At 34.3% G+C, this 60,948-nt stretch overlaps 1 protein-coding gene across 1 annotated transcript; it reads left to right on the top strand.

Annotated features, from left to right (window-relative positions):
• The first annotated feature begins 1,246 nt into the window (after positions 1–1,246).
• Positions 1,247–51,016, top strand: LOC128985006 (uncharacterized). The gene is made up of 5 exons (XM_054404380.1): positions 1,247–1,360; positions 9,991–10,068; positions 12,191–12,296; positions 47,188–50,205; positions 50,951–51,016. The coding sequence occupies exons 4-5, from the start codon at positions 47,275–47,277 to the stop codon at positions 51,014–51,016; spliced, it is 2,997 nt and encodes a 998-aa protein (XP_054260355.1). The 5' UTR covers positions 1,247–1,360; positions 9,991–10,068; positions 12,191–12,296; positions 47,188–47,274.
• Positions 51,017–60,948: the final 9,932 nt, after the last annotated feature.

Below are 60,948 nucleotides of genomic sequence, written 5' to 3'. Positions count from 1 at the left end.
TAGACACCGGCCTCGGTGGTCTAAGGATAACGTGCCGGGTTGAGGATCTGAAGGTACCAGGTTCGAATCCTCTCGGTACCACTAACTTTTTGTCTAAGATTTTTGCATTATCAGCAAGTTTGGTTAGTTTGGTTAGGTTATGACAGTTTAATTTGTTAATTAAAACATTATAAAATTCAATTTGAGCTATTATAATTTTAGAACTATTTTTTTTCTATTAGTAAACCTTGTTCGATTTTTCATTATCAGCAAGTTTGGTTGGTTTGGTTAGGTTATGACAGTTTAATTTTATAATTAATAAATTCTAAAATTGAATTCAAGGCATTTATAATTTTATTTTATGAACAGAACTATTTTTTCGATTAGTAAACCTTCATTCGATTATTATTTTATATATTTTTTTATATAATCAGCATGTTTGGTTGGTTAGGTTAGTTTATGACAGTTTAATTTTATAAATATTCATTTTTTAACTTATTGAAAAACTGCAGCATAAGGCATATGATATACATGTAAAACAACGCGGGCTTGTTTGGACGCCGTCTAGAGGGGAGGTGGAGGGAGAATCATTTCCCCCACTCCGCAGCGCCAGGGGACAACATCGTGATGATTTAGCGAAGGTTTAGACGGTATTTACTCAGGGGAGGTATAGAAGAGGCTACGATGACAGCTGAGGGCTTCTTATTAGCTGAGGGAACGCCATTACCGTAACAAAACGTTAAACAGCCATCGGCCTCGGTCGGCTATTGGTTAGCGTGCCGGGCTGATATACTAAAGGTCCCGGGTTCGAATCCTGCTGGTAGCATTAACTTTTTGTCCAAGATTTTTTTATTATCAGCAAGTTTGGTTGGTTTGGTTTGGTTATTACAGTTTAATTTTATTATTAAGTCATTATAAAATTTTAATAATTAAACAATTTCTAGTTTTATTTAATAAAAAGAATTATTTTTCCGATTACTAAACTTTTGTTATATTATTTCTTTATCAGCAAGTTTGGTTAGTTCGGTTAGGCTATGATAGTTTAATTTTATAATAAAAAAATAGTAAAATTGAATTTGAGGCATTTATAATTTTATTTTATGAACAGAACTATTTTTGCGACTAGTGTAAAACCTTCATTGCCAAAGTGCTCTCTACTACAGCGCTGTTCACGGACGAATTTTGAACTAAATGCCTCATTTGTACCTCCCCTAAGTCAGACCCGGTTTAGACTCCAACTCCAGTGTGGCAACACTGGTGAGGCGTGAACATTGTGTGTGGCTCTATGGTTGAGGAAAGGAAGGAAACTATTTGAATTGAATAGATAATTTGATATTAATCAAGTCTACAATCCTACAAACGTACTAACTTAACTAAGAAGGTAAGGAAAGGACTAATAATAATAGGCTAGGCCTGGCCTATTACTTAGAACTAGTCTAGTGACTAGTGGACTAGGCTAGTGAGAGGCAAAATTTTTTTTGGGTGGACTCACTAACTTACACCTACACCACTTGTGAAACATTTTTAACTTATTATATTGCACTTGGTTTGTTTACAACCTTAAAGTTGTTATTGGGTTATTTTTTCACCTTGTCTTCTTGTGTTGTACTTCACCTTGACGTACCGGTACATGTGTGTGTACGTACAACGTGTGGTGTGGATTGTGGAAGTGGAATGTCCGTCTAGGCTAGTCTAATCGTCTAGTATTAAGTCTCAACTCAACCATAACTTGGATGAAGTAAGTCTCATTTCTCTACTTAACCCAGAACTTTCTTCAATCATGATAAGTAGATCTAACTTAGCAGGATAATCATACTTAAGTTATACAAGCTACAAATTCCCATTTTCTTGTACGCCACTTAGCCTACTAGGCCTGAGTTAGGGCCTAAATTAAGCATTCGCCTAGTTTTACCTAACCGTGAATTAGGCCTAGTTGGTTTTGATAGGTACAATACTTTATTAGGCCTTGTGATAATTTAACCCTCCGAGTGTTATTTGTCGATGCTTCGACACATAACACACTTTGTGTAGGCTAGTGTTTTGTGTCGATGCATCGGCTCACAAACACTGTTTACGGCGAAGGCTCTATGACTGACAAAATCGGATTGAACTGGATCGAGTTAGGTAGGCCTATCGTTTTATTTGACAGATTCAGAGCTTTCTCTGGAGGTCTGTCTCTAAGCGCTTTTCATTTTAGTTCCGAAAATATTGTTGTAGCAGACAGCAGACAGCTGACACGTATTTGTAAACAGCTTGGTTAACCTCGCACCGATGACTGATGTGTTTTATTACGTTTATCATTGTTTTAGTGTTAAAAATCAAAAGTAGTGATATACGTGGTGCACCAATAAGAAGATTTAAGTGATTTTGAAGGGCTGGTTGATGATCCTGAAGAAGTAGGTAGTGTTAGTAGTTGTAGCGCTTTTGCGACTCACAAACACTGTTTATGGCGACGGCTCTGGGACTGACTGAATCGGATTGAACTGGATCGAGTTAGGTATAGTTTTTTTCAGCAGATTCAGAGCTTTCTCCTGATGTCTGTTTCTATACGCTTTTCATTTTAGTTCCGGAAATATTGTAGCAGACAGCTGACGTGCGTATTTGTAAACAGCTTGGTTAACCTCGCACCGATGACTGATGTGTTCTATTACGTTTATCATTGTTTTAGTATTAAAAATCAAAAGTAGTGATATACGTGGTGCATTATAAGAAGATTTAAGTGATTTTGAAGGGCTGGTTGATGATCCTGAAGAAGTACTTAGGTTGTGATATATAAATGTAATCAGCCAGATTCCTAGGTATGGTTAGGCTATGCTTTCTTAGCTAAACGCTATGTAGACCTACCGAAATCTGTTTTTTGCCCATAACTTATTTTTTTGCAAACCTACTTCCTTATATTATTATATTTTTGGAATCCTCATAAAATTCTGAACAAAGTGGCTATTTTAAAATATTTGTAGACCTATAGGCCTAAATTGTTACAATTTATTGTGTTCAAACATAATTTTTTTCATTTATTTTGTAATTTTTGAGAAATGTTAACCCCACAAAAATTTTTGAAAATTTTTGTTGTAATGTTTTATATGTTACATTGAAGCCCATAATTTTCCAAACAAAATGATATAGGCCTATAAAACAGTATAGGCCTACTTTACATTGTTTTTAAGTGTCTAAGATACATTTTAATAAAACCCTGTGATTGCGCAATAAATGGGCGAACATTAAGACCAAAACTAGAGACACTTGGAGGGTTAAGTATTCTGTCATGCCAGGCTGCCCCGAGGGCTCGCAGTTGAGGGGTGGAAAACATAGAACTACTCCAACATAGACTCATTAAATTTAGCAATACACCACAATATAAGTTAGGCCTACTGCCTCAAAATTCTACAACTTGCTACCTACCACAACAATTTAAACGTTTACACAACACAACATTTGTCCAACACCCAAAATACCTACCTCACCAATAGACCATATTACAACATCCAAGTAACATTCTAAGTAGGCCTACGTAGAAGAACATTCATACACACATACGCCAGCTCACTTCGTGAAAATATAGCGAAAACCCGTTCAGACGGAAGAACCATGATTTGATTATTCCCTGATCTACGGATTGTGGTGAAGACATCAAACGTAAAAGGTAAACGGGGAAATAGACACTTGGGGCGAGATTTAAATTTTCGCCCCCATTACCAAAAAAGCCAGTAAGTTAAGATAGCCTACTTGAAGCCGCGTTTACACTGGAGTTTGAAACAAAATGTTTGGAACTTTTTGTTAGTACCTTAACACTTGTTTCCAAAACAAAAGCTTATTTCAGTTTTCAGATACTGTACCTAACACTTTTCTTCGGTTTTGTTGGAAACAATTTAATCAACGTTCCCGAAAACACGTAGTCAGTCCTTTTTGAGATAGTCACGTGGTGGTGGATAGGCGCGAAGGGTAGCGGGGAAGTGTTGTAAACAATGTAGAAGTACAGAACCATTTTTCCATAACAAATGTTTTTCTTATGATTGGAACACCCTCAGATATTTAAGTTACCGACTTCTAATAAACAAAATTTCTGTTGTAGGTAAATATCAAAAAACTGTTTCCAACACAAATTGTTTCTGTTTAAAAAGTAAGTTATTTTTTCTTGGTTTTTTAGGACATCAGTTGTAAAAATGTGTTCCTGACTCCGGTGTAAACGCGGCTTTACTCAACACAAACCAACTCATGTGGGAGTAGGAGTTTTCCGTCTGAATTGTATGACTACCATTTACATTGACTCTAAACAATTACTTACTAGAGTTGCTTTCATAGCAGTGAAAGCCATAAACGTTCCCACACTGAACACTGCTCGCATTTACCGCTTCATTCGCCACTTCCTATGCCGTGGACTTGTTTCCCTCCCTTCCCATAGCATTTTAGGATTGCAGATAGGGCCAACATTAATCTAACTGCCGCAGACAGTTCCCACACTCAGTACTGCCAACTATTTCCTTCATCACTTCCTACGTCATAAATCTGTTTCCCTCCCTTCCCATAGTATTTTAGGTTGCAGTTATAGGACAATTAATCTAACAGCCACAAACGGTTCCCACACTCCGCAATGCTAGCCTTTTACTACTTCCATCAACACTTATGTCTTGGGCTTGTTTGACACTCCCTTCACATAGCATTTTAGTATTTTAGATACTGTATACATTAAACATTAACCATTAATCTAACTGCCTCACTCTGTAGGTTAGGTGGCTAATAAAAAAATGCTTGCTTTTTAGCGAATTTCCCTATAGGGAAGTAGCTATTACCTTAGGTCTCATGGTAACACTTAGGCCCGGGACCGATTTACTTTTTCATTTTTATGTCCCCAGAGGCCAAAAACACCATTCGTTCAAATTTTTATATATGTATATATATATACAGGGTGCGGCAGAAAGAACTCCCCTATTAGGAAAGCTAATAAAAACAAAACCAAGTAAGATATGATATGTCATTTTTATTGCTATTAACCAAAAACACACATTATGCCATTTTAAAAAATATAAAATTATAGTGCTTTAAATAAAACTAGGTGAAACCCGTCGAAATCGACGGTTACTTTCAAGGCGTACGCTAATTCATCTGCTGCGATAAATTTAGTGAAATTATAAATATTTTGAGCATTTAGGATTGTTTAAAGATTAATAAGTGTAAAAACAATAATGATATCAATTGCCTAAGTTACCAAAATATGGTTGATCATTCAATGAATAAAACATTCCCCATACTGTACGTCATCAGAGTTATTATATTAGTATGTTATCTGGTATCCCTTCCTTTGGAAGAACCATTAAACAGTATTCAAATCGTATTGGTGGATCTTTTGTAGTTTAACACTTCCGTGATCCCATCAGTGTAATGCAGATTAATCTGAGATTTTATTTGAAAAAAATATCTGTTTGTTGGGAAGACACGGTATAACTTCAAACGGATATCCGTTACAGTGTAAGTTTGAGTTTTCCTTCATCACATGGTCACTTCAGTTCATATCATACTTCTGTGCCAATGAATAACCCTCTAGCAATGATTTGAGAAATTTGTTGTAGGGTTACTGTTAAAGCTGGAATTCCTTGACATACCGGGGGATGTCAGTTAGCTGTCTCAGCCCAATCAATTACATAAAGTTGTCAATATAATCCAGAGGTGCCCATCCCCCCAAACCCAGAGGCGCAACCCCCCCCCCCCCCAAGCCAAAGGAGTAGTTCTCCCCCCCCCCCAATTTATGCTGCCGTCTATTTAAACCTACCCTCCCCCTACCAATTTATCTGACAATTTTCCCTTTACCTCATAAAACGAGCATTCCAATTTAGTATTTAGTAAACTTGAGGTAAAGAAAAACAAACTTGCTGATAATAAAAATTAAATATTTGATAGGAAACGAACAACATTTAACAATACTTCATTAGGTATATCTAACTAATGGACGAATTAGAAGTGTTTCAATTTACATTTCAGAATCTCTATTGTCAGCTAACATGTGTTCAGTATTGCAATAGACAACGTCTTCAAAACGTACAACAATATACTAGGTGAATTACTCTACTCCAACACAGTATTGTAACTGTACAGTATATTAGGTGGCGTTAAATTTTACCTAGAGAAAGAATCTCAGAGAAGAATTATAAGAAATCCAACCGCTTTAAAAATGCATTAATAATACTTTGGCAAAAAGTTTTTTTTTCAAAATTATAGGCAGTCACGAAATAAGACAGACTTGTTGCTCGCCACTCCCTGGCTCTACAAACACCGCCACTCCAAACAACACACTCCAAAAACTCGATTTTACTCTACAAAAATCGCCAGGCAAAATACCCACAAAAGGTTTTTGTGACGAAGTAATCTTATAATTAATTTTGATAGCCCCAGGATTGCCTTTTATGACTAATAATGGTAGAAACGCATCTTGTCAGACAATCTGTTTATACACAAAACACGAAACGATAACAGAGAGGCCTATCAATTCACGTGAGTATATTGCCGCGGGCAGGACTGGAAGTAAACTGAACCAGGTTATGACGGAAAGACGTGGTCTCTGGATTGTCGTCTGTGTTATCAAAAGCTGATATTGGACTAGTTGTAGTGACGGAGGAGAGTGTTGAAAATATAATGGGATTCATAATTGAGTTTTCCATTTAAAATTATTGACAATAATAACCAATTTATCTGCTGGATATAAATTATGGTCTCGAAATTCTACAGTACTGCACGAAAGGAAATTTATTAAATACTTTGAGGAGTTTGAAATATATAAATACATAAAACTAGGGACAGCGCAAAATTTTTGAGTGAAAACACTCAATTAATTATGAATCCCATTATACTTTAACACTCTTCTCAGTCACTACAATAGTCCTATATCAGCTGGTGACAATGCAGACGACAATCCAGAGACCACGTCTGTCCGTCATAACCTGAACCTGATTCAGTTTACTTCCAGTTCTGACGACGGCAATATATACGCGTGAATTGATAGGCCTATCTGTAATCGATTCGTGTTTTGTGTGGTGAAGGTAAAGAACCACCAAAACATATGTAGCAAATAAAATTCGACACTGACACTGGTATATTAAGGATCGTCTGACAAGGTGCGTTTTTACCTTTCTTAGAAGCAAATCTTAATTACGAATGGCAAAATGTTGGTGGTGATAGTGAGCTACTTAGAAACACTTTTCCGGGCTGCTTATACAAAATTTGTCATTCATTATGACAGCTAGCAAAAAACATCCCCCCCAAAATCCCCGCAAAAAAGTCCCCCCCAAAAATTCCAGTGGCGCGAACGCGCCACAGTACCCCCCCTCTGGGCACCCCTGAATCTCTCTACAGAATGTTAGGTGTAGTGGAATATACTTGAAGTGAAGTTGGATTTTATTCTTGAACTGTTAGGGGCCTCCTCATATAGATGGTCGTGCGGCTTCATTTGCAACTAATAATGCAAATGAAATAATACAGAAGAAAATCAATTTTAAAATCAGAAAATGACATTGAAAATACTTCTTTTGGACAATTCTAACTCCCAATAAATGAGTGTTGTTTAAAATACAATTTTAAAATTAACAGCTGTTTCATTAAAAAGTATTATCCACATGGCCAAAACGTAAACAAATCTGTGGAGGGATCTTTAAAGGCTTCTGAGGCAGAGCCCTAAGCGAATTTACTTCGTTTTTCTTTTGATAACTCATCTACAGACCAAGACCTTTCTTTGGACACCTCTACCAAGTTTCTATGCCCAGTCGTTCTCTCAAATTAGTGGAGACAAAGTTTCCAATTAAATATTTAGATTCCCCCATGTTAATCTTATGGGAGAAAACCCAACTTTGATGGAAGATCCTGCCCAAACTAATAAAGATATCAAAAAACTAAAAACACTTTGCAAAACTACAGATCAGGGCCATTTGTTTGACACTTTAATCATCAAAATCGGTCCAAAAATGAGGGAGGAGTTCTGTTTACAAAAATCGACTTAGCGTATTATATATATAGATGCCGTTTTAATAATCGATAATTTAAAATTATCGTGTTTTTAATAAAATGCCATTTAAATGGCGGGCTCCAGTGTTAACACATTGGTTCAAACGTTCCCGGTAGTTGTCCATTACTTTTCGGGTCATGTCGAGTGAGATGGCTGCAACTTCATGCCTTATTATTTCCTTCAGGGCTTCCAAACTTTGAGGGCGATGTTCGTATACCTTAGACTTTAGATAGCCCCACAAAAAAAGTCACACGGGCTCAAGTCTGGCGATCGCGGTGGCCATCCGATGTCACCGCGCATTGAAATGACAAGGCCAAGAAACATTTCCTTGACCAATGTCAATGATTGACGGGACGTGTGTGAAGTAGCACCATACTGCTGGAACCATACATTGGCCCGAACAGGAAAGATATCAGCGAGTTTTGGCTGCAAAAAAGTACGGAGCATCGCACAATAACGATCGCTGTTCACAGTCACAGTCGCGCCATTTTCTTCAAAAAAGTATGGCCCAATTATAGCCCTCAAAGTTTGGAAGCCCTGAAGGAAAGAATAAGGCATGAAGTTGCAGCCATCTCACCCGACATGACCCGAAAGGTAATGGACAACTACCGGGAACGTTTGAACCAATGTGTTAACACTGGAGGCCGCCATTTAAATGACATTTTATTTAAAACACGATAATTTTAAATTATCGATTATTAAAACAACATTTTATTTAAAGCACTAAAATTTTATATTTTTTAAAATGGCATAATGTGTGTTTTTCGTTAATAGCAATAAAAATGTCATATCTTACTTGGTTTTGTTTTTATTAGCTTTCCTAATAGGGGAGTTCTTTCTGCCGCACCCTGTATATATATATGTGTCCGTAAACACGATAACTTGAGTAATTTTTATCCGATTTTGATGAAATTTGGTTTAAAGGTGTAAGGCGGGATAAACTTGAATGAGTTCGCGATCCAGCATGATCGGACCATGGGAACAGGGTTTTATGGGGTAAAAATTGGTTTTTCTCACTTTTGACCCTCAAAACACAAAATTTCCCAATTTTCCACTAAACCTTCTTAAAGAGCTTAAAAAACAAACAATTCAGTATATCAAAGTGTTTTTGTACGGTTATTGGTTACGGAGAAAACTAAAAAAATGGTCAATTTAAAATTCCCATGTTATTCTTATGGAGAATATTGCCAAATGTTGTAGATTGCTTGTTTATGGATATATTTTGATAAAACTTGGCAAAGTTTTATTTATTTTATCCTAAGCTATCAATATTTTTTTTTAAAACACAATTTATTAGTTTCTTTGTAGCAGCAAACCTAGGTACTCATTAAACCTAATGTTATTTAAATATATTTAATTGAAAATCAATTTAGACAAATGGAAATTCGCTTAGTCGGCAGGTTTGCTGCGGCGGGGGTATTTAAATGAATATTTGTTGTGTTTAGCACTTATTTACAATGTGCAAAAACAGTCATAAATCAACAACTCGATCCATTATAACCTAAACTTTATCTTCCTAATCTAACCTAGGCCTAACTTCAAAACACTTAACAGTCACGAATCCACATAACACCCAACCTACGTACCTCACATGTCTAAATAAGAACCGATTAAATAGTTCATAATCAACATTCAGTTGTATTTATTTAAATGCCTCTACCTCTTTGTCCTCTTTGTTCAAACTTAATGTTTGTCATCTTAGGTTTCTTCTTCTTCCCATCCCAAGACGATCCTTTCAATCATTCTTGTTCACGATTGTCAATTCACTTAACACAGTAATGGCGACTGAGATAAGCCACAAGAGGCAGTGTACAGTAAAATACAATTCAAATGATCCTAGTTTATTAGTTTATGTGACAGCAGAAATATTTTGTACCAATTTTGTTTTCAGATAAAAATCTAGTTTCTAGTGATATATTTATATTAGATATATAAATTACTATGGTTCTCTTGGTCACCTTCTCCGACATAATTTCCCATAGGCCTAATACACATTTTTTGAGTTGTTTTTTATTTTTTAGTTGGTGTGATGCAGATGGATTTCAAAGTGGTGCAATCATGAAAAAGTCCCAAATCCCAGGATTGTGATTTAACAGCAGGTACCTATGTGTTTTTTTGCTTATTCAGTGTTTCATTTGCTAAAACTAGCATGGATTTTGCATCTGTTTGTTTGTTTGTTTTATTGTGGCATTTTTCAAAGGGAGACAGGGAGTGTTGTTCAAAGGCTTTTCAGGAAAGCGCTCCAATCCTTAATAATGTTGATGTGCCAGGAATCAAACCCGTTCCTACCGCACCGAAGTGTGAGACGTTACATGCTACTTAGCAACACACCCCTGTGTAACATACGGTATTTTAAATGATAATCGGTTAATAAAATACAAAACAGCACAAAATACCATAGACTAGGATTTAGCATCAATTAGGTCAACCATCGATGTATCAATATTATCATTGCGAAAACATTGATGTTTTTGGGGTTAAAACATTGATGTAATTTTATGTTTTTTTCAGTTTTTCGTCAGCTCTAGCTAATTAACCTAGAAGGGTAGCATACTCTACTACAACTGATTAATCACACTCCCTTAAAGTGTTAGTTAGTCTATAATGGTAACTAAACTTTCGAAATTGGCAGTTCTCTTTCACATTTCCAAGACAAATTATCAGTATTATGCTGGAGAGCAGGAGTGCTGCCGCTTAAATTTATTACCAAATATAAGTAATATAGGCTACTTAAATTGATCTATATGTAGCATTTTGGAACAAGCATCTCACAAATAGATAGTTATCTCAGCGACTCTTCCCTTGTCTAAGTCTAGTCCAGTTCGCAATTTTTTTGGATTCAATATTTCATCAGCCTTTCAATCCAAAAAATACTAATACTTCTAAAACTAATGATTTAGTTATGGAAAACATCGATATCTCAATACTTGGCCAAAAACAACGATGTTTGACGAAAACATTGATGTAACAAAAACATCGGTAACCTAGCCTTCCATCGATGTAAAAAACATCGACTAACTTATTGATGTTCATTCAACCATAGACATAAGGAGGCATAGGCTAGGCCTATATGCCTCATTCTCTTTTTAAGCTAACATTTGTCCAGTTCAGAGAGAACAGCCCCTTGCAGCCTTTTTCTATGCTTTTAGAGTGAAAGTTTGTGTAGAGTTAAGTCATTCTGTGTCATTATAATGAAAGACCAGATTAGGGACGTTTTAGTTATTTTAACTAAGATGTATAAATGACATAGTTTACTGTGGAACCCATGAGAAGAAAGCTACAAAATCAAGAATAGACAAAATTACAGTGGAGTGCTGCCCACATTCATACCTTCTTCAATTGTTTCTGTCACCACTGAAGATATCTAATAATGTAATACACAGCAGAAACAACAGAAAAAACCCAAATAACTTACTGGTTTACAACAATCAAATATTGTTAGTTGAACAAGTTAAATGTTCAAAGAACATGTTCATGGCAAACGTTTGCCCAGTTAGGACGCACATTTGTCCCAACAGAATATAGTTTATTTAGTTATTTATAGAATCAAGTTATGATGTTACATAAGTGACAAATCTTGTGATATACCCAGGAACTGTAGTGAATTCAGTGATAATATTCCATGAATGTAAGCAAAGTGGTCTGGCGGTGTGGTAAAATGGCGATGATGCTACAAATGTTGGCAAAGGTATTAATAACCACAATCTCTGACGAGGTTAGTTATAACCACTGTTTGATTTGTAAAAATAAGATGCCGGAACTGTAACCGGTTTAATATGTTTAGTACCTATTTATGCCAGTAACTTTATCTTTCCGAAAGATTGTGTCCGAACTCCGCTCTGCTGCGTTCCTCCGCAAATCGATCACTAGTTATCTCTATTAACAATAGATTTGCTTTTAACGCTAAAATTTTGTAGCAATTGAGATATTGTCATTCCATATTGAGATATTGTCAGGGATTTCAGCCCTAATGCCAAGATCTTTAACAAACGCAGCTACACAAATATCAACTGCAATTTTGATGACTTTTCCATCAATACTTAAGGTGTAGGCTTAAGAAACCTTTTCCAAATTCCGGCTAGCTAGTTTAAATGGGGTATGGTCCCAGTTAGTTCAGAATAGTGGGACTATACTGCGATGGGAAATGGTAGCTATGAAATGTTTACTCATCTTTGAATCATTAAAATCATTGCCTTCCTTAAAAGATTTTTTCTCTTACAGCAGTTGATGGTAGTGGAGTGTTACAAGGGGCTTTTTGAAGAAGAATCTTCTCCGATCTGTATTTGCTAAATTGGCTGTAACGAATCCTCAGACATTGGCTAAACAAGTAAGTACCTTACACACTATTCCTAATCAATAAGTTACTGTAAAAACCGTTTACTAACCGTCAGAAGAACACAATGTTGACTGTAACATGTACGCTGTATCTTGTTAATGTGTTGGAATTTTTAATGACCATTACAGATTAGTAGGCATTGCTTTAGCTTTGGTATTTTGTTCTCATAATAATATAGTCCTATCTATAATATTAAAATGAAACAGTGTTTTTTTATTTCACGATTCTGAATCAACCACTCGACGGATTTTCATGATTTTTGTGTTGCAAGAAAGATAATTTTGAGAACTAGGGAATGTCGAAGCCATAATTTTAGTTTAGGGTCCCAGTTTTTTAGAAATTAAGTTTTAATTTTTAAAAAGTCTAGCAGCCGACGCTAAGATTCTAAACTAGATTTTTTTTTATTTATCACAATTTTATTTCTTTTGGCATAAAATAATTTGCTTAACATAACAGCTGTAAACATTCAGCTTTTGTGTCACAAATTCAGCATTTGGATAAAAATGTAAAGACACTTTACAGAGATGTACTTTACAGAGATGTAGAGATGTACTTAGGGTTGACTTATTTATACTATGTGTAATGCTAATCATTGATACGCTCAATTCTTCTGTAAGAGGATGACAGATTAATTAAATTATACATAGTAAAATACTAGGATGTTCAAAAGGAATCACGATTTTAAAATACCACCACAACCTCAGCCGGGTTTTATACAAAGATAAACAGGTGGATGACATAGATTGAACACAACGTCAACATTGACCTAGGATACTGCAATTAGACAAACCATCCTTTTATGAAATCGTGTTCAGTTGTGGTTACGTTTGGGGGTGCCTATATCAGCGATCCCCAAACGTGAAAATATCACTTTTATTTCAACTATGAATATATTGTACAGTAGTTTAAATTAACTAATATGGGGAAATACGATGTACATTTATTCAATGAGGGTGGGTAATTATGAAGGATAGAACTGATAACGGTATGGATAATAAACATTGACAATTAAGTCATTAGCTTTACTAGAGTGTTTACTTTTTATATTGCTGTTACATGTGACCAGTTCTTTTTTTCAAATGAATGTTATTTGAACCAAACAGCTGAATCAAAACAAACTGTTATTGTTTTTACTTTTCTTTGTTTACACTAATTTATTTAGCAATTAATGCAGTGAAATTGATATAAAAGGATAGGTGTGACGATTTATGTGTACTGTGAATTTTATTGGATATTATCGTTTTATTTTTGGCCGTTTCTATTCAGATCTACTGGAAATTGTGTATAGTAGTTGTATTGTAGTGATAATAATTATGGAAGAGGCAGGTGTGCTATGGAAGGTGGTATCGTTGACTAGGTCTATACACTTCTCAATTGACTATTACTCTCTCTACTGTAGGCTACTTATAATCAGTGTGCGTCTGTGCGAATCGGCTGCAAATCTCACTTCAACGCTTTTCACATCGTAAACATTGCAGAATTGCAGTTTTATTGTAAAATTATCGCATTTAAAATGCATATCGTATAGGCCTATGATGGAATAAAAACATATTTGGTCACACAACATTTGTTTCCAAGATGATTTTTCACATTAAAACTGCAAGAAACTTTGTCTTTATATGTGTAAACTAGCTGATCTGAATTGTACACGGTTTTAACTGACTCCTAATTTCCTGTACGTAGGACGGGCTAACACCTCGCTGTAGATTACAAATATTCTATATCTATCCAAGCAAATTTCTTATTTAGGAACAAACCGTTACAGTAGGATCTCCTTTTAATGACCTCAGGACAATTTATACTCATATCCGACTTCTTCTGACTGTTAAAAGTTGTTTTTTAATTGCCTCTTGTCCATGCAAGTCTTAGTACAGTAGAACTATCCGAATCAGTAGGGACCTTAGGCTACCTCATTCAGATGTTTAAACATTTGGATGGTAGGACTGTAGGCCTACAGAAATTAGGGGTATTATAAAGAAAAATAGGCCAAGTCAAGCAGAGGTTTTACCATTGCAATCGCAGAACCCGTTTGCAAAGATTTCACTATCCAATAATCACGCTTTCACTGCGATTGTGGAGGACTATGATGATTTTCTGTGATCGGGACAAAAGATAATGTTGTCTACAAGATTGCAGAAGATGTCCAATAATTTTTTTGCTGTTGCGGAAAATAGGATAATGTTTCCGTACCGTTTGAGACGATGATGATTTCTACACGACAATGGTGAATGGGCTATTCAAAATATGTTCCTTTGTCTGTCGGGTGACAATGATAATATCTGCAGAGGCACGAGAGATATTAAAGATGTTGCGGCGACCACAGGATTGACAATGTGCTTTTTCTTTGACCGCAGGAGATGATGATAATATGTTCTAACTACGCAACCTGTTCAGGATTTTGCCGCGATCACGGCTTCTGCCTTCATTAACGATTCTAATTATGCCTGGTTTAAGGTTTTTGAAATCTTTCTGTAAGCGATTTCAATTGTGGACAATTTGTATAATCGGTGATTCGGATAATTGGAGTTTGAATAATTGGAGTGTCACTGAGCATTTCATTTTAAACATCTGTTGAATTTAGAATTGTGATTTAACTGTAAATATTGTGTTTGCCTTACTGTAAACCAGTTTATCCAGACCCTTGTTTTGTGCTCATGTGATTATCTGAAAATTTTTTAAAAATCCGACCATGACTTATCCTTGATTTTAATGGAATTGAGGTGTTTTACTACATATAGCTTACTTTAATTTGCTTCAGATTTCAGTATTTAGTAATCAGTGTTAAAATAAAATACTTGTGTAATTTTAAATTTATATTTTTATGTTATGACAATATGTGGCTGTGCTGTCATTTCTGTTTTGCCAGCCACTGCTGATTGCCTTGAAATATTTACATTTCATTACCTCTAATAACCTAACACCGATTAAAAAATGTACATGGTGTCCAGCTAATCGTAAACTTTCAGCTCTGGTAAGTTAACCTCTTGAATCCCGGCTTTTGTTAGTACTGGCCTTAGCCCAAACCCGGGTTTATTTAGTGAATTCGCAGACATTGTTTAAAAAATTTATAAAAAATCTAAGAATTGAGCAATTACAACAATGTTTATACTTATTTTGTTCAGAATAAACAGTAGAATCTGAAAATAATATAAAAAAACATGGTAAAACATTTATAACATTTTTTTTATACATACAATATCTATATATTTATATAAAAAAAATTTTAAAAGTAAGCTCACAGTAAAAATAAGCAAAACACTTTTTGGACTAATAGTTATACCAATTATGTAGAGAATTTAATTCCCTGCATAGAAATATATAGGGTACATGTTGAATTTTATATAGGTACTTTTTTATAAACTGCAATATAAAACGCCGTAAACAACACAAAACTGATTTTCTGCAGCCTTTTGAGAAAATTTGCAAATAAGTTCATGAACAAATAAGTGTATGTAGTATGCAACAAACCAACAATAAACAAACAATATTGATAAATCTTTACTCATTAGGTACCTAAGTATAAGTACAGATTATAAATCCAATGAAAATAACATTAGTGTAGAACTATCTTACTTGTCAGAACTGCTGTAGCGTGTGGAAGTCTTGCATGCATGGATGGATACACAGAGGGGTGTTACATGGAGCACACATGTAATAGGTATGCTGCCGTTTTTGGGGCCTCCTCTTGGTGTGCATACAAACATGGCATTTTCTTCTTGGGCGAGGATTTCCAGCAATTGCAGGGATGGGCTCCAAAAAGTGCCTTTGCGTCAGGCGAAGTGGTGTTTCGCCAGAGGATGGTCGACCACCTTGTGGTTTGATTCTTGTAGGGCAATAGACCTGAAGAATTTCTCGAACAAGCTCCTTCCTGAAGTCGGAGAGGTGGGGTTTCTTGCCTGTTTTTATCTTTTTTTAAATGTGGGCATTTCTTATGGATACGTCTAGAAGGTGAAAAAATAATTTTTTATACTATTTGATGGTTTTTCTTGCTGTGACATTGAAGGACAACTCCATGTCCCCAATGTCAACAGCACCCATGTTCTTATTATAATCTAAAACACTTTTTGGCTTAGTTATTTTAGATCCAGTTTCCCAGTTAGTTTTACCAGTTTCTTCTAGTCCATATGTATGCATCGTGGTCAAAACCCTCACCTCCCGCTTGTCCTGCCATCTTTCGTACATCATCACCTCCGTGTGGTGTACGTCAACCTGGCCAGTTTTAACATTGGGTAACTTCTTAGGCAAACCTTGCCTATCTGGCAATACAGTACCACACATGTTTATTTTGTGTTTATACAGTTCCATTGCTAGGCTAGGGCTGACGTACCAATTGTCAAGGTAAACCTTATGACCAAGGCAAAAAAAAGGCTCCAAGAGGGTGAGCACAACTTGCCCGGTAATCCCTATACCTTCTATGCCAGGGAAGTTCAAACGTGTTTCAGCTCCAACGTAAGGCAAAATGTGAATAACCATGCTAGTCTCACAGTCAGACAAAACAAAAACCTTAATTCCAAACCTGGCCCTTTTTTTGGGAATGTATTGCCGGAAGGCCAACTTTCCTTTGTACAGGAAAAGAGTTTCGTCTATTATAGCCAGCTTCTCTAATGGAGTAAACGTATCTGCAAACTGTTTGTTCAAAGAACACAAGATTGGATTGATTTTATGTAGTCTACCAAGTGATGTTTGGTTAGTAACAACGGAGTTATTGAAATGTAACATCCGCAAAATAATAGAATAGAATAGAATAGAATGTTTGTTTATTTTCTCTTTCAGATCGGATACATATAATACACAGGTCCATAATAATACATATAAATAGCCTGGAACCTATTCCTTGGCATAACCTCTCTGAATATTTTTGTCTCTATAAGGCTATCTGATGACCAGTACTCTCTAATTTCATTCTTTCATACGTGGGACATAAGTATACATAAAGCAAGGAAACTCAAGATTTCATTCCTATTTGTAGGTTTCCAGTTTGAGATTTCACTTTGTGAAACGTTAGGTAAGCGTGAGACTACTTCAGTAAAGTAAAGGTTTGTTTGATCAACAAAATGATCCACTAAATCCAAGGTAAATAGCTCCAAAAAAAAACTTGAGATTGGACGATGTTTCGTCAAGACCACTGTCATTGTTTACTCCAGTATTGGAGCTGTCAAAATCAAAAAGGTTAGGTGAAAAATTTTTGTCATTTACCCATGGAAAAGTAATTGGAAGTTTTTTAGGGGTTTTAGTTTTCCTCTTTTTCGAGGGCCTAGTATCCTTATCTCTAGCACTGTTAGAGGAATTAGCGGTGTGTTCATTCCGCTTTTGAGTAGGCCTAGGCCTTTGTTTATGTGAACCATCACCACTGGGACCGGGGAGAACATCTAAGTTTATAATAGGCCTATCAGGGATATCATTATTACTGGTACTAGGAATGGTTGGATCATTTTCAACACTAATGTCTAAATATGGTACACTTTCAGTGCTGGCACTGGTAATAATATCATTAGGATGTACATCAATATCACGATCAATATTTCTCACTGGCGTATTCGAGAGTGAAGTATCGAAAACATCCTCCATTGACGGTCCGATGTCACACAATACATCCAATTCAACGTACAATTCATCGTCGAAATCTATTCCGGAAACATCACTAAGGTTGTCATTCCCTAAATATTCACATATTTCATCATCTTGAAGTGATTTACCCGTACGATTCGACATTGTTTACAGAAAACTCATAACAGAGCACGGCAACAAGCTAGTAAATAAACAGCAGCGAATGATCACACAGCTGACAAATGAGAGCTGACTTCAAACGATCGCTGCAGTGATGCCGTTGGGAATATCGCAAAACGAAATATACCACACGAAAGAGCAGGTTATTGCCAACACGGCAGTACTAAACAAGGCAACCTTTCTTCTTCTTCGGTTTGCTTACCAAGCGCGGCAAATTCAAACTACACTAGGAGCGCCGGCGCGTCAGTGGGCTGGTAGCAGGGCTACCGGCCTGACGCGCGGGCGCGTTCGTGGGATTCAAGAGGTTAAGGTGGAGGTGGAAACTTATTTAAGACGAGCAAGGAAGAGCGAAGGGCGTGAATGGCGAGCACTGTGTAGAAATTCCTATTGCTCAGGTCACAGGGTATTTCCCCCCTGTGCGGGACCAAGCACTAATAGTAGACACAACTTAAGTGTACCACGATACGTTTCGTCAACACAGTGACATCACGGTACCATGGAGTGTAACCTCTGTTTCTTACTTCTTTATGTGTAGGCTCAGCTGTCCAATCATAATCTTATCTAGCTAAGTTAGTTGTTGGCCAGGTTCTCACTAGTATTTCGCTACTTAAATTACATCATTAAAGCCTCGTAATGCGCTGGTTACATATAGAGACGACGAGTCAATGTGTACACTGGGCGGTACACGGTTCTATTAGCATTATTTATGACTTATTTTTTACTGGAACTGTACAATAAATGTACAATAAATTAGTTTTTATTAGTATTTATATTAAGTAATTCTTATAAACACACTTTGGTTTTTTGGAAAGCCTATGGTATCTATCATAACATAATTACTTGAGACTGAAATTCAATTTCACAAAAGTGTCCTCCAGGTGGCCTTTGTGTAGCGAACGTGTTATGTTACACATTAAATTGATATAGTTTTATTTTAAATTTTCAAAATCCCTCTCTGCTACAAACATACTAAACTAACTTAGTCTATACATACTAAACAGAATAACTTAGTCCTAAAGTAACAACAACTCTTTAGTAGGACTGGTTATATACAGTCCACTCTTGGTAATTCAAACACTCAATAAATCTAAACGTCCGATAATTTAAAATAAAAGCTCAATCCGTAGAGAATTTCTCAATAATTCAAATTTTTACCATGTATTTTGATACACTCGGATCTTAAAAGTCCAAATAAAAGGCAGGCCAATTTGGAACACGCAGTTATTTGAATTTTTATCGGCAAAACACTCTATATTTCAACGCCAGGTAGTAATTCGAATTTCTGTCAGCAAAACTATCTATAATTCAAAGCCAGGGCTCCCTTCATGTTATAACAGAAAACTATACATTCTGTCCCACAGTAGTTTTGGACGTTTTGATGTTAAGTTTAGTTAGAGCAGTAGGTAGTTATTGTCTGGTTAACAGTGTTTGCGGTCAAGCACATTTTGATTCAGTTAGGTTCCTTCCACAATGCTTTCAGTACATTCATTATCGTTATTCTATTCCATGTCGTAAGATCCAAGTCCAAACCCCACACAATAATAAATTTTAACAATGCCTACCACCGATAAAATAGTCCGATCTGAAAACGAATTATATCAGCTTGAAGTATAACACTGGAACTATAAGCGGCAACCGAAACAACGTCTCACGGCAGTGGCTAAACTCGTTTGGAAACAATAGTTTGTAAACGGTGCTTTGACGAGTAAGTGAGTATACTCGTTGCGCGTCGGTGGTGACGAGATTACTCGTCATGCACAGTAAACGTGTTTAAAAAAAACTTAGTTTTGTAGTTCATTAAGTTCTGTATTGCTGAAACCTTATGTTGGGCAGAACCGTGGCCGAAGCTAAATTAATTGTTGTTTTATCATAGAACCTAATCATACCCATATATCATATATTTTTTTGTAATCATAAATACAAACCCCTTTCGATTGTGGAAAAAAAGTGATTGCGGCAGTAGAAAGTGGTGGAGTCAAGTCAGAAGTTGTACAGTAGAACTCTCTGTAATTCAAATGGTTCATTTTTCCCGATAAATCAAACTGTTGATAATTCAAAATTCTTGATAATTTAAATTGATTTGCTTATCCCACCAATTTTGAATCATCAAGAGCCTACTGTATCTAGTTTGCTTACTCCGACTTACAATTCAATATGCTTATTAAATTTATTGACACATTTATTTAAGGATTGTGAAAGACTAACTGTACTATTATTCCCATAATCTCTTATCAATTGTATGCATTGTATGCAAGTTAACGCAAACTCCTACAAACACAATAATTAGCGTGTTTTGCAAAACCTGGCTGCCATAGAAATAACAAAAGATATAAAATAATGTAAAATCACTTTTGAACTCAGAATTTATCTAGGAATCTAGAGTAAAAATATTATTGATTTAATAAGTGGTCAAGCAACCAATTATTTTATTTGTGGATCACTTGAGAAGGAGACCCTATTCAAACTGACCAGTAGGTGTTTTTACCTGGCCATTGTGATAAACTCTTCATGTAGGATCCATTTGGTACATCTAAGAACTAACTATACACACACAATCATGAAGATTTGTATAATTTTAAAGAAAAATTGTAGGCCTAATTTACTGAGGAAAAGTACCTGAGAAAACAAATTATTAAAAGTGATCCATTTAATTTGGAATGAACCTGCTTGCCCAAATCAAACAAGCTTGATACATACATGGTTGAATATCTGAGAGTCTTTTAACTGTTTTAGGCTGTAAACTTCAGCACGCCTATTTTGTAAAAGAGACTCTGAAAATTGGCATAATGGAGGAGCTTGCAAATGAGTCCGGCGATAACTTGAACACCGATGACGTGAACACTGATGACGTGGAATTGACAGAAGCCAACACGGAAAATCAAGATGAAAGCCACGGTGACACAAACACAGAAGAGAAAGCTGAAAGGTTAACAAAGTTGCCAATGTCGAGGATAAAACACATTATGAAAATGGATCCTGAAGTATCTTTGGCGAGCCAAGATGCAGTGTTTCTTATTTCTAAGGCTACAGAACTATTTATCCAAACACTCGCTAAAGAAGCCCAATCATTCACTGCGCAAAGCAAAAAGAAAACCATACAGAAAAAAGATGTGGAATCTGCTGTTGCTAGTGTGGAAAGCTTAGTGTTTTTGGAGGGTGCCTTAGACATTTAAAATTGGTTTGGACAGTAGGCTACCTAATAACTTTTTGTGGATAATATTCTGAGAATTTACCACCTACTAAAAGGTCACCAAGTGTCTATGTTTTGTGTATTTGTGGATATGTTTATAGGCCTAGTATTTGTCAGATTTTAGAGTATTCTTTATTCAAATGGAGAGCTTGGAAAATGATGTATGGCATAGAAAGCAAAATTCCAACACTAAGTATTATATTATGAGAAAAATTAATCAAATGTTTGTAATGATTTGGAATTTCAGTTTTGATAAATAATTTTCTTATGTAACTAGGAATTAGGAATCAATATACACTTTTCTCTGACGCCTTTTCTTATATTTTATAACACCCTCCATTTAACGATCCTACACTTTTATTTGTGGCCTCAAACTGAAATAAACATGTCTTTATGTAACTTGGCATTTAAATTTAAAACCAAAACACTTATTTTATGTTTAAATGAAATTTTATATCCAGTCATTAGTCAAAGGTAAAACTGAATTGGGCGTCACTGTTTACAGCCGTCTCTATAAACTATAAACTCTTAGGTAGGCTAAGGCTACCTATAATTTTTTTTTACTTATCTAAAAGTACATTACTATTAGGTGATTTTTATGTCTAGCTCACCCAAATTAAACATGAATTAACTAATATTGAAATTATTACCTTTTTACATTATTTTCAGACAATTTCTCAATGCCTAACCTGTAATGGCAACATTTTACAACTTTCATCAAGTAGTTTTGTCAACTCCAATGCATAGCCTATTATATTCAGTAATGTCTGTTGTTAGGGCTATTGCAACTTTACTCTAATATTTTTTTATTTGATTTAAACAAGAAAATCTTGCCTAAACTGGCCAAACTTTCATGAAAACAATCTGTGGATTTGCATGAATTGGAAAAGGTCAAATTACATAGCATTCCTTTAGTCTTGATCTTTTTTTGCTATTCACACATTTTTTTCATTGCAAAAATTGTTATGCCACTATCAATCCTTTTAAATAAGTATTTGATGACAATATTTCCCGGGTTATCTTAATTTAGTAAACAAACAGTGATCATTCACTAGTAGACTACGATCCAACTAGATTCAAACGAACCTGAAATCGTTTTAAAATTATTGCTCAGTGTATCAAACTTCGACCGTGAGAACTAGCTATTCGGTGGAAAGTAGGGCATTTAATACAATTATAAAAATGTTATAATATGTGTTTTCTGTCTGTCAGTATGTTTGTATTTTAGCCTATTATATTGCTAGAAATCTCTACATGTAGAATGGTAATATAAATAAATACAGATTACAGATTTTTTCTAAATTTAATTTTACAACTTACAATTTTGAAATGATCACACTTCAAGACGTTTTTTAAGTTTAAGTTTTAAAGCCTATGAAATAATTTAAAACATGTAAAAGAGTAATATGATTCACACAATTCAAAGGAAAATTTACAGTTATATCTTGGATAATTGAAATAGTGACATATTATACAGGGTGGTAAAAAAGTCCCTGGACAGTTAAATATTTTAAAAAATAATGCAGATAGAGCTACAATACTTGGTACAAAGTTACAGGGCATAAAACTCTATTTTAACACATATTCAGTCATCCAATAACTCTTCAGGGGGACGGCCCACAAGGAGTCGGAAGAAAATCTTAAATGAAAGCATAGGTCAATATGCACATAAAATTAAAGGTCTTTTTTTAGTAGAATACAATGCCGCAAACCGCACTTCTAAAGGTTGATACAGCGCAAAATGGCAGATGTTCAAAGATTTCTTGAATCCGCCACTTTTAATCTTTGAACGACTGCCATTTTTTACTCAGGCATTCTTTTGAGCTTGAATTTACGGCATCGTAATCTACTAGTAAAGACCTTTAATTTGATGTGCATATTGACCTATGCTTACGTTAACAATTTTCTTCCGATTCCTAGGGCTGTGCCCCCTGAGTAAGCGTATAATAACAATGTAATTAAATGAATCTTTGAACAACTGTCATTTTTCGCAGGATCAACCTTTTGAAGTGCGGTTTGCGGCATTGTATTCTACTAAAACAGACCTTTAATTTGATGTGCATATTGACCTATGCTTTCATTTAAGAATTTCTTCCGACTCCTTGTGGGCCGTCCCCCTGACGAGTTATTGGATCACTGAATATTTGTTAAAATAGAGTTTAATGCCCTGTAACTTTGTACCAAGTATTGTAGCTCTATCTGCATTATTTTTTAAAATATTTAACTGTCCAGGGACTTTTTTACCACCCTGTATATACTTAGGTTTAAAGTTATTTGAATGCTAAAGAAAAAATAAATCTGTCAAATAACCATAGAGTTTGAACTATTTTACTTCTCTGTGATCGATTAAAAATTATGTATCGTTTAATTTTGGCAAGATAAGTAAGGTACAGAGGAAACATCAATGTTACACTTAAGCGGTGTCCACTGTTTAGCACTAGTGAACTGCTAAAGCCTAGGCCAACGTCCAACACCGCTCCCTCACCATCATGTACTACGGAATGCTCATGGTGGTGGACGACCCTGTGCCCTGAGCGATAGGAATTTCCCTACAGTGCTTGTAGCTCAAGCTCTTTTTTTTTTTTTTTAATAGAGGCTTACAAGTAACCATGAGATTGCAGCGCAGCTGGAACAGCTTATTGTGCACCCTCATTCACAGGTCCTCATTCTTTGTCAAATCCCAGGTCCTTTGTGAACCATGAGATCCTTTTGACTATGGTGACCTGTTCTTCCCTTTGATCTCGAGCTCTTTCTTGCTCAATACAATAATATTTCCAGCACAACATACTAGAGCTGAAATTGCACGGTTGTCCCATTAGTGAGTTAAATCTGTACCTTAAAATTCTCTGTGTTTTTTTGGTTTAAATTCTCTAAATTTTTAATGACTTGCCATTTGCCAACTGTACAGGGCACAGAAAGAGGGATCGGGGTCCAAAAAACAAAATTATTGAGCAAAATGTATCCTAAATATTCAATAGGCCTTCTCTTATAGTACCAATAAAAATCTTTGATCATTCACTCATTTTATTTATTTATTTATTCATGCAACAAAAACATTAAAAACAAAATACATTTCATACAAAGCTACAAAAGCCTCATTAGGCTTGTCCGCAGCTATAGATAAGAGTCCAGTTCAAAGTCCATTCACAAACATTGAAGTCAGTTTCATATCTGGTACAAGCTATTCTCCCAATCTGTTGTATTAAATAGATAAGTATTCACCATTTCTTTCATTCTGTGATCAATAGTAAGAAAACTAATAATATAACAACAATTTTAATACAAGTAAATAAATATTTGAAAAAAAACAACAAATTACTACAGGTAAGTAACAAACCCATGTATTACCTAAACTATTTAAACAATATTTAACAATAACAACACATAGAATTATAACTATTAACAAAGATAAATTCTGAAAACTTAACAATTAATAAAAAATCTTTTTAATTCAGCTTTCAAGGAAGAGTATGACTTTGAATTACTTAAACTCATTGGTAACTCATTAAACAAATATGGCACTAAATAATGTCCAGTTCTCTGAGTATATTTATTGTTCACGCTAGGCATAACATAAATGGTTCTCCTAGAATTGTTATGTGAATATTTTTCTTTAAATTTATTAGAGAAATAATAGTCTATAATCAATAAGAACTTGAACAATTTTACAACTGACAACGGTGTTAGTAACCTCAAAACAACAAATAGGATTAGCCCCAACAATAGCACCATCAAGCTTTGCTATAATTTTTAATAATCTGGTTTGGGCTGTCTGTACTTGGAGCATGGTCGTGTGTGCAGCACTTCCCCATGCTTTTAAGCCATATCTAATTATTGACTCGCACATTGGATGAAATGTCTAATTGTGCGACTAGTGTATTCACTGGTTCAATGTTTCATGTAATATAAATTGTATTTTTCAACCGTCTGTTTAAACATGGTTCATCAAGTTTTATCATTAGGAAGTACAGTAGAGGAAAAATTGGGCAAAAAATTAAAAGTTGAATCTATTCCCTACACTGTAGAATAATAGGTAGCCTGTTTCCCCATGTCAGATTCAAGAGGAAACTCAAGCATAAATGGCCATACATTGGTGCACACACCTTATTATTACAGTGATTATTAACCCACATTATCATGATAGGCACATTTTTCATGATAGGCTATCCATGCGGGATATAGCAGGATTTTCTTGTCCCGGTGAAAGGGATTTTAGTTTTATTTGTGTGAAAAGACTGAATTTGTTTTTTTTTATTTCCTCCAATATTCCCTTTGGTCTTTTTTTGTTCCAGAGTATGTTTTAAATTATATTTTATTTATACAAATCTCTTAAAAATACTTATATTTTATTTTATATGGGAAAAGTTATTTAATAGTAACACACAAAACAAATTAAACATACTTAAGTGAACTAGGCAATACTAATTATTGAAATCGACCATATATTAAGCGTATCAACCATTAATTTTTTTAAATATGGATAAAACCCATGAATTCTGCATGATTGTTTTCATCCCTATTTTATTTTATATGGGAAAAGTTATTTAATAGTAACTCACAAAACAAATTAAACATACTTAAGTAAACTAGGCAATACTAATTATTGAAATCAACCATATATTAAGCGTATCAACCATTAATTTTTTTAAATATGGATAAAACCCATGAATTCTGCATGATTGTTTTCATCCCACTGCCGTGGCAACCATGTAAGTTCAAGTATAAGCCCAGGCGCATATTGAGCTCTGCGGCACAGCACAGGGCAGCATTGGGTATAATCTCTGCGCTGCACAGTTGACGTCGCATATTGGAAGGCAGTGTCGTACAGTTCTCATATATAGGGTGTCCCACGAAGGGGTTTAAACGTTTGATTTCATATTACGCGTCCATTCATGCACAGAACTTTTTGAAACTTTACACAGTTTACAAAGTAGGTTCTAAAAATATTCTGGAAAATGTTCAACTCCCCAACCTTAGTAGAAACAAAATGGCGGCATATTGAAAAACGTTACTTTAAAAACATTAAAAAAGGTATTTTTGGTTTTATAAAATATTTTTATTTTTACTTTCCAGGGTAATATGACTTTTAAATAAAGAAACTAGAACATAGCCTAATGGAAAACTAAAAATAAATCAAATAACTAATAAATAATAATAATAAATAAATAACTAATAATAAATCATGAAAGTAGTTTTTATAGAAAGCACATTGGTAAATTTGTCAATATGCCACCATTTTGTTTTTACTAAGGTTAGGGAGTTGAAATTTTTCCAGTATATTTTTAGAACCTTCTTTGTAAACTGTGTAAAGTTTCAAAAAGTTCGGTGCATGAATGGGCGCGTAATATGAAATCAAACGTTTAAACCCCTTCATGGGACACCCCGTATGAGTGACTAGCTGTACCCGCGGGCTTTGCCCCGTTTAACTTCATAAGTATTCGCATGGCTCATTCACGTCCTGGTTGAAGTTCGTTCGCTACGCTCACTCACCTTTAGGTTGGAGCTCGTTCGCTGCGCTCACTTGCCTTCAGGTTAGCTCGTTCGCTACGCTAACTCGCCTCCACGCCTCCAGGTTGAAGTTCGTTCGCTACGCTCACTCACCTTTTGGTTGGAAATTAGCTGTTGTCATAAATAAAAAAAAATAATAGTGCTGCACCCTGTTGGTAATCCTTGTAACTTTTATGCTATTGAACATCATAGAACAGAACCAACTTGTTTAATTGAAACAGCTGTTAAGATTCATTAATTCCTTTTAAATATGAAAAACCATAAGGTTAACATGGGGAACTACAGAGCCACTGGGGCGGAGCCTGAAAGGATTTTTGGGATAATAATGTGCTTTAATGTTAATCGGGAATGTGAGCTATCATCATGCCAAATTTCAGCCCAATCCGTCCAGTAGTTTATGCGTGATTGAGCAACACACACACACACACAAACATACACACAAACAAACACACAAACTCACAAACTTTCAGATTAATAATATTAGTAAGATACAGTTTCTTGTGTGAGAATGTTGTTAAATATTAGGTTTTGAGTTCTGAGTCTGATTAGGTGCTGATCTAGATTTATTGTTACTTCTTCACCAGAGAACAAGAAAGAAAGGACGAACAAATATGCAATGTTTAGTGATTTTTGTATTTTCTCTCAGATTTCAATCGTGTCATTGCTCTTTATAAACTTACTATGACTGGTAATGTAAAAACAGTATAAAAACGCACAATTTCTATTAATTTTATCCTCTAGATCCATCACACAACACTAGTCAACATGGCGCAGGTGAGCAATGTGACGCAGACACTTGTGTCTCAGAAGTGCGCGCAGTCAACGTGCGGGACTGCTCTGCCTTGCCCTGCACTGTGCCACAATATGCTCGCGCCCTAGCAAAAACGTGGCTTACAAAAAACTGCTCTGTCCTGTGCTGCGCTGCTCAACTGCGTCTCAATATGCCTCGGGCCTAATAGAGAACCAGTTGAAGTTTGGAATCAGATGTTAACCTTCCTTTAGACTTGGGTTTTGAGGGTTTGTTGCCAAAAAACTACTATCACATTCATCATACATAACTAACAACCTCATCATTGGAATGTAAAATGTCACCTTTACATTGTGGAAACTGTAATCCTGCAGTGATGTCATATCCGTAATCTTTTACTTAATCAAATCAAATCAAATCAAAATTTTCTTTATTCATTATGTACACATAGAGTAGCCTACAGAATGGCGTCAACAAGTACTATTATAAACTAGTAAGTACAAGTATATACAATACAATAATAAATTAAAATTATAAACACTGTAAGAAATTAAATTAACTGTTACAGGCGACATATGCTTAAAAAAAATCATTAAAACTGTACAACGGTTTAACAATAATAAATGACTTCAATTTCTTTTTGAAGGACCTAAAATCAGTTATACATTTTATGTTGTCTGGTAATGAGTTATACAATTTGATGCCTGAATATGTTGGCTTCTTCTCATCATCACTCATCATCACTTATCAAGACGATTTTGATCCATTTGGAAAATACAATCAACAGAAAATGCTTTAAAAATACTGTGTGGGCTTTACTCTTAAAATCACACTGAATATATTAATATTTTTGCACAAATTAACACATTTGACTTTGAAAATATTTTTTGTAGAAAACAAGTGAGTGGTCAGTGAATCCACCCATATTGACTCTTCAGTCAATGCTCTGAACTGATTCTAAGTATCAATTACATTCCATCACATGAGTCCACCTTGTGGCAATAATGGAAATGAATGAAACCTCACTCCCAACCTAAAATGTTCCATAAAATTCATCTCAGGAATAGCTGGTTTTGTCAATCAGTATTTTGCTTTGCCCTCAAACAGGTCTTCAAAACATTATTATTTCTTCTAGACGACCTGGATAATGAAAACTGTTACCTAACTAAAATGTATCTATAAGGATTCAGTAGAAGGAATTCCAAGAATCTCACAATCTGCGACAGTTTGTGACAGTTACAAAAACTTGGGACCTAAATTTTATTGCCATACTTGAAAGAACAAATATTTTTGAAGAGAATTACTAACATATGTTCATTGTTGAAAAAGGAAATAGAGCTTTAAAGTTGTCTTAGATCTGAATCCAATGATGTTTCCAAGATTTCATCAGACAAATTTGAAATAACAACAAGATGGGTCAACACATTTTACTAACTTTTTTAGGTGTATGTATACAATGTATATAATGTAGATTAGACATTTGGCTACACAAGAAGATTAATTTATTATCTGGGTTCGTTTGCAGGTGTTTGCTGGGAAAGTTCTTTGAACAAGCAAAGTCTCAAATGAGAGCCAAAGCTGCTAGTTTATGCTTAGTGGGAAAATCAATGTCATGAGATGGCTAGCAAAAGTTCTCATGATCAAATTGAATACCAGCTTTGCCATGTTTTTGACATTGGCAACACAGCAGTTTGTCTTTTGTGTAAGGAAGATATCAGTAACATTGATATTCATGAGGATGATAATTGTAATGGCTTGATCAGCAAGTACGAAACTGTAAGGTCTCATTTGCTAAATGAAACTCATTACGTTGAGGTTAAATCGTTGTTTAAACAATGTTTCCTTCAAGATTACACCTATGATGAAGTGTCTTCAGATTTTGTACGTAGTTTGGTTGTGGATATGTCATTATACCTTGGAAATGAACCCAGCTACATCTCTCAAATAGGGTTGAATGTAAATTGTTCTCTGTGTTCGAAAAATATATTTAATGTTTTATTTGACAAACAGTCAATGAAGGACATTTTGTTCGCTCATCTCACAAGTAGTCAACATGTAACACAATTGAAGAAATGGCTTTGCTGGGTTTATTTTTTTGATGAAGTATCAGGATTTGTCACAATTTCTCAGTTCAAAATTTATTGTTCTTTGTGTGATGAAACTATAGAATCCAACACTTGCACCCGTAAGGATCTGTTATCACTAAATGTTCTATTTGACCATCTAAAAAATGAACATGGTCTGCTTTTACCTGCAGGGATCTGTAAAGGCTTTGGGAAAAGTGATAGTGGATGCCCTCAAAAAAGTCCTCTTGTTCTGAAAAGAGACTGTATAACTGATAATCAAAACAACAAACCTCAAATCGAGCTATCTGAAAACACAAAGAACAATCTCCTCATTGATAGTGAGTATGAAGACAAACTGAGGGTAAGTGTGATGTTCGATCCATATAACATGGGTAGCTTAGTAAATGAATCCCACTCATTAGGAAGGAATTCAATGACGGAGATTTCTGACAGTCTTGATAAAAATTCCAAATCACTGACATGTGATGCAAGATGTAGTTTCAGTCAAGAAAATCATAAAAAGGAGAACCCAGCGAAACAACAGCTTGATACACAGGATTTCTTTGAGGGACTAAGCATTTCAGGACGTAGGCATAGTGAAAATCCTACCATGAAGGAAATACGTGGGAAACTAGAGAAACACCAGCTTGATATACAAGATTTCTTTGAGAGACAAAGTATTTCAGAATGTAGTGAAAATAATATCAATGTAGAGGTAATGGAAAAATCAGGGAAACACCAGCTTGATACACAAGATTTCTTTGAGAGAACAAGTATTTCAGAATGTAGTGAAAATACTGTCAGAGAGGAGATAAAGGAGAATCCAAAGAAACACCAGCCCAATACACAAGATTTCTTTGAGGAACTAAGTATTTCAGAATGTAGTGAAAATACTGTCAGTGGGGAGATAAGGGAGAAACCAGAGAAACACCAGCTTAATACACAAGAGTTCTTTGAGGAACTAAGTATTTTAGAATGTAGTGAAATTACTGCTACTGAGGAGACAGGGGAGAAACCAGAGAAACACCAGCTTGATACACAATACTTCTTTGAGGGACGAGGTATTTCAGAATGTAGTGAAAACACTGTCAGTGAGGAGATAAAGGAAAATCCAGAGAAACACCAGCTTGATACACAAAACTTCTTTGAGGCACGAGGTATTTCAGAATGTAGTGAAAATACTGTCAGTGAGGAGATAAGGGAGAAACCAGAGAAACACCAGCTTGATACACAATACTTCTTTGAGGGACGAGGTATTTCAGAACGTAGTGAAAACACTGTCAGAGAGGAGATAAAGGAGAATCCAGAGAAACACCAGGTTGATACACAATACTTCATTGAGGGACGAGATATTTCAGAATGTAGTGAAAACACTGTCAGAGAGGAGATAAAGGAGAATCCACAGAAACACCAGCTTGATACACAAGATTTCTTTGAAGGACTAAGTATTGCAGAATGTAGTGAAAACACTGTCAGAGAGGAGATAAAGGAGAATCCAGAGAAACACCAGCTTAATACACAAGATTTCTTCGAGGGACTAAGTATTGCAGAATGTAGTGAAAACACTGTCATAGAGGAGATAAAGGAGAATCCAGAGAAACACCAGCTTGATACACAAGATTTCTTTGAGGGACTAAGTTTTGCAGAATGTAGTGAAAACACTGTCAGAGAGGAGATAAAGGAGAATCCAGAGAAACACCAGCTTGATACACAATACTTCTTTGAGGGACGAGGTATTTCGGAATGTAGTGAAAACACTGTCAGAGAAGAGATAAAGGAGAATCCAGAGAAACACCAGCTTGATACACAAGATTTCTTTGAGGGACTAAGTATTGCAGAATGTAGTGAAAACACTGTCAGTGAGGAGATAAAGGAGAATCCAGAGAAACAACAGCTTGATACACAATACTTCTTTGAGGGACGACGTATTTCAGAATGTAGTGAAAACACTGTCAGAGAAGAGATAAAGGAGAATCCAGAGAAACACCAGCTTGATACACAATACTTCATTGAGGGACGAGGTATTTCAGAATGTAGTGAAAACACTGTCAGAGAGGAGATAAGGGAGAAACCAGAGAAACACCAGCTTGATACACAATACTTCTTTGAGGGACGAGGTATTTCAGAATGTAGTGAAAACACTGTCAGAGAGGAGATAAAGGAGAATCCAGAGAAACACCAGCTTAATACACAAGATTTCTTCGAGGGACTAAGTATTGCAGAATGTAGTGAAAACACTGTCAGAGAGAAGATAAAGGAGAATCCAGAGAAAAACCAGCTTGATATACAATATTTCTTTGATGGACTAAGTATTTCAGAACATAGTGAAAACACTGTTAGAGAGGAGATAAAGGAGAATCCAGAGAAACACCAGCTTGATATACAAGATTTCTTTGATGGAATAAGTTTTTTAGAACATAGTGAAAACACTGTCAGAGAGGAGATAAAGGAGGATCCAGAGAAACGCCAGTTTGATACACAAGATTTCTTTGATGGACTAAGTATTTCAGAACATAGTGAAAACACTGTCAGAGAGGAGATAAAGGAGAATCCAGAGAAACACCAGCTTGATACACAAGATTTCTTTGTGGGAAGAGGTATTGCAGAATGTAGTGAAAATACTGTCAGTGAAGAAATAAGGGAGAAACCAGAGAAACACCAGCTTTATACACACGATTTCTTTGACAGACTATGCATTTCAGAATGTAGTAAAAATACTGCCAGTGAGGAAATACGTGGGAAACCAGAGACACAACTGCTTGATACAAAAGATTTCTTTGAGAGACGAGGTATTACAGAATGTAGTGAAAATACTGCCAGTGAGGAGAGTATATTGGATTCTTCTAGTGAGTTTTCCGACTATAATGATGCTCTAGAAGTTTTGACATGTCCAGACTGTGGTGATTTCATTGAGATTATCAATGAAAATGCTGAATTTTCTCTACAGCTGCATTGTCAGAAATACAAAGATTTAAATAGTTTCAATATCCAAGATGAACTTGCCTTCCGTACTGATGTAGATTATATCGGCCCTGTATGTCATGATAGTATATCTATAGATAAAAAAAACATAGAGGAATCTATTCAATCTCATTTTGAAGAGCAAAAGATTGACCACGAAAGCTTAGGATTTGCTAAAAGCAACTTTACAGAATCAGATTTTTTATCTTACTCTTTAGGAAGACATTCTATGACAGAAATGATTGACCATGTTGATAAACTTTCACTGTCACGTTTTAACATTACAACATATGATAATAGTACATGTGATGCAAGAGACAGTAGCGCTCAACCAAGTCAGATAAGGGAAAAACCAGAGAAATACCAGCATGATACACAAGATTTCTTTGAGGGACGACTTATTTCAGAATGTAGTGAAAATACTGTCAGCGAGGATTCGTTTAGCGAGTTTTCCGACTACAATGATGCTCTAGAAGTTTTGACATGTCCAGAATGTGGTGATTTTATTGAGATTATCAATGAAAATGCTGAATTTTCTCTACAGCTTCACCGTCAGAAACACAAAGATTTAAATAGTTTCAATATCCAAGATGAACTTGCCTTCCGTACTGATGTAGATTATATCGGCCCTGTATGTCATGATAGTATATCTATAGATAAAAAAAACATAGAGGAATCTATTCAATCTCATTTTGAAGAGCAAAAGATTGACCACGAAAGCTTAGGATTTGCTAAAAGCAACTTTACAGAATCAGATTTTTTATCTTACTCTTTAGGAAGACATTCTATGACAGAAATAATTGACCATGTTGATAAACTTTCACTGTCACGTTTTAACATTACAACATATGATAATAGTACATGTGATGCAAGAGACAGTAGCGCTCAACCAAGTCAGATAAGGGAAAAACCAGAGAAATACCAGCATGATACACAAGATTTCTTTGAGGGACGACTTATTTCAGAATGTAGTGAAAATACTGTCAGCGAGGATTCGTTTAGCGAGTTTTCCGACTACAATGATGCTCTAGAAGTTTTGACATGTCCAGAATGTGGTGATTTTATTGAGATTATCAATGAAAATGCTGAATTTTCTCTACAGCTGCACCGTCAGAAACACAAAGATTTAAATAGTGTCAATTTTGAAGATGAACTTGCCTTCCGTAGTGATGTAGATTATATCTGCCTTGTATGTCATGATAGTATACCTATAGTTAACAAAAACATAGAGGTATCCGTTCAACGTCATTTTGAAGAGCGAAAGATTGACCATGAAAGCTTTGGATTTGCTAAAAGCAACTTTACAAGATCAGATTTTTTATCTCACTCTTTAAGAAGACATTCTATGATAGAAATGATTGATTGTTTCGATAAACTTTCACTATCAAGTTTTAACAGTAGGCCTACAACATATGATAATATGGCATGTGAAGCAAGAGACAATAGCGGTCAACAAAGTCAGACAAGGGAAAAACCAGAGAATCGCCAGTTTAATACACAAGATTTCTTTGAGGGACGAGGTATTTCAGAATGCAGTGAAAATACTGTCAGTGAGGAGATAAGGAACAAATCAGAGAACCACCAGCTTGATACACAAGATTTCTTTGAGGGACCAGGTATTTTAGAATGTAGTGAAAATACTGTCAGTGAGGAGAGTATATTGGATTCATCTAGCCAGTTTTCCGACTATAATGATACTCTAGAAGTTTTGACATGTCCAGACTGTAGTGATTTCATTGAGATTATCAATGAAAATGCTGAATTTTCTCTTCAGCTGCACCGTCAGAAACATAAAGACTTAAATAGTGTCAATATCGAAGATGAACTTGTCTTCCGTAGTGATGTAGATTATATCTGCCCTGTGTGTCATGATAGTATACGTATAGTTAACAAAAACATAGAGGTATCTGTTCAACGTCATTTTGAAGAGCGAAAGAATGACCATGAAGGTTTAGGATTTACTAAAAGCAACATAGAAAAACCTGATTTATTATCCTCTGCTTTCAATTCTGATACCCTTCCTGAACCACTAAAAAAATATAAAAACTTCTTTCTTGATAAGGGAAATAATGTTTTGTGCAAAATTTGTAACTGTGAGGTTCCCTTACGGGATGTTTGCAATGATAACGCCAAAATCCTTCACGAGCACTTGTCTAATTCCTATCATGAAGAGCAATACAAGTTGTTGACAAAAGATTTGGCTTTGGTTGTTGTAGATTTTAATAAACAATGCCAAGGTTATCAAACCAACCAACACAATGACTTGTTTGAATCACTGGTGAAGAAGCATCCTTTAATTAAAGCTAATAAGCACTATATTTTAAAAAGAAGTGTTCATTATTTTTGCAGCATATGTCAAAAACACATAAATTACTCTCCAGATGAATATAATCTCACATTAAACTTCTTCTCCCATTTAAGAAGCCCTCAGCACACTCAAGCGTCTACTCATGGCTCATCAAGCTCTTCAGAGAAATCTCCTGCACAGCAATCAAAACATGACAAAGATGCTCAAACTAAATTGATGTATAATATGTCCAACTCACTCGATTGGGCTGTAAATACATCAGCAGCAGTTGAGTTGAATGAAATCTTTTTTACAATCAATGTTAATGACCGCAGTTTTTTTTGTTTGGTTTGTAATAATTCAATCGTGTATTCGAGAACTTGCTCTAGTCTAAAATCACATTGTTTCTCAAAAAAACACAATGACATTTTAACTGGATGCTTGACACAGTTCATATCAAAATTGGGTTATTCACAAAAACAATTAAGACAAGATTACACCCTCAAGACTGTTCTTCACCAATTATTGGCAGACTTTGAGTTCATCAAACCACATACACAGTTTATTACAAATGAAGCGTTTTATTCAAGGCAAGGCTGTAAATGTATTATGTGTAATGCTATGCTTCCAATAACAAAAAAAAACATCGAAGAACATATTTTTGGCAATAATCATAAGCGAATTGCCCTTACAGCTGTAAAAGAAATGTATTCCAAGAATAAGAGAAGACAAGTGTGCAATGTAACTACTGTTAATCAACGTGTAAGAAGATTGCTAGCGTCATTGCAAGAATCCTCTCCTGTCGTAGCAATGAACCAGGACTTTGTTGGTGTGAGGAAAGGAGACTTCTTCTGCAAGGTTTGCCACAAAGCAATCAAATGCAGTGATAATGGGAATGACCTGAAAATTCACTTAAATAGTAGAAATCACAAATATTTGGCGAGAAACACTTGAATAACTCTTTGGATTATGGTACTTAAAACAATGAATTTCAAGCACTTAGGCTGTGTTTTAACATGTATTTGGTTTAAATAATTCTACTATCCCTTAGCAAAATCAGTCATAATCCCAACTGACTGACTAATTACAATGTTAGTACTCATATTCACTTTTACAAATATTCACTTATTGAGAAGTCTTGTTTGGAGTTATTTTATTGTAATATACAACTAATATATGTAATATGTATATTTATAAAATACATTAATAATATTTAAATCTAGTGTTGCCAAAAACACCTATATAAAACATACTTGGAAACTAATTAAAAGATGTCCAAACAAAATATGGAAAAATAATATTTGATCTTTGATAAAATGTATCCGAGACAGTTATTTTGACGTCAAGCCCTAAATTAGTCTCCCTAAATTTATTTTACCTGGACTACAAAAAGTTCCTGTATATAGGAATATAGCAATAATTTCAGTATACTGTATTAAAAACAGCGTTTTACAAAGATAATGTTTGTAACTTGTTGGATTACAAGGGTAGGCCAATTGTAAAAATGCACAAATTTATGGAGTCAATGACAAACAAAAGTCTGAACTAAACGTTTACAAACAAGGAGTTACCATGCCATGTCCATTTGTTAGAGTTTTTGAGGTTTTTTAGACTGAAACATTAATGGAATAATTTTCATTGTAATAAAATAGGTAATCATAAAATACCAAAGGTTAATTATGTTAAATGATTGGGCCTACTAGATTTGCCGAGGCAACACTTCCCTGAGGCCTATAAACACTGCCAACTTACAGTAACAGCAATAATTAGTTGTTGCCTATATTGTAGGAAAAAACAGTGTTATATTTTAATCTGTCAAATGACTAATTAAATTACTGACATATGGTCAGAACCACCTGAAGTCTGAACAAACGTTTTCACGGAGTTACCATGCCATGTCCATATGTTAGAGTTTTTCTGTTGTTTTGTTGTCCAAAATCTTTATTTCAATAAATTAGTCATTAAAATACCAATGTTAAATACATAACTAGCCCTAATAGCAGTAATAGCTGTGCCCAGATCTCATTTCCCTGTGGCGTATGAATACTGCCAACTCACAGTTCTTCTTGTTGCCACTATTGTTGAAAAGAACAGTGGAACTTTCCTAATCTGACAAATGACTAATGAAAGAAATAGTGGTATCACCAAATACTAAAAATACTTAAAACACCTAATTGAAAAACATTGCAAAACAAAAGTATGAATGATAGTTTATCAAAGGACCCTATAGAGGAAAAATATTTTAAAATGAATATTACTCTTTGTTGTGATGTTGCTTCTAGAAATAAATCATCAACAAATCCTTGTGTTGGCTTTTATGAACCAATATGATTGTATATGTTAACTACAGGTTTGTTTACTAAATGATTCTGGGTCGTATTAGTTTTTACCATTCATATTAACTTACACAATTTACATAGTGTAATAATTGTCCGTTTACTGTGTTCTCTAATCTAATGCTATATTTCATTACCAATGATACTTTTTGACACATGCTCTAGTTTAAGGAAAATGATAGGGTCCAAAAACATTTTCAGTCTGTGTGACAAACTATATCATTTGTCATGTTTATGCTAAACAATAAAAAAAGTCAATTTTGTGCATTGTTTCGTTTTTTTAGTTAGCTAGAGCATTTTTTTTGTTAACTCAATAATAATTTCATGTCAATATTATGAACAAGATAATAAATAACAACTCTGCACTGACAAAAAATATTTTATACAAGTTGTGGCAATATTTATTATCAATTATGATTATTCAAATTTTGGAATGGTTCAGTTTAAAGCAGTCTGTTGTTTCTCGTTAAGTAGTATTTTTATATAGGTCCTATTGTTATTTTCTAATATATATATTTTAATGTTTTGCTAGGTTTTTGATGATTCTTGTTTGATTTAGCAGCTCTGTAACTGTGTGCTGTTTATGATTATGACAAATAAAGATTTATTATTGGTACTATTTGTGTTTCTTTATGAGTCAAATCAGTTTAGGGCTTCAGTCTAAAACAAATGTGACATAAACTTCCAAAAGTTGTTTGACACATTCATTTTATTGTGTGGTAGAAAACCTATGCCTTAACTAGTGATATGCTCTATTAAAGTATAAGATGAGCTCTTCCAACCTGACAAAGCCTACATGCTATACACAGCTGTAAGGAAAACTTCATAAGCCAGTAAAAATATGTAACATACATTTAAATGGTCACATTTTGTCTAATCGTGACAACCTTGTACAAGGAGGGCAGAAAATTCAATAAAAAAAAATAATAGTGTTGTTAAACCTAACAATTCTAGTAGCTGTTGTAACTTCTTAATGCTATAAAACATCATAGATCCTAACTTATTTGTTAAATCGAAACATCTGTCAAAATTCTTTGATTCCTTTTAGCACGTTTACTGTGGCATGTCTCTGATCGGAGACATCAGCTACCCCGCTTGGGTGCGCACGCCTCCGATCGCAGACATTTGCCATGGATATTGTAATGCGGTTATATTTTGTCTAGCTATTGAGAAGGAAATGCATATTATGCCTTAGCATGCACGTGTGGGCTTTTAATTTCGCGTTGGTCGAGGTTACCGCCAATATACATATTTTCCACAGGGCTTTATTTTTTCATTTGTTGACATTGTTCATCTTGTTAGATGAACAATGTCGTAGCATGTTAGAAATTTAATGACACGGAATATAATAACGATACTGAATGTACTGTAGCATTGTGGAAGGAACCTAACCTCAAAACTTTGCTTGATTCCTTTTTTGCTGTATGTTTTGATAGAGTATCTGGGTACTTTGTCGCTGCTTTTTCCTCCATTGGCTATACTGAGGGCCGGCTAGCAGTTTTGTTTGGTGTTGCTATCTTTTGGGTTTTGTAAAACTACGTACACAAGGACTAGGACACAGTACATGCTATAATATACCTCTCCTTTTTAATGAAACTAAATTCAAACATTTTCACGTTCTCGTCCATGCCGCGCATTAGATGCCCACACTCCCGGCAGCGGACAGCCATCACGCAGCCGCAGCGAACGTGTTAAATATGAATCACTTCTGACTTTTAATTTTGAAAAAAAATTTATACATACCTGTTAAAGTACATTTCTTGAAATGAGTTCGCGAATTAGAATGATCAGGCTTACAGGTACATGGTTTTTGGGGTCAGCTTAGATTTTTCTCATAAAAAATGAAATTTTAGAACATTTTCTTAACTTGTTGAGCTTGAAAAACAATTAGTACGATGACCTGTTTTTGTATGCCTAATGATAAAAAGGTTCCAAACAACTTATTGTAGTTTGTTAGCCTGCTTTGTAGATACATTTTTTACCAAGCTATGTACATTTTACTACCTTCCCTAAAGCATCAAACATAAGTATTCATAAAACCTAATTGTTATCAAATGGGGAATCAATCTCAAATGTTCAAGGAAATTTTAAGGTAAATCCTACTAGGGAAATGGAAATTCGCTCAGTCTACAATTTTGCTGTGATGTAATTAAAAAAAATATTGTTGCCTGTGCTAGCACATCTTTTTACTCATCCAACCTTGCTGCAGCCAGATTAGGTTGGATAAATTAGACAAATTAAATAAAAGACCTTTTCTCTAGTAAAAGTGCCATTGGCCACCTTATGATGTCAGTAAATTGATTAATGATATGATGTGAGAATTGATCAATTTTATTTCATGTCAAACCCAATTGTAACAATGATACTAGGTTAAGAACCTGGTCACAGCAATTACACCCATTGGTTGAAACAAGCTGAGGTGCTGGCATTGAATACGACACCAAATGCCATGTAAGAAATGGCATGTAAGTTGGTAGATATTAATAACTTTGTACTTCGAGGGCTGTTCTGAAAGTAACAGACATTTCACATATGCGCCCCTAGAAGTGGTAACAATCGCTGCCTTTTTAGCATCTGAGCAATCCTACACTTAGTGTGCATCCAGCCATGGTAGCATGGGCATAATATCACTCATACTTTGTCTGCAGTGGATTGTTTAAATTAGTGCTGTCATTGCAAATCCTGCGGTTGTGAAGTGTTCTCAGGGTTAGTTTTTTGCTGGCAAAAATCCAAAGAAAATTGTAAGTTATCTCCAGATTTGTGATGTTTACAACAAAGGAGTAATGAGTGAAGGCTGTGTAATACAATGGAGTATTAACTTAAAAAATATCCAAACAAATGTTCACAATCAGGACCGCAGTGTTAGTCCTACCAGTGGCTGTTGGACTGGTATGTAGTCAACAATAAAACATGTGGTGGTTGCTTAACATTTTAATACAAATAAAATGACGGTGGTGATTTTCAGTTTATCATATGGAAATTTCACTCTAATGTTCATGATTGTATAAAAAAAACTTGGTCACCACAAATTTTTTGTCTGAAGAATTCCAAAGATCTTAATAGATGATAAAAAAAAAAATTAGACTTGCTCCGGCTGACATTACTGGAAGACGAGACACGAGCGGTAAGTTTAAGTAATTTTTAAAGTCAATGTACGACTGCTCACTCAGCCTTCACTCATTACTCCATTGCCGTAAAAATCCCAAACCTGGCAATAAATATCAATTGGGGTGTGAGTTTTTGCAAACAAAACTGATCACAGAGCTAACTTCACAAATCACGAGACAGTACAATGAAAGCATCCATTTTTTAAATACATTATCATTGCAAATTATCATTATTTATCATCACAGACACATTAATACCGGTACTAGGTGCACGCTCATTCTTCCCGTGTGTGGACAAAACTAAGGTAGTTAATAAGGCTGAGCTGGTAAGCAAGGCGACCAGACTACACCAATACCTAGGTTGGCGCACAAAGGACTTGCAGAGAACTTCCATTTGATTGGATGTTTTATTAACTGTATATAAATAAAATTATGTTCAACAGGTACCTACCTAGGTTTGCTGCTATAGGTAGATTATTATAGTGTGTTTTTTTAGTAAAATATTAATAACTTAGTAGCAAATCACCAATTTTCCAAGTTTGATCATAATAAAGCTATAAGCAAGCAAACTACAACAGTTAACTTATTCATAAGAATTGCATGGGAGTTTTAAATTTACAAATTTGAATATAGAAATTTTGGTTGTGTTTACTAAAAAGATGGCGATTATTTGTCACGATTAGAATATTAACCGAAAGGGTTTTCAAAAGGAGATGGAGCAAGTTATTTAAGTATTATTAATTTGTACCAAGTATCAAAAATATTGAATGCAGTGGATCAACCATATTTTGTAAAGTACGCAATAGTCATGTTAATATTTTATACTCATTTTTACCCATTTAATAAATTAACATTTTAATATTTTGATGGCACTACCAGCTAGTATTCCTCTGATATCAACTAAGTGGGATGAATAATTGTTGTAAACCTTGAAAGTAACCGTCAATTGCGATGGGTTTCACCGATTGTTGATAAATAAAACTTACTATACTTAGTTTACAAACTATACTCTACTGTACTTAATTGGTCACCAACATGAACTAGACACGAAAAACAACCTTCCAAATTTACAATGGGATGTCAAGTCTAGTTAGTGTGGTGGTGCCATCAGGTATTAAAATTTTAACTATTAAATGGGTAAAAATGAGGATAAAATATTAATATGACTATTGCGTCCTTTACCAAATATGGTTGATTACCTCACTGCATTCAATATTTCCGATACTTGGTACGAATTAATATTACTTAATTAACTTGCTCCATCCTCCTTTTGAAAACCCCTTCGGTTAATATTCTAATCGTGACAAATAATCGCCATCTTTTTAGTAAACACAACCAAAATTTATATAGTCCCATGCAATTCTTATGAATAAGTTAACTGTTGTAGTTTGCTTGTTTATAGCTTTGTTATGATCAAACTTGGAAAATTAGGGATTTGATACTAAGTTATTAATATTTTACTAAAAAAAACACACAATAATAACCTACCTGTAGCAGCAAACCTAGGTACCTGTTGAACATAATTTTATTTATATACAGTTAATAAAACATCCAATCAAATGGAAAATTGCTGAGTCTGCAGGTTTGCTGTGGGGGAGTTGTTTTACTCATAAAATAGGCTTAAATTTTAAGATTTTATAGTATCACACTATTTAACTAAATGGGATAAATTATCATAATCCTTGAAAGTAACAGTCTTTTTCCATGTGTTTAACGTATTTTTGATAAATAGAAAATACTAAATATACTTTATAACAAACTAGCAGAGTACCCGTCCTTCGTACGGGGTTGGCATTTAAGTTTAAAATGCGTAGTGCAGTTATACTCAAGCTTTGCATTTGCAATGGGGGAGGACACAGTTTGATATAATTTGCTTCTTTAAATTGACGGTATACTATAGTATTACACATCTACCAACCATAATGTTCTACCACTTCACACTTAAACAATAAAGAAAAATAAATTATTAAAAATTCACAAAAAATTACAAATTATTCATGACATAAAATTAATAACTGTAAACAATCCTACTTTGACAGTTCTCATTACAGTTTGTTGTTGCTGCTTAGTTCAAATTAGCTGTTTACATAAATGCAAAAATAATTATAGTGCTGCACCCTGTTGGTAAATCTTATAACTTTTTAATCTTTTGTATGTCATAGAACCAACTTTTTTTAGTTGAAACAGCTGACTAAATGCTTTAATTCCCTTTAAATATGAATACTCATAAGGTTAACATGGAGAACTGCAGAGCCACTGGGGCGGAGCCCGAAAGGATTTTTGAGATAATAATATACCTATATGTTAATCGGGAATGTAAGCTATCATCATGCCAAATTTCAGCCCAATCCGTCCAGTGGTTTATGCGTGATTGAACTTCAAACAAACAAACAAACAAACAAACAAACAAACAAACACACAAACTTTCACATTTATAATATTAGTAAGATAAGATAAGATAAGATAACCCTTGGGTTTAGAGAAAGATAGTAAATACAAAAAATGTGTATTTTTAGATGGACTACATTTTGTATATTTAGCTTTTTCCTGTAGGCCTATCTCTAATAATAAAGTCACTAAATCGAAAAATACAAAAATATGCCGCCATTTTCCAACATGGTGGCCGTAGCACAGCTTCAATTTTAGGGGACTTTTAGTATGTTCAAAAGGAAGGTACGCCCAACATCAGTACCAAATTCCCCAGTTGTGCTAATTTTTTTAGGTTTATGGAATTTTTCTCTTATTTTTACTGCACTACTATATGGACCAGCTGTGGCCAATTTTTTACTAAAAAAGAATGTAGTTGTGTGAGCCAGTCACAGAATGCGCTAGTGTCTACAATTCTATTTTATACCTTATTTTTTTGTTGATGACCAGGTTGATGGGTCATAACAGTATCTATAACTCATCATAAGTCATTCACTAAGTTTGACTTGGTTAAAAAGATTGTGTATTCGGCAGAATTTAGTAATTTAGATCAGCGCAATCTGTAGGTGGCTCACATCAACTACGACAATTTTGATAAAAATGCTGGCTACAAATTTAACTAGGGATAGAATGTCTAAATACAGTAGGACCTCAATATCTCGAATCTGAAGGGGTTATGATAAAAATTCGAGTTATCAAGTTTTTCAAGTTAGTGAGGTTCGAGTTATGAAGGTTCCATTTGAAAAAGTTCGAGATACTGAGGTGTTGGGGTCTGACAGTTGATGTTAGTCACGGCCTTTATAACTCGACTTATGAGTGAAAATTTAAAAACGTACGTTTTCAGGAAAAGCACTTTGCAAATTTTTTTCCCCTTTTTTCAAAACTTTTATTATTTTTTTTATTTTATTAACATTTGAAGTTTCATAAAATGTCCATGGTAACGCAATATCTTTGGTAGTTTTTATTTTAAAGAGCATCTTTAGTGGAAAAACACAAAATCCTGTCACGACCATAACGGACGTTTAAATGAATATTAAAAATGGTTAATATTATTTTTATAACTATGTTTTGCTATAAACTAATTTACTTTTATGACCATTATACAATAAAAAGGTCACTGAGCTTTTGGCATATTTGGTCTTTCTATAAAAAAATAAAAAAACTCAAAAAATTGAAAATAAGCCAATAAAATCTTTTTAAGTTTGTATAACTCCAAAAAAACTTACCTGAGACCCGAAAAATGATTATGTTTGTATAGAGGTGTGCTTTTTTTGTGTATAAAACTTTGAAATATGACGATATTTTAATTTTTGAAATTTTTATGATACAAATCATAAACGTGATGGTCAGGGACAAGTGGTACGGTCGTGAATTGTCTGGAATAATCTAAATCTTTCTAAACAATCCTTCAATTATACTGTTAGTTATAATAAAAATATGTGTTTCAATTGAACTAAACTGTCCAATTTACAATTATATTAAAGTTATTGTCACGACCAAACACACTATAATCCATAAGGCCGGATTGGTCGTGAAAAAACCCGCGATGGTCGTGAAACTTTGGTCGTGAAATTACGTGTTATTTGGCTGTGTTCTGGCGGTAGCCCTGCACCTCATGTTCGAGGATACAAAGTGGACTTCTAGGTTAATCTAGCAATTGAAATATCTAATAAACAAAAAATAACACCATGTCTACTACATCGAATGACTACGTACGGTCATGGACACACCAAAATTACAAAAAACACAATCTTTCCTTAATTAATCTTGTAATTCCTCCTTTCAACTCGAAACGACCGGCACTACAATCCTGACATACACCCCGAACTAGTCTCTAAAATCAACTAAATCCATCGACGCCAGGCTTGCCACTGTCGTGCTCCAAAGTTGAAAATTTTTCCCAAATGGTCGTGACGCCAAATCGAGGGACAGACTTATTTTGTCATGGTAGTCAGTTTGCAATGCCAATAAAATTATAATATGCCCCTTTTATGTAAATTTAATAATCATTGATGACATAAAAATATGGCTTTATATATTTCGGCATGAATAATTAGTCTAAAAACAGCGTGAAAGTTGGAAAATGTGCCCTAGGGACACGTCATGGTCGTGAATTTCGAGACTTTAAAAATACGAAAAAAATACCTAGAACCTATTTAAAACCAAATAAATGTGTGTAACATGTTGCCCCCGTCCCAAAAAATATTAAAACACATAATAATAAACTACAAATCCAGTATCTACGAAGTAAAAGGCCAGGGACATGAAAACGTACGTTTTTAAATTTTCACTCTTATACGTGTTGAATGTTGACTTATACCTTTATAATCAAACTCTAACTGTATTTATACGTACTGAGGAGTAACTTTGGAAGCAAAATAAAACTATTTGAATACACATAAAGTAGGCTTACTGTATTTATTATTTTGCAATAAGTTTGATAAAGTACATAAAAAAACATGTTAATGACAAAAAAAATAGTTTAAATACTGTACAAAACAATAATACAGTATATATCATCCATACACGGAACTACATTTACTGTGTACAATGTTTGTTTAAAGCAAACGTTAGTCAAACTCTTTATATGTACTGTAAAAACAATCTACTGTAACAACAGAAATACTGAATAGGTACAATACTGTACATACAAAAATTATTTAGACTGTAGAGAGTAATATTTAAAGGGAAAATTCTGGTGTGATTGAAATACTAAACAAAATGCATTGTAATGTAGTTATTTACTGAATCTACTTTGGCAAAACGGTCAAACTACACTGACTACATCAGTGCCTAGCCAAACAGACACGGGAAGCAAACACAGGAAGTTCGATTTTCACGTCTCGACAGGAATCAAGACACAACTGACTTGCACTGTTAAGGCAAAACTTCGAATAATTGAGGCACATTCATGCAAACTTCGACTTATAAAGGTAAACTTCGAGTTAGTGAGGCTCGATGACGGGAAAATTCGAGTTATAGAGCTTTTGAAGTGGTTCAAAAGTTGTTAAAATTCGACTTATTGAGGTTAAATATTTAGAAACTTCGACTTGTAAAGGTACTTTAAACATTATAATTAATGTGGATTTCAAGGGGATTAAAAAAAATCGAGATATTGAGGTTCGAGTAATTGAGGTTCTACTGTATACAAATAAATGTTAAAAACCTATGCACACGGTTAATTAAATGTTACTAAAATTACTGATTAATGATGAAATAACCGAATTATCATATTTACAAAACCATACTGAACAAGAAATCATTTGACAAATTCATTTACAGTAACTACTTAATTAGTTTCACAATGTTTGATTCCTGTGTTATTTATTTAAATTCCTGGGATAATTAAAGTACACTTTAATAGTACAGTATGTCCAATAAAAGAGATACTTAAATTGTGTTGTGTTCAGAAATACTTGGCCGCAGCCCAGTGCTATGTTGAAACTATTTTTTATAGACTGTCTGTATAGAATGATTCCTATCAAAATTACAAAACAGACTACATTTTACACAGTCAGCGAATTGACAAACCACCATCACTAAACAAAAAATGACACACATTTTGGTTGCAGTTTCCTGATACTGATATAAAGGCAATCATTTTTTAATTCTCATAATCTATCTCACAAATTGAGACATGTAGAAACTTCCCATATGAAAATTAATTAAGGCAAAAATAAGTTTACGTACTTCCCCGCCCCTTGCTACTCACTCAGACTTATTCTGGTGCTTCCCTGTCTGTTCAGGAAATTGAAAACTATGAGTCCGGATAAAAAAAAACCTTTTAGATCTTTGATAGCTTCTCGCGACTCACTAAAAACGCTCCTGCAACCCACCGTGGGGTCAAACCCATAGTTTGGAACCGCTGCCCTAAGCCAGTGGCGGATTACCCACTAGGCACGATACACAACCACCTAGGGGCAGACAGAAAAATTAAAAATAAAATTGTAAAATTAGTTTGAAAAAGCTTAAAAAACAAACAAATTTAAAGCCAGTATCCCCCTGATCTCCCGGTCGATCTTGCTACCACAGTTACAAGTCTGAAATGACGCCCATGGGGGTGGGGGTGGCCCAAGTTTACATGTGCTGAGGTCATAATACACCACTGCCCTAAGCCACTTTAGCAAATTTTCTACGTCTAAACACGTTGCATCTATTGTATGTAGTTAAGGAATTATGATAGGGGTTGACCCCTAATACACAAAAACGTAACCACAGAACAGAATGAATTAATCCATGTTTGGTGAGAGGTAAATTTTTTCTCTGTATATTTTTATCTACAATTACAGAACTGTATGTTACATAGGGGTGGCAGGTTAGCTGGAATAAATGAATGAAGTGAAGTGACCTTAATTTACAATGAAAATACAATAGCCCAACTATTTTCCATGGTTTTAGATTTTTTAAATTTTTATGAACAAGATTATTCATTTAATTACTCCTGTATGTTTATAGACTTGCTTACTCTGTTGATTTATCCTTGTGATGACCTTGAAAGTTTATGTTGCCAATATTTTTGTTCCAGATTGAATATGGAAATGCCATATCGGGGTGATGAACTCCAAACCCATCATTGGTATGTTTTTCCGTGATTAGTAAATGATATGCAAATATGAGTAAGAACATAAACTGGGGTAAAGACATTCACCCCAACTCTTCTTATAATTCAACCAAACATATAGCGGAGATTGGCTTAAACAGTGGCAAAAATTTATATATCTGCCTGATATGCAACAAATCTTTAGATGGAGATGAATCTATATTTTCTTCAAACCATGATCTTTGTTCAAGCCATAAAGAACATCTCAAAACCTTGTTTTACAAGTGTATACCTAGTAATGTTGATGTTAACAGAAATGAAAAATTTGCAAAGCTTATCACAAACTCCATGTTTGATATATCTATTTGTCTTTCTGATCAAACTAGCAGTCTCTTACACCGCTATGAGAACCACATTGTTTGTATGTTTTGTCAAGATATTGTCTGCTATTGCCAAGATGATACTGTGAAAGATGATATCATCAACCACCTCCAGAGTGACAGTCATATAAACAATGTCAAAAACAATGCAACATGGGTTTATCAGCTAGAGACCAGTTCAGGATTTTTAATGCTTCATAAGACTGTGACATTTTGCTCAATTTGTGATAAACTGTTATACGCTCAGGAAAATGATACCTTGCATAGTGCTGTAGACCATCTGTTAACTGAACATCAAACTGAGCTGAACAAAAGCGAATCAGATCCTTGCAGTATTATTGATGATTCTGATGAGTTTGAATCGTCACGACAGAATGATTCAGAAAGTAGTTCTAGTGTTTGTCCTATTTATGATTCATGGGAAGAAATACTACTTAATGAGGAAACATCTCAGGAATCATATTCAATACACAAAAAATCTAATAATGTTACCAAAAAAGAACACAGTTTTCAAAATGAACTTGAAGATCAGGACACAAGGATGGAACTTGCGAAGACTGGTTCCGAGTGTGCTTCTAACTTGGAGAAGATACCACACCGTGTGGTACAGTGTGCCAGAGAACATCTTGTAACGCTTGACAATGATGAATTTGAATTGGTTTGTCCTGAATGTAAAGAGACTGTGGAAATGTATAATGATGACCCTGAATTGTCAATGGACTTGCATTCTGAGAAACACAAAGATATTTCGGAAATCAACAATCTCTTCAACACAAATTTAGCTTTTTATAACAATTCTGAGTATCCCTGTCCATCATGTCAAGAAAACGTACATATATTCAATAAGAACATTCAGCTTTCATTAAGTCTTCATGTGTGTAATGGTGATAAACATTTGTCCAATCGTTGTGAAAATTTTATAAATTACAATGCATCAACTGTATTTGATCACTTGCCAGATTTTCTCCGAGTTCACCGTGGTTTCTTTCAACTAGACAGAACAAATTTTCGTTGTACATTGTGTAACTGCACATTTGACTTACCTAGTAGTTTGGATAAAGCTCGTGAAGATGTGTTGATGCACTTAACAGACCAGTACCACAACAAGCAGTTTCAATTGCTTTCTCAAGACCCATGGAATTTGTTGAGTAAAGATAATAAACTTGATAATGTATTGTTACTGGAGTCAGTTATAGAAGAAAACAAACAATATGTTGAAAAATGTGAACGGTACTATTTTTGTAAAGCTTGTAAATGTTGCTTTTTGACATTTGGGAATGATCAGGAAATGATGCAATTATTTGCAATGCATTGTTTATGCAAAAACCATAAGAAAAAGTTTAAAAGATATATTGAGGAAAGGAACTGGGAAGATAAGAAATATGAACAAGAAAATAATGATACAGGAAACAATGAGTCGTATGAACACACTTCACCAGCAACACAGACAAATAATGATAAAGATTTCTTCAAAAGATTTTATAACCTTCCGGCGTACCAATTAAACTCACTGTTTTTAGTTTTAGAGGGAAACTCAGTGCGTTGCAAACTTTGTAAAATATCCATTTCCTGTTCGCAAATAAATCAAGTAAGAAAACACTGTTACTCAGAATCTCACAGCATGATTTTAGTTCAAAGTGCATCAAACTATATAGCAAGACATGAAAATAAACACTTTGTAAATACTTCAGATCCTCGCAATAGTAAGTTTATAAACGCTGTGAAGAAACTTTCAATATCAAACTACAGAATCAATGATCACACTGTAACACCACATTTGTTGTTCATAGACAATGATGGCAATAACTTTGTGTGCCTTATCTGTAACACAAGAATAGCATTTTCTGTTGACTGTTCATATTTGCTGAAACATTTTACCACTAAAGGACACAAACTCAAAATATTCAATTTGTCCTTAGATGTTGCTGAAATAGGCTTAAAACTAAATGAGCTTGATAGTCATGTTTCTAGTAACAATTTTTGTGTTAAAGAAAATGATTTTTTTGGAAAACCAAATGAAACTGATAACATTGATGACGTGTCAAGATTGTTTGAAAAGCTGCCAAGTGAACATAGCATTTACAAAGATTTTATAAAAAAAGATGGCAGAAATCTGACTTGTCTTCTCTGTGGTTGTTCATTACTGTCCAGGCAAACATTTGAAGAAGATTTAAAACGCTTACAGGATCATTTTTCAAACAGTTTACATAGAGAACAGTATAAACTATATACAGCTGGACCCATTTCTAATGACAAGAGTGTGAATCAAGATCCGTGGGAAAAGTTTAATGACTGTAGTAATGTTGAATTACTTGCAGAAAGAAGATGCATCCTAAATAGTAATTCACAGCATCTTAAAAAGGAAAACTGCTATTTCATGTGCTGTATATGTGATGAATATTTTGTGTTTTTTGATGAGGAAGATATGAAAAATACTTTTGCTAGTCATTGTTTAACAACAGCACACTCAAGAAAACTAAAAAAGAAACAAAATAAATCAAAAAAGAATAACTGTATAAGATTAAGTGAAAGCAAAACGCTGCAACTAAATGCTCAGTCCATTGCAAATCACCCAGAAGATTGTCACATTAGCAAGGATCTTGAACCAATCTCTGGAAGTTGGGTGAGAAAGTCTTTAATGACAACAATGAATAGGTATTATCTGTTTAAAAAAGATGACCTCTTTTATTGTGGTATTTGCCAAGAAGTATTAGCAATTAATGTGCAACAATTAAAAAATCATTGCTATTCAGCTGTTCATAACGTAAATTTGACCACATTAGCTATTGCATTTTCTGAAGGGCTCAATGAAAAAAACACCTGGCAAAATACAAATTCATCACAAGTAAAGATTTTAAATGTGATGAAAATGTTGGCTAAAAGGTCATACAAAAACAGTAACTTTGGAGTAGGAAATTTGTTCTTTTTGAAGGACAAAAACAATAAATTGTTCTGTTGTCTTTGTAATAAAAGAGTTCCAATTTCTACTAGTGGGTGTTATGTAATAGACCATTTTATAAAAAAAGAGCATTCAATGAATGTTTTGAAGTTATGCTGCATTTATAGTTCTCCACTTCAGTGTGAAACCTTATCAAGTGAAAAGGTAAGAAACATTGTACCAGCTTATGATTCAAACTTGGCTATTTCAAGCGAAGATTTGGGCAGTCAGATTCTGAATAATGAAGAAATCAGTTCACAGACTATCGATTCACACCCATGTCAAAACCCAGAAATAAAAATATCGGGGTTTGAAGATGAAATTGAAGGACAATGTGGACGCCAAAGCACATTAGAATTTGTAAACAGCAATCTCAAGGCACATAGAACCTCTGTTTTGAACACAAGCTCAGATTTACTTTTGAATGAAGACGTTATGTTATCTAAGAGATCAGCACATGAGGATATGGAAGAAAAATCGTGTGGACAGTGTTTGAGTGAAGCTGGCCTGGATTCTGTTCCATCTGAGGATGAAGTAACACATTTGATAATTGATAAAGCTTTTGATGTCAAAACAAATTTAACTACTATGAATGTCATCAATGCAGATGCTTCTCCTAAAAGGGACAATGATGATGAAGACTATTATTACTGCCCGCATTGCAAAAGTATTAAAACCAGTAGGCCTATTGGTGATGGCACCAAAGGTCCATGTGAAAAACAAGTGTTTGACGTAGCTCACAATGTTTATCCATGTGACAACCATTTCATGGAAAATATTTATGATTGCCTACCATCTTATCTCCAGAGATGTAAGGAAATAGTTTCTTTACAAAGCAGTACTCTCTATTGTAGTATGTGTCAGATGTTCATTGAAATTAATAGAAAAAATGCATTTGAATCTGCTGTTCAGCTGTATTTTCATTTATCGTTAAGATTCCATCATGATTGTGTGAAATCGTACTCTAGGAAAATAAATCTAAAACCACCCCAAAACTTTGCTGAAAAAAATGCCACTATGTATTCTGGGCCATTATCTTCACCTTGTCAAGCATTGACTTATGAGCAAAACAATCATATATCTGAGTATGCAATTGGGGAGGATGAATATATTGAAGATAACATTCAAGTTTCAAGCAATGACATGTCTCCTGCAACTAATTCAATGCCTTCATTTATGTGTTGTGATACCTGGGTTACTGGAGAGAAACCCACCAGTCACAGTTTTACGCAAAATAACAATCCTACTGATCAAGAAGAATCCACAGCTGACAAGTCAAATGCCTGTAGAGACATGAATCACAATGAAGATTTGTCTGAAGAAGCTATCACGCCCAAAGATTTCTTGGTTTTAAGTGACCCAATCATGAAAGGTTCTAAATCGAAAATCGTGTCAGGGAATTTAGCAGTTCATGAAGAATTCTTGTCTAACAATAAAAATAGCGTTACTTGTGAACTATGCTCTCTTACTCTACTGCCAGAGAATGTTCTTGATCATTTAACGAGCTACACCCACAAGCGCATGTTTTTAGCTCGTCTCAAAAGAGTTCTCGGAGGCAATTTAAGCATTGAAATTAAATGTTTGATGTTTATAAGTAATCAACTGTTTTGCCAATCCTGCAGTTGCTACATTTACCCTTGGGATACCTTTGATACTATCTGTCAAGGAGTAGTCAGTCATCTGAAGACTCATGAGTCATGTTGTGAAAGCTTCCCTGTATCAAACCCAAGTGATCAACACACTGTGGACTCACAAAAAAACAAAGATACCTTGAATGATGTTGTACCCAGTCAGACTGTTACAAATCAGTTATCTACTTCAAAAAACAATTCAAATAATGGGGCTGAACAAACAAGCTTTGCTACTGGACAATGGCAACTGTCTTCAGTGAGTGATAATATTTTTGAAAGATTGGCTAGCGTAGTAAACAATCTTGAAGAAAACAAGGAATTCATCATTTTGCGGGGCTCTAATTACCATTGCAATCTGTGTAACAAAGGTATTACATTTTCTCCCAATGATCAAACTCTGGCAAAGAACTTCAAGAGTCATATATTCTCCAACCCTCATAGGCTTAATTTCAATGCAGCTAAAAAGAAAAAAGCTGTTAACACAGCCAACTCATCTCAACAAATGACTAGTAGTTTACAAAAAGATTTGCACGAGTTAAATGCTGAGAAACACATATTGTCTCTGAAATGTGAACAACATAGTGTCAATGAAGAAACAAAAATCTCTTCCCCATCAAGTTCTTCTTCGCAAAGATCCTCAATCATAGAAGAACTTGTACAGCGATTGAAAGGTCCAATCGTTTTGAAAATACACGAAAATCAAGAGTTTTTCAGTGTGTGTGGCACTAACTACCATTGCAATTTGTGTAACAAAGGTATATCATATTCTCCCAATGATCAAATTCAGGCATACAACTTCAATTATCATATTAAGTCTAGCACTCATAAGTTCAATTTAAACGTATTTAAAAAGCAAAGAAGGTGTTAAGTCATCCAAGATTAAACAAATGACTAATAGTTTACAAAAGGATTTGTATGTGTTGAATGCTAAGAAACAAAGATATTGTCTCTGTATTTCAAACAACATCTCAACAAACAAGAAACAAGATCTCTTAACCATCAAGTACCTCTTCAAAAAAACCCTTAATCCTAGAACTTCTGCAACGATTGAAAGGTCCAGTAGTTTGGAAAATACATGAAAATCATAAAAGGAAAAAAGGTGTTAAGGCATCCGACACTCAACACATGACATGCTATGAAGAATTAACGGTCTTCAGAATGCAAACAGCATAGCATCACAAAGGAAACAAGAATCTTTTCCACACATCAAGCTCAAGAAGAAATCCTCAATCATAAATGAACTTTTACAATGTTTGAAAGGTAGGCTACTGTCGTTAAATAATATGTTAAAACTGAATTGAATACCTTCACCTAAATACCTTCAATTAAATAAATCACCTTCGCTTATACCTTCACTGTCCTGGGCTGCAACTGCCATTACAATTTATGTAACAAAGGTATTTCATATCTATCCAATAATAATGCTCGGGTATACCACTTAAACACTCAAATTTCAGAATATAAGTACACATCAAAATTATTATAAAATCTCATATTTTAAAAAGCATATAAATGTAAACAAGTTGAGTTGCCATTTGAAATCAGCGCTCACACAAGGAGGAAATTTTTAAATGATTTAAATTTAAAGGATTGAGGAGAAAATATTTCTGTGAAATCAAACTAAATATGTTTTGAAACAATATCTTTGACACTTTATTTGTCTTATTTCAAACAATGTCCTTAATATTTGAATACGTCAAGTACTTGTGAAACCTTAAAGGAAATATTTTTCTAGATGTTTCCACCTAAATATATATTAGTATTCATTAATTAAAACAAGGTAACACCAGGGGTAGTAGGCTCATCTACATGTTTATATGATAATTATAATTGTTTAATTGTTAAAGAAACTGTACCACTGTGTCTCTTTATTGTAAGATAATTTAACAATTTAGGTGTAAAATGAAGTTCAAGTATGTTTTGTCGTAAAAAAATTTTGCAAGATGCTAATGTCTATCATTTTCACATTTAATGTCATACCAATCAAAAAATAGAACTTAGAAATAGACCTTCCATCAGTTCCATCCCCATGTAAAAATTCTCACCAGTGCTTAAATCATAATGGACTTGGTTGTACTGCACCACTGACAGAGTGCTCTTATGTAAATTACTGATTCCTTTTAATAGTTTTAAACTTTAAAGCAACACTGACTGGACTTATTTTGAGCTATGGCATCTTTGTATGTCATATCAACTAACTCAATAACAAAAGCTAAAGCATAACATAGTACTTACTTTTGCACACTCACTGTGTGGCTCATTGAAATAAGTTTATTTTTGGCTACAACTGGTTAATATATATAGGAAATGTCTACTTCAGCAACCAAAAAATCATTGGAAGAGGAGGACTATTTAAAGTAATTTAAGTTAAAAATACAGTTTTAATCAGGTGAGAACAATATAGACAATTGATTGTTTCATTAGATTTTTTACCTAAGTGTCTTATTTAAGGGTTAGAAAAATGTTGTCGAACACACAGCAAAATGGAGGCCTTTTAGGTTACATATAGGTGGATCTTATAAAATGGAAAAATATAAACCATCTTGAAAGGAAACGTATGAGACTATGCTGTTTCTTCTGTTACTAAAAATTAATGTGTATTCATTTTGGTAAATATTTATGTAAGTGTCAGTGCCTAAAGTATTATCCACTTATGTTTTCCAACTGTTTGCACTCAGTTCAATATTTATCATAATTTTAAAAACCATATAAGCTAGGTTCTAATTGGCATTTTGAGGATATTATTTAAATTTAATTTGGGAATATTGTGAAATTGTCTTTTGGTTGTTGATAAAGTTAATATAGCTGTACATTTTTGTTTATAAACTAGTAATGTTTTGTTTTTGTTTTTAGAATAATAATTTTGTGTTAAGGTTAATATTCAAATTATCTTAGTGTTGACTGACTTATTTGCTAAAAGAGAGTAAAGTTGGTACAGTAAGTTGTACTGATAACACAGTACATTTGGAGTGAGTTTGTACTGTTGTAAATTTGAAGTATTGGTGTAGGCCTATTCCACAGATGAAAAAAAACCAATGCTTGGCCTATTCAGTGTTAAAACTTTAATTAATACTTAATTAAGGGTAAATGTATAGAGTTTCCTGTAAAGGTATTAAGTACTTATTTAAAGTAACATATTAAAATGTTCCCTATCACAAGACTGGAATAAACTAAGTACAAAATATGCTAAGCTTCCTTAAGTAAGGTAGTAGCCAGATTGTTTGTTATGTTATTTCATACTTTTCAATAAAAATACTTATTTATTATCTCTTGGTTTTGTTTCAGACCCCCTTTTTACAACACAATTTTCCGTAAATGACAACCTAATTGAAATGTAAACTTTGTCATAGTAAATTAAATTTACATACATAGAACTTGTGATGCCAATCCGAGTAAAATTGTCTTGCTTTAACATTTTCCTGTTTAATTGCTGTAAAGCTTTCATTAAAAAGATGGAAATATACACTTTTGATTAAAACATTAGTTTCAACAGGTTTTTTTATTGTGTGGAGCTTAGTCTCCACAACCATTCAAATGTCCAGCCTAGTTATGACCAGATCACCAAAGTATGCATCAAAGTATGCCACAATTGATGTTTTAGCCAAGATGTTTAAGTTCTAAAAGTTTAATCTTTTAAACAGTAATCAAGAATCTATTGTCTTTTAAGAACAGCTGGCCCCTTATATTTATAACCACAGATAGTCATCTATACTAGAGAACCCGTGCGGCTCAATGAGCCGCATAGTATGAAACATAAATCCGAGGAAAACGTTATGCTTAAATTCGAGTAATTCTAGTTACATCTTAGAGATGTTTAAAAACTTGTTAGAAACTAATTTTAAATATCTCTATTTGCGTCTTAAAAGGTTCACCTACATTATTTCTGCTCTCAGTTTTATCTGATAACTTCTAATGAATGTTAAACGATCTGCTTTAATTCGAGTTAACATGATGCAACAAAGTTTTTCCAGCATTGAGAATTGAAGAAAACTGTTGCCTTACTGATAGCCTGTGTTAAGTAATTTAAGTTTGGGTCATTTTATTTCTTTGATTTGGGACTTCCCTCTAATCAAACGAATTTTCTCCGTAGAGAATCCTGAAAAGTTGGGTGATATCAACCATTTCATGAGCTTTTTTACCCACAAACTCTGGGTTACCAACTGGACAGCCATAATCTGCTTTGAATAGGCTAAAGCAGCAACACTATTGAAAGTTAGTCTCTCAGTCACTGTATGCATATGCCCCGCATCAGAGCGTTCTCACGTTGTTCAGCGGTTGAAAGTATGGATTCATATGTCGAAATAGGTTGGATAACTCTTGTATCTATAAAACTTGGATATCAATTTTTATTTTCTCTTTTTGAACTGCGTATATTATTTGCCTCTCCTGAATCATAAAAATAAACTTGGCCGTAACTAATCGATACTTAAATACATAAACACTAATTCCTTCACTTATGTTTGGTCTAATATGCCACTAAAACTTTCAATAGCAAATGAGTTTTTGAAACTTCTTATTTTTGACTTGAAATGTCTGGATTGTGTTGGTGAATTCAGTCCAAAAACTTTGTATAAGTTTGTCCGAGATGCGGGCTACATAACCTAGAAGTAAACAATCCATTTGGGTTTTTCTCAATTTAAGTAGACCGAGTAATACAAAGGTTTACAATAAAAACATAAGGTCCGCAAAGATTTGGTATAATCTTACTACTTGAACTTATGATAGTCAAGGCATTATTATAGTTTCTACTAAATGTTTTGAAATTTCTCGATGTCAGTGTCAGAAGTAAACATTTCTTGCATGCATTCATTTGATCTGTGATTAGGCAAGTTTACTTTACCACCGTGAAAACACCATGTGCTTCGTATATTTTTTCACTTCCAAAGTAGGTTGCATAGCATAACTGTCAAATATTTTTCATCCCACCAAGTGAATTTGTATCTGGATGGGTATCTGTCAGACCAGGCCTCTCTTTTTCTACTCTCCTCATACGCATAGGAGGTCTTATTTTAATCGTCTACTCCTCCCGTTTTCAATGTTTTCTTCTTTGAACTTGAGGCATTTTCTGTTCTTCCAACAAAACTGATTAACTGTTTAACTTGGTCTTAACCTATTGAATATTACAAACATTAATATTTACTCCCAAAAAGCTAATGAGTTTCTTTTTATAAACAGCTGTTTTTGTTTTTAAATTTGTTCTGTGTATTTCTTATGGGGAAAACCCGACCATTGAGAGGGTATCACGCCCTTAAGAGTAGGAATTTAAAAATTGTAAAACCTTATTGCAAAACTACATATTGAGACGAATCTTTTGACGTCTTAAACGTTGAAATTGGTCCACAAATAAGGGAGTTGCGTTAACAAAAAACGGCTTCACGTATTATATATATAGATATAAGGCCCAAAGTACCCATGAACTTTTAAGAAAACTACAAGTCACACCCCCATAAACCATTAAAGTAAATGATAAAAATCAATAGTTGTATGAATTAAAAGTTATATTAAAAACAATGTAAAAACTGAACTGTTTACAAATCAAAAATTAATAATAATAAAACCAACATATGTTAAATATTTAGTTAAAACAACTGCCTTTTAATATGGTGGTAAAGACCATAAGGAAGAGTAGACACTACACCATATACTTAATAAAATGTTCGTCATGACGAGAAACCTTGCACAAAACTATCCATTATTTCATAAACTGCCCTTTAAGGTCGTAATTCCTTTCTAAAGGGAACTTTCCATATACCTAATGTTAAAAATACCTCAGCTGTACTTATTTGTTTGTATTACTGTACTGTGTTTTGTTTATTTCAGCTTAACTTAACCAATTAATAATTTTATTAATGCTTATGAAGTCAAACGGGGTGAAGCCCGTGGGTAACAGCTAGTATTCATAACCATTATTCATATTTATGTACAAAGGAATAGAATAATAATAGAATAGAAATAAATAGAATAGAATAATATTTAATCTATATATATAAAGCTCAAATACCACTGACCCATTCATTCACTCACTCACTCATCACGAAATCTCAGAAACCATAAGACCTAGGAACCTGAAAATTGGCAGGCATCTTCCTTTTGGGTAGTAGACGCTCATTAAGAAAGGATTTTTTTACCCTCCGACCTCTGGGCTCCGCCCCAGTGGCTCTGGGGTTTCCTATGTTAACCTTATGAGTACTCATATTTAAATGGAATAAATGAATCTTAACAGCTGTTTCAATTAAACAAGTTGGTTCTGTTCTATGATGTTCAACAGCATTAAAGTTACAAGGATTACCAACAGGGTGCAGCACTATTATTTCTTTTACATTTATGACAACAGCTAATTTGCAACCAAAAGGTGAGTGAGTGTAGCGAACGAGCTAACCTGAAGGCAAGTGAGCGCAGCGAACAAGCTCCAACCTAAAGGTGAGTGAGCGTAGCGAACAAGCTCTAACCTAAAGGTGAGTGAGCGTAGTGAACGAACTTCAACCAGGACGTGATTGAGCCATGCGAACGAGATCATCTTGAAAATTAAGAAGTTAAACGAAGCAAAGCCCCCGGGTTACAGCTAGTAGTGTCATAGAATAGTGTCAATGATTACTAGTAAAAGTACTAACTTCTAAATTAATATTGATGAAATGAGGGAATAAAATACATAAAATACTTTATTAATAATTGATGTAAAAATGAAAGATATTAAAACATTAACACTTCAAACTGTGAACATATTAGAACAACATAATAATATAATCAAGCACCTGATATTAAAAGACACATTAAAAAGATATTTGATTATATAGCATTAAGCAAAGCAATACTATATAAAATCCTCAACATTCCCCCTTAATCAAACATCTTTTTTTATTAAATCTGAGTCTTTAAGTCCCAAGTCCGTCACGAAGTTATTAAATTTTTCACGTGACAAAGATTTGGTTAAAATATCAGCCGTCATGCTTTCAGTTGGCATATACTTGATTTCAATTAACTTCTTTTGTACAGCTTCTCTTATGAAGTGATGTCTAACATCAATGTGCTTTTTGCGATTATGAGCTTGAGTGTTTTGAATAAACTTCTGAGCACTTTGATTGTCATTATACAGTACAACAGTGTAGAGCTTGTCACTTATCTCACTTAAGAAGTTTTTCATAAAACACACCTCTTTAGTTACATCACTCATTGCTAAATATTCTGCTTCAGTACTGGATAAAGCAACAGTACGTTGTTTCCTTGATTCCCAAGAAACTGCACATCCTCCAGCTTTCAAGACAAAACTAGTTGTCGATCTTCTATCAATAGTGTTGCCAGCCCAATCTGCGTCAACATAGTTACTTTGTGAAAGTGATATGGTTCTCTCTTTACGATTTCGAATCACTTTCATACCTAGACAGTTGGTAACAGGTCGTAGAACTTTAGTTTCAAAAGTTTTTTGAAAAGGTGTTATTAAATTTCGTTTTTCCACTTGATCATTAGTGAAAATAAAAAAAATCATCCACATACAAAGCTAGAATCGTTAAACCACTTGTCTGTTTCTTAATGTAAACACACTGTTCACATTTAGATTGTTTGTAGTTTAACTTCGTCAAAAATTCATGAACAGTTTTATTCCAAGATCTACTTGCCTGTTTCAGTCCATAAATACTCTTTTTTAAGAGACAAACTTTATTTTTGCCCTTTTCAAAACCAGTAGGTTGTTCCATGTAGATAGTTTCTTCTAAAGAACCATTCAAAAATGCTGTAGTTATATCAATATGATCAATATCCATGTCAAGTTCATTTCCAATGGAAAACAATAATCTAATCGTTGAATACCGCACAACAGGTGAGAAAGTCTCTGTAAAATCAAATCAACACCAAATTCTTGGCTAAAACCTTTAGCAACAAGGCATGCTTTGAACTTCTCAAGATCACCATCAGCATTTTTCTTAACTTTATAAACCCACTTGCATTTAACCACATTTTCAGTCTTAGGACGATCAACCAACTCCCAAACATTGTTTTTAATCAGAGAATTATGCTCTTCATTCATGGCATTCATCCATTCTTCTTTGAAATTACTTTTAATTGCCTCATTGAAAGTTTGCGGTTCATCAAAAACATCGACAGCTTGATATGAAACAAAGTCATTCATCCATAATGGTTTTCTGCGATCACGTTCAGGTCTTTTATCTTCAATCAAAGAATTTCCTTCTTCCAGAACTTGTTGTTCTAAATAAGAATTTTCATTTTCTGAAACTTCCTGTTCACTTTCACTGTTAGAATGAACAAGATTTTCTTTGTTGTCAACAGATGTTATATCATTGTTTGGTTCCTCTACAAGTTCAGTTGTGCTACTGTTTATAACAGTATATTCAACTTGTTGACTTTCATTTTTCAGGTCATCATTCACATCAGGTATGACATTGGTCTTCTATAAAAACAACATCACGTGCTTTTATAATAGAATAAGGTTTCTTAGGATCAATTAGTCTGTAGCCTTTGGAATGTTCACAATATCCAACCATAATACAAGGCTTTGCTTTTGTGTCAAGTTTCTTTCTGTAACATTTGGGAATATGAACATAAGCTTTACAGCCAAAAACCCGTAAGTGACTTAGATTAACCTTTGAACCAGTCCAAACTTCCTCTGGTGTTGCATCCTTTAAAGCTGCTGTAGGACTACGATTTTTCAAATAGATAGCTGTGTTTATAGCTTCTCCCCAATATCGTTTTCCTAAACCTGAATCTTGAAGTAAACATCTTGTCTTTTCAACTAGTGTTCGGTTAACATGTTCACTTACACCATTTTGCTCTGGAGTGTGGGGTA

Source organism: Macrosteles quadrilineatus, unplaced genomic scaffold (genome assembly GCF_028750875.1).
Source record: "Macrosteles quadrilineatus isolate MER2022 unplaced genomic scaffold, UCM_ALF_1.0 Scaffold_2__2_contigs__length_208266976, whole genome shotgun sequence".
Lineage (NCBI taxonomy): Eukaryota > Metazoa > Arthropoda > Insecta > Hemiptera > Cicadellidae > Macrosteles > Macrosteles quadrilineatus.
The sequence above is the reverse complement of the archived record's forward strand: the minus strand, read 5'-3'. Positions and strand labels throughout refer to the sequence as shown.

Bases quoted from the DNA above. Each gene is read 5' to 3' on its own strand.
- LOC128985006 (XM_054404380.1), top strand. From the start codon at position 47,275: ATGAGTAAGAACATAAACTGGGGTAAAGACATTCACCCCAACTCTTCT. The intron at 50,206-50,950 runs GTGAGAAAGTCT...TTTTGAATGAAG, and splicing joins AACCAATCTCTGGAAGTTGG to ACGTTATGTTATCTAAGAGA.